The 72,089-nt window shown below is 43.6% G+C and overlaps 1 protein-coding gene across 1 annotated transcript; it reads left to right on the forward strand.

The window, feature by feature from the left end:
• Positions 1 to 22,957: 22,957 nt before the first annotated feature.
• Positions 22,958 to 53,511, forward strand: LOC126284656 (protein takeout-like). The gene is made up of 6 exons (XM_049983761.1): positions 22,958 to 23,068; positions 32,709 to 32,801; positions 39,399 to 39,549; positions 43,383 to 43,519; positions 50,630 to 50,779; positions 53,050 to 53,511. The coding sequence occupies exons 1-6, from the start codon at positions 23,005 to 23,007 to the stop codon at positions 53,202 to 53,204; spliced, it is 750 nt and encodes a 249-aa protein (XP_049839718.1). The 5' UTR covers positions 22,958 to 23,004; the 3' UTR covers positions 53,205 to 53,511.
• The last annotated feature ends 18,578 nt before the right edge of the window (positions 53,512 to 72,089 follow it).

A 72,089-nucleotide genomic window follows, 5' to 3' on the forward strand; every position in this document is an offset into this window, starting at 1 on the left:
ACCTCTATTCTCTACCGCAGCCGACGACGTAGAGGCAGTTGGATTTCTGACATGCAGAAATCGTAAAAATGACTAAAGCGAACATTGCTGAGTAGATTTGCATCTCAATAGGCAGTGGTCATTCTACAGTGCGAGACCGACTGCAATGTAGGAGGAGGACTTGTTACCATGCTGAAGAGATGACTTGGAGGTCGGGAAGGAGAGGGGGGGAGGGGAGAGGAAGGAAAAGACTTTTTCAACGATGAGGACATTCACACAAGGGGTCTTGAATTGCACCGTGGTCAACTAGCGGGTTCCTACCCTTGAGACATTGAACGTTTAGTGGAACTTTTCGACCTTTGTTTACAGAGACATGGTGTCAGAAGTCTCTTCTCTCTGAAGCCTAGCCCAACATTCAGTAAACGTTTGTTAGCCTGCAGAATGACGTGCTATTTATTTTTTGAAATCCTCCCATGCTCTACTCTCCTTTATGTATATCGTGTGATCAAAACTATCTGGACAACTGGTTGAAAATGACTTACAAGTTCTTGGCGCCCTCTTTCGGCAATGCTGAAATTCAATATGGTGATGGCCCACCCTTACCTTTGATGGCAGCTGCCCCTCTCGCAGGCATACGTTCAATCAGGTGCTGAAAGGTTTCTTGAGGAATGGCAGCCCATTCATCACGGAGTCCTGCACTGAGGAGAGGTATCGATGTCGGTCGGTGAGGCCTCGCACGAAGTCGGCGTTCCAAAACATCCCCAAGATATTCTATAGCATTCAGGTCAGTCTATTACAGGGATGTTATTGTCGTGTAGCCTCTCCGTCACAGGCCGTGCATTATGAACAGGTGCTCGATCGTGTTGAAAGCTGCAGTCGCCATACCCGATTTGCTCTTCAACGGTGGGAAGCAAGAACGTGCTAAAAACATTAATGTACGCCTGTGCTGTGATGGTGCCACGCAAAACTACAAGGGGTGCAAGCCACCTCCAGGAAAAACACGACCACAACATTACACCACCGCCTCTGAATTGTACTGTTGGCTGTACACACGCTGGCAGATGACGTTCACCGGGTATTCGCCTTACCCACACCCTGCCATCGGATCGCCACCTTGTGTACCGTGATTTTTCACTGCACACAACGTTTTTCCACTGTTCAGTCGTCCAATGTTTACGCTCATTTCACCAAGCTAGGCGCCTTTCCTCCCGCCTAACTGTCATAGTACTTCCAGTGGATGCTGCTGCAGTTTAGAATTCCTGTGTGATGGTCTGGATAGATGTCTGTCTATTACACATTACGACCCTCTTCAACTGTCGGCGGTCTCTGTCAGCCAACAGACGAGGTCGGTCTGTACGCTTTTGTGCTGTACGTGTCCCTTCACGTTTCCACTTCACTATCACCTCGGGAACATTGGACCAATGGATGTGGAATTCTCGCGTACAGACGTATGACACAAGTGACACCCAATCACTTGACCACCTTCGAAGTCCGTGAGTTCCGCGGAGCGCCCCGTTCTGCTCTTTCACTATATCTAATGACTACTGAAAGCGCTGATATGGAGTAGCTGGCAGTTGGTGGCAGCACAATACACCTATTATGAAAAAAATATTTTTTGGGGGTATCCGTATACTTTTCATCACATAGCGTATGTTCTTAACCTCAAGTTACTTCACGTTCACCATTAACAAAGTTTCATCTTATTTCATATCACCATGAAGACCTTGTAGTGACTGAATCTTATGTCGGTTGGAACAGAAACATTGCAGCGAAACACGAGTATAATTAAGTGAACTGCGTGACAAGGTCTGTCGCATGTGTTCTACGTCTTTCACGAACAGACAGGAACCGCTTGAGGGTTTCCCATTACGTAAGAAAGCGGTGTGTTCTGTCTACTGGTACCGCCATCGAATGCACTCAGCAGTAGGAAGGGCAGTACTGTACCCTTCACGGAGATAACACTGCACAGTTCTAACTTTATTGACCATGCTGAAATGGAAAAAGCAAAAGGAATTTCGTTGCTGTGTCATCGTCATTTTGACGCTTATTTAATAACTAACGAGCAGAGTAGCTGCACCGTATGTAAGTAAGTGTACCACAACTACATACATACTCCGTAAGCTACAGCACGGGACTTGGTGTAAGATACGTTGTTCCACTACCAATCATTTCTCTTGATATCACACTCATAAATAGAGTGAGAAAGAAATGCCTCCTTAAGAGCCATGTCTTCTCTTGTCTTATATTCGTAGTAGTTACGCGAAAAGTACGTTCGCGACAGTAGCATCACTCGTCAATCACCTCTGCTCCAACTTCCTGATGTCCTCATAAAAGAAGGTTCTCGGTTCAGCTGCGAGCCAGGAATGCACCGCTTCTTTCACTGCTGCGTCCGAGGCAAAACGACGGCTCCTTAATGCCTGTTTTACTGGACCAAATAAGTGATAGAAGGGGCAAGATCGGCACTATATGGAGGATGATCCAGTACTTCAAATTCGAGTTTCTGGAGCGTTTCGGCAGTGTGGGTAGCAGTATGCAGAAGGACATTGCCGTGCAACAACACAAAATCTTTTGACAGCAATCCTCCAAATTTGCTTCGAATTGCAGGCTTTGCCTGGCAATAAGTATGTCACTGTAATGTAGACTATTTATTGTTGTGCCCCTTTCCCCATAATTTTACACTACTGGGCCTCGTGCGTCCTAAAAAAACCGTAAGCATCAGATTTCCTACTGACGGTTGGGTCTTGAACTTTTTCTTGCACGGTGAATTTGGATGTTTTCGTTCCATACTCTGCCGTTTACTCTCCGGCTTGTAACGATGGATCCACGTTTCGTCATCAGTAATGATCCTGACTAAGAAGTTGTCCCCTTCGTTACCATAGCGAACCAAATGTTTTTTGCAGATGTCCAAGCGCGTTTGTGTCAGTTGTTTTGAGACCCATCCTGCACAAACTTTATGAAACTCAATTCTGTAATGGATGATTTCGTAGGCAGAACCCTGAATAATTTTCAGACGACGTGCCACTTCGTCAACAGTTAATCGTCTGTCTAAGAGAATAATTTCACGTGGACGCTCAACGGTTTCTTCATTTACGGCGGTAAACAGTCGTCCAGCTCCTTCATCGTGCGTAACACTTGTGCGGCTATTTCGGAAATTTTCAATCAATTCGTAGACACTCAGTTGTGGCAAAACACTGTACCCAAAGTATTCGATGAATTTCGGCCCCTGATACGCCTTCCGACCACAAAATACGGATTACTCAACGTTGATCTTCTTTGGTGCAAATAGCGGAGCAACGACGATTAACAGCATGGCCGCGATAACGAAACTAACCTAGCAGCTTGGAAATTGCAAAGATATAACAACAAATAAACAAATCATGCGGCATCATCATAAAACGACGGTACTACCAAAATAAACAAAAATATATCTACATTGCGGATAATAATTGAATTACCCTCGTATATGTGCCAGAGTCAAGTAGCATACTACAGCTACTGTATTCTAACATTACTGGATTGTTTTTCATCTGCATTAACTTACTGGTTTGTTAATTTACAGCTAGGTGCCAATCATCACACCAACTACAAATTTTGTTCATCTCGTATTTTGCTAGAGCCACTGAACGACAAATTCTACTCCCACAACACAGCATCATCAGCAAACGACCGCAAATTGTTGCTCACCCTGTCCGTCAGATCATTTACGTGTGTAAGGAATAATAGCGGTCCTATTACACTTGTCTTGGGCAGAACTGACGATACCCTTGTTTCTGGTGAACACTCGCCGTCGAGGACAACTGCTGGGTCCCATTTCTTAAGAAGACTTCGAGCCACTCACATATCTGTGAACATATTCCGTATGCTCGTGTCTACATCTACTCCACAAGCCACCCAACGGTGTGTGGCGGAGGGCACTTTACGTGCCACTGTCGTTACCTCCCTTTCCTACTCCAGTCGCGTATGGTTCGCGGGAAGAACGACTGCCGGAAAGCCTCCGTGCGCGCTCGAAACTCTCTAATTTTACATTCGTGATCTCCTCGGGAGGTATAAGTATTGGGAGGCAATATACTCGATACCTCATCCAGAAACGCACCCTCGAAACCTGGCGAGCAAGCTATACCACGATGCAGAGCGCCTCTCTTGCAGAGTCTGCCACTTGAGTTTGCTAAACACCTCCGTAACCTTATCACAGTTACCAAATAAGCCTGTGACAGAACGCGCCGCTCTTCTTTGGATCTTCTCTATCTCCTCCGTCAACCCGATCTGGTTCGGATCCCACACTGATGAGCAATACTCAAGTAGAGGTCGAACGAGTGTTTTGTAAGCCACCTCCTTTGTTGATGGACTACATTTTCTAAGGACTCTCCCAATGAATCTCAACCTGGTACCCGCCTTACCAACAATTAATTTTATGTGATCATTCCACCTCAAATCGTTCCGCACGCATACTCCCAGATATTTTACAGAAGTAACTGCTACCAGTGTTTGTTCCGCAATCATATAATCATACAATAAAGGATCCTTCTTTCTATGTATTCGCAATACATAACATTCGGGGTCAGTTGCCACTCCCTGCACCAAGTGCCTATCCGCTACAGATCTTCCTGCATTTCGCTACAGTTTTCTAATGCTGCAACGTCTCTGTATACTACAGCATTATCCGCGAAAATCCGCATGGAACTTCCGACACTATCTACTATATCATTTACATATATTGTGAAAAGCAATGGTCCCATAACACTCCCCTGTGTCACGCCAGAGGTTACCTTAACGTCTGAAGACGTCTTTCCATTGATAACAACATGCTGTGTTCTGTTTGCTAAAAACTCTTCAATCCAGCCACACGGCTGATCTGATATTCCGTAGGCTCTTACTTTGTTTATCAGGCGACAGTGTGGAACTGTATCGAACGCCTTACGGAAGTCAAGGAAAATAGCATCTATCTGGGAGCCTGTATCTAATATTTTCTGGGTCTCATGAACAAATAAAGCGAGTTGGGTCTCACACGATTGCTGCTTCCGGAATCCATGTTGATTCCTACAGAGTAGATTCTGGGTTTCCAAAAACGACATGATACGCGAGCAAAATACGTGTTCCAATATTCTACAACAGATCGACGCCAGAGATATAGGTCTATCTATAGTTTTGTGCATCTGCTTGACGACCATTCTTGAAAACTCTGACTACCTGTACTCTTTTCAATAATTTGGAACCTTACGTTCCTCTAGAGACTTGCGTTACACGGCTGTTAGAAGGAGGGCAGTTTCTTTCGCGTACTCTGTGTAGAATCGAATTGGTATCCCGTCAGGTCCAGTGGACTTTCTTCTGTTTGTATGTCTTCCTTAGTAGTCTGCTGCAGCTCACCATGTCAAATGATTTTTTTAAATTTAGGGATATGGAATCGGCGTTACCCTTCAAGTATTGTTCGCAGGATATCATTTGAGAAAAGGGCAAGCTGGTTTTCGTGTGATCGTTGTATTCCAAAAAATGGTTCAAATGGCTCTGAGCACTATGGGACAACATCTGTGGGCATCAGTCTCCTAGAGCTTAGAACTACTTAAACCTAACTAATCTATGGATATCACACTCATCCATGCTCGAGGCAGGATTCGGACCTGCGACCGTAGCAGTCGCGCGGTTCCAGACTGTAGCGGCTAGAACCGCTCGGCCACCCAGGCCGGCGTTGTATTCCAAAAACAAACCTGATTTGACGACTGCAGTTTTTCTCTTTCAAGGAACTTCATTGCGTTCGAACTGAGAATATGTTCAAGTATTCTGCAGCAAACTGCTGTTAAGAGTATTAGTCTGTAATTTTGCGGGCCAGTTCTTTTACTCTGTTTGTATGCAGAAGTCGCTTCCACTTTTTTCCAGTCTCTTATGGCTTTGCTCTCGGCGAGAGATTCGCGAGAAATGCAAGCTCTCTTTAATATTAAAATGTGTCTGATGTGGAGAAAATCCTCATCCGAGTAACTTATTGCTAAAGTAAGCATCTGCATTAGTTACAGTGAGGATATATTTGTTTTATGCACAACGGCTTTCAGGGCATTAAAGCTCAACTGTACGGACAAGAGGGAAGGCTAGTTGTAAATTCCAACAAAGGAGTTACGAAAAATGAGATAATCCGTTGAATTTTGTCGCACTCACTTATTTACATTCATGGCGCTCGGGCCAGTCGTATGGAAATTCAAGCTCACGCATGAAAAACACAACGTCTTCGGTAGCCGGAACGAAAGGTGCCATGTAAGGAGGAAATATAAATATCAGTTATGCTACGAATAGTAAGCGGGGCACGTCAGCTAAGTTAACAAAGAACTGCTCAGGTCAACCTACCACGGGGCTAGGAGGATGTGACGGCTCATACGCCCGACGTATGAACCAATACTAATCGCAGATGGTACGAAGAAATGACCCGAAGGAAGCGGCTGACTGATCTATCCGTTTGGAATGGGTTTGTACCAAAATAAAGACATTAAGAAACAACAAATAATATCAGAGGAGCCTGATACACTCATACAAGATACATAGTAATCAAAACCTTTTATATAACGTATAAAAACCATAATAAGCCTGAATAAAAGAATCGAGATAAAAATAACAATGAGAAAAAAGAGGAGGAATATATAATATACACCACAATAGTCATAAATAAGACGCGACGCAATATGTACGAAGTAGTATGAGGGGACAAATGTGAAAACCGTGTTCAGAATGCACCCTCCAGTAAGACATAGCACAAAGAGTTTATAGTTTTTAGTTACATAAACCACGAGAGATAGGTTGTAGCAACAGAATAAACAACGTAGTATTATGTACAGAGAATAGTTCATGTTGTGATGCGAATATCTAAAGCACACAACACCCAATGACGAAACCATAAGGATTTATTATGTAGGGGGTGCTTACATGTGATACATGCATGTAGAATACCGGACTTACAGTTAAACGTGTGTGTGTGTGTGTGTGTGTGTGTGTGTGTTTGTGTACCACGATGTAAAGTGGCAACACACACAAAAAAGTCGTGTGTAGTGCAATGGACACGTTTAATACTGGACACCAACTAAGGCATATACATTATGACTGGCTTAAAATTTTTAAGTGATAAACATACAATACTACTCACATGCAGAATAATTACAATAACGGACAACACAACCTTGGAAGCTTGAAAAATTAATCCTGGATATGTGTCATTGAGGAGCTCGTAATTATCAGAAAGAAGCGTCTTCAAGTGTACTTTGTTCGTTTTAGGTAGACTCTTGGTTTTGGTTCAAGTTGTAGAGTATGTAGGATTGTTTCTAATTAGGTGAGTAGCACAGTTTTCCGTAGATTATCTCATTTTTTCTTGAGTCCTTCCATGGAATTTATAATTAGGTTTCTCCCCTTGTCTTTACAGTTGTTGGCACCTCAGGATGGACGTCTATTGCTCTGAAACCAGTCGCGCAGTTAAACAAACATATTCTAAATACAACTGAAGTGGACTCTTATTTTACGAAAGTTTTCTGTACTAATTTTTCCGGAAATAACTGTGTTCAAATGACGTACCTATTAATTAAAAAATGATATTTTAAACTGAAGCAGAATCTGCAAAGAAATACATTAGAAGCGAATGGAAACCTAGTAAATCATTAATGAAATATGGATAACATCTCTGCGTAAATGCTTCACCAATGGAAATCTGTTTATTCTTTCCTGACTGATTAAGGCATATCGATTTAAAGACGAATGCGCATATTTTACTAGTGTATTGTATAAAGTAATACATAATTGTAATGAAATTTGGATAAACATGCAAACAGAGGAGTAACAAAACTTACGAATATGTATATGTAAAAACGGAAAGTTGACATAAAATTGAAAATTTTATTTCACTGCACAGATTTCAAGATTTTGTAACACATGTAAATACGACAAAAATGTAAACTAAGTGAGAAAAAAATGTTTGCCGCTTGATTTCGTATTAGAGTGAAAAAGCTGTTAATTAATTAGTTTCGGTTTAATTTTAGGAAATTATTAAATGATCGTATCAAAAGGTGGAACAAAGATCCGTGAGAAACGTAATGTGAATCAAGGAAATGAATTGATGTATTTATTGAATTGGTCTTTTTGTGAACGGACTTACGAGGCTCAAACTTGCGAATAGTAAGAACGTCAGACGGTGTAACACATAGCTGAGAAAAGTGGCGTACTGTCGTCCCACACTGGCTGCCCATTAACCATAATGCAATAGCGTAATCCTTATTAAGATATGCTGTTATAACTGTCCTCTTGAAATGAGACACTTGTACAACGATTCAGCAGAAAATGCTTAATGTACTCGTTCGAAGCATCTGTAGTCAATAATGTACAAGAGCATTCAATAAATAACGGAACACGTTTCGGCTACAAAACCCTATTTGCAACATAATACGCGTTCAATGAGACGGCGGTAAGCCACCATACTCGGAGTGCCTTCATTGCCCCTCTGGTACCACTCCACTGGGCGTCGTTGGAGCCAACATCGTGTTGAAGTAGCCTCGCCATCCCACGTACTGCTTCCCGTGGAGTGCATCTTATGTTGAGCCAAACGGATGAAAGTCGGAAGGTGCAAGATCCGGGCTGTAGAGTGGATAAGGAAGAACAGTCCAATGAAGTTATATGATGATGACAGAGGCCTCGCCCAATGACTCACAGTGCTTTGGTTCCATGAAGACCACCATAGACAATCTGCAAATCCCTAAATCTGGTGACTGAATGACTCAAATTGGCCGAGAAAAACTAAACGTGTGGCAATTCTTACCAAACGCTCCTCGTACAAGAGGCAGTCAAATTAAAATTAACAAGACGAAAAAAGTAAGTTAACTGTTTATCATTTCATACGTAATCGCAATAACTCCAAATACATTTATCCAACTACGAGAAAATACGGTCAGTGTCTTCACGAAAAATGTTTCCAAATGACTAAAAAAATGGTTCAAATGGCTCTGAGCACTATGGGACTCAACTACTGTGGTCATTAGTCCCCTAGAACTTAGAACAACTTAAAAATAACTAACCTAAGGACATCACACACATCCACGCCCGAGGCAGGATTCGAACCTGCGACCGTAGAAGTCCCACTGCTCCGGACTGCACGCCTAGAACCGCGAGACCACCGCGGCCGGCAGATGACTAAGAAACCACGATTGTACCCAAGCGTGCAGCTCCTCGTCCGAAGCAAATCTACGGCTAAAAATGTTTCCAAGGCCTCCAAAAGCCTGTAAATCGTATGGGGAGGGATCGGGACTGTATGGGGTATATGTAACGGCTTTCCAGCGAAAGTCTAGCACAATTGTCAAAATGTGGGTGGGCATTATCCTACAACAGAATGAGACCTGTCGCCAACATTTATGGGAGTCCTGAATGAGCTTTTCACTCTGCAGCGGAGTGTGCGCTTCTGTAAAGTTTGGAAAGTAGGAGACGAGATACTGGCAGAAGTAAAGCTGTGAGTACCGGGCGTGAGTCTTGCTTCGGTAGCTCAGATGGTAGTGCACTTGCCCGCGAAAGGCTAAGGTCCCGAGTTCGAGTCTCGGTCGGGCACACAGTTATAATCTGCCAGGAAGTTTCATTTCTGGGAGTTTTGATTTTATGGGCCTGTCCACGTACCGCCGTGCGTTAATTGTGACACCATATTCCTGAATGCGCAGCGGGGCCTCTACAATCAAAGAAAAATGTCACTGACTTTCACGAAGCTAGCGTGTCTGTTGCTTGGACCACATTGCAGTAGTTTCGCTGGGAAGCCCTTACCAATATTGCATACTGTCCCGATGTCTCCCTCAGCGATTTTCATATTTTTGGAAGCCAGAGCCGGCCGCTGTGGCCGAGCGGTTCTGGCGCTTCATTCCTGAACCGCGCTGCTGCTACGGTCTCAGGTTCGAATCCTGCACTGGGCATGGATCTGTGTGATGCCCTTAGGTTAGTTAGGTTTAAGTAGTGCTCAGTCTAGGGTACTGATGACCTCAGATGTTAAGTCCCATCGTGCTTAGAGCCGTTCGGAAAGCAGAAGAAAGACATTTCTGTCCGCCGATTTGCTTCGGACGAAGAAGTGTAAGCCTGGGTAACTGACAGTTTTGCTTCGTAGTGGGATACATGTATTAATAGTTACGGTGATTATTCCTGAAATAATAGTTTAGTCATATTTTTTCCATCCGTCTCATTTCTTTTGACTGCCTCTCATAAAATAAATGTGTTTTACACGAAAGCCACTGTGCCAGCAAATGGTGCTGAGTTTTGAAAGAACATTTCTCACCACTATTCAAACCTTGCACTTTTTATGTTATCGACTCAGACATTAGGGAGAGACACATTTCGTACATTTAAATCCTACGCGTCGAAAGTACAGGATAACTTCTTAGAAACAGCGTAATTTTCACCAGTTGTGGTTCATAGGTGTGTCAAATTGTCACGATATTTCACCACACTTCTGCCCAACACCATCTTGGGCGTGACACGACAACGTCATCACAACCCCTCTTATCTATACCCCTCGTTTTCACCCCTCTTCGATGAACATCAGGATCGCTACTCCCAGTGATGAAATGACGCAGTTGGGTGGCTGAAGAAAGCATTTCAGAGACACCACTGCTCAGAATCGTCGAGGAAAACCCTCAGGCGACAATGAAACTACCCCTTACTTTGCTGCGTTAATTTCCATGCATTTCGCGGTCACAAATGACAGTTCGCAGTGTGTGGAGCAACAGGGCGATATTCAGGATAATGTTAAGCACTGTTGACACCCCCTGGACGGTTCAACCTTGCTCTATGGATGTTGTGGAGCTACACTACTGGCCATTAAAATTGCTACACCACGAATATGACGTGCTACAGACGCGAAATTTAACCAACATCAAGGAGATGCTGTGATATGGAAATGATTACCTTTTGAGAGCATTCACACAAGGTACGCCGGTGGCGAGAACTACAACGTGCTGACATGAGGAAAGTTTGCAACCGATTTCTCATACACAAAGAGCAGTTAACCGGCGTTGCCTGGTGAAACGTTGTTCTGATACCTCGAGTAAGGAGGAGAAATGCATAACATCCCGTTTCCGACTTTGATAAAGGTCGGATTGTAGGCTATCGCGAATGCGGGTTATCGTATCGCAACATTACTGCTCGCGTTGGTCGAGATCCAATTAATGTTTGCAGAATATGGGATCGGTGGGTTTAGGAGGGTAATACGGAACGCCGTGCTGGATCCCAACGGCCTCGAATCACTATCAGTCGAGATGACAGGCATCTTATCCGCATGGCTGTAACGGATCGTGCAGCCACGTCTCGATCCCTGAGTCAACAGATGGGGATCTTTGCAAGACAACAACCACCTGCACGAACAGTTCGACGACGTTTACAGGAGCATGGACTATCAGCTCAGAGACGATGGCTGCGGTTACTCTTGACGCTGCATCACAGAAGGGAGCGCCTGCGATGGTGTACTCAACGACGAACCTGGGTGCACGAATGGCAAAAGTCATTTTTTCGGATGAAGCCAGGTTCTCTTTACAGCATCATGATGGTCGCATCCGTGTTTGGCGCCATCGTGGTGAACGCACATTGGAAGCGTGTATTCGTCATCGCTATACTGGCCGTATCACCCGGCGTGATGGTATGGGTGCCATTGGTTACACGTCTCGGTCACCTCTTGTTCGCACTGACGGCACTTTCAACAGTGGGCGTTACATTTCAGATGTGTTACGATCCGTTACTCTACCCTTCAATCGATCCCTGCGAAACCCTCTATTTCAACAGGATAATGCACGACTGTATGTTGCAGGTCCTGTACTGGCCTTTCTATATATAGAGAATGTTCGACTGCTGCCCTGGCCAGCACATTTTCCAGATCTCCCACCAATTGTGTGGTCAATGGTGGACGAGCAACTGGCTCGTCACAATACGCCAGTCACTACTCTTGATGAACTGTGGTATCTTGTTGAAGCTGCAGGGGCAGCTGTACCTGTACGCGCCATCCAAGCTCTGTTGGACTCAATGCCCAGGCGTATGAAGGCCGTTAATACAGCGAGAGGTGGTTGTTCTGGGTACCGATTTCTCAGGGTCTATCCACACAAATTGTGTGAAAATGTAATCACATATCAGTTCTTGTAAAACTTATTTGTTCATGAATACCCGTTTATCATCTGCAATTCTTCTTGGTGTAGCGGTTTTAATGGCCAGTAGCGCACAACCTCATTCAAGGGGTACCACTTTAAAGTGCTGTGCGGCTGAATTTTTTCTCTGGTTTACAGGATGGAAAGTAAGAACCATCAAGACAGGTCGCTGAAATGTAAAGGTGATCCGAAATAGCCAAGTTGTTCCGCGCACCCCGGTGGCATGATCACGGGAAGTCGTAGCACTTACATGTGCCAGGATGAAACGACAAAGGATTGCTTCAAGATGCCTCAGTTCGCCAACACCCTCGACGCCACCTACGCAGCTTTGTTGAGCACTTTCAAAGTATGCCTGTCAGAGACCTCGGCATCAATTCAAATGAGTCTTGACCCCCGGCTGCTGTAGCATCTGAGCCCAGGCAACCTCTTTGACGCCACTTAGTTGTGGGAATCAGGGCCCCAAGGGAACAACTGTTTTCATCGACGCCGTTTGTTGCACCTCCTGAGGACGTTTTTTGTTGATTCTGAGCGGCGATGTGTCTGAATTGTTTTCTCGTCACCCACAAAAAAAGGTAGTGATTTGAATGCTGCGCGTCACATCACTGACCTTCGTCGCAGAAGAGTCAATAGAAAGAGTGAAATGTGCCTAAGAGGACGAGTGACGACATTCCCATTGTGTGTCGTGACCACGATGGCGTTGGGCAAACGTATGGTGAGATTTGGGACCAGTGTGAGATCACTGACCCACTTTACTTCTCACCTGAATTTCTGAGCTGCGGCCTTTTTTTTTCTAATGTGTCAACACCGTCGAGCAGGAGGTTGATGTCATAGGGAGCCACGATTTTGCACCGTTATAGATAAGGGCTCCAGGTCCGGTCCAGCCAAATTTAGTACTTATCCGCCAGAATGTGAGACAACTGCACTGTTTCGAAAACGTTATCCTTAAATTTTGTTGCAGAGTGTATTTAATGTTCATCACACTTGGTAATGGGGACTTCCTCCTATGTAATTAACAGGGATCGATTCGGCAAGTATTCTTTGTTTTGTTAAATATCGCTTTTTACATAATTTATTGCCTATTTAATAATTAAAGGTTAACCCTGTGACGCAGGACCATGCCTGGAAAGAGCCCCGGTGTTTGCTTTGATAGGTGGCTGAATGGACCTGCGTGCTTCCATGAGGTATTGGCACGACGAGAAACACGGCCCGTAGCTGGGTCTCAACCCAGACCCTGTAGGGCCAGGGTCTAGTAATCCACCCATATACTTTCTAATTCAAAGTTGCACGAAGCTTACAACTGTTTTCCATTTTGTTCGTCATTGTTGCCGTTATTTCATCTTGGCCGACTTCAAATGACACCCTTTCGGGTTTATCGTTGAATATTTCACTTACATGTTATTATTATTGTTGTTGCAGAGGGCAGCCAACCCTCTGGCCTGACACAATGAGGTCCCGTACCGGCTCCCACTAGTTCATCGAGGCACCAATTCTTATTAATACAAATACAAAAGTGTATATTTCGAGGTATGAAATTTTTCTTACTGTTCTTTCATGTAATGTTAATTTATTAATCGTGTGCTGAGCATATTTTGTGGCTAATGTAATGAAGCACTATGGCCTTTAGGTAATAATTATTATCTATGTTTTGTAAATGAAAAAGAAGACACTTGAGAGATGGTGTGAAATTACGGCATTAGGTTAATGAAGTATACGAAATTGTGACTGAAGAAAAGCTTTTAAAGTCCGAAGGTTTCAAGACGCTGCAAACAAATTTGGCACAGATGTCAAAATATGCTATACGTCTACACAAACACGTTTTCGTCCTTATTGACGCTATAAGTTTTTCACTATAAGCAAGGTAAGTATAAATATTACATTTTTTTTGAAAAAAGTATCGGGACGAAATCAACGCATTTTTGTACAGAGTTTTATGTACCAATATTAAAAAAGCTGTGGGTAGTAATTTTGACACCTCTTTTTGCTGGGTTTTTACAATACCATACATGTGAAAAAGGCAAAAAAATTTGCGGCTTTTCTCTTACACAAATGCCTTGCCATTCTATTGAATGAAAATTCCGTCCACAGAACGTTTCACTATAGTAATGACTAGCTGCTTGCCAACGTCAGTGATTTGTGGGCAAACGGTATATAATATTTCTAAAATGCAAGTTATTGGAAACCTAAATCGAGGAATTGATAGTGTATTTTATTAGGCCTTATCTGATCTAGTGAACTAATACAAACCATGTGCATACTCCTCTTCAGCCTCAAGCAATAATTACTTTACTTGTCTTCTTTGCTTAACCTGATTTTCAAATTGAATAGCAATAATGTGAGCTGCAGAAATTCTCCTTTTATCAATTTCCTTCAATATCGATAGTGTGAAAGCACCTGGATTAAACCACAGCCATTGACGAGTTCGAAGTCTGCCCACATTACCACAGCTAAAAGCTAAACAAGCATCACATACGGCAATTTCAACGAAATCTGAGGAGACAAATGTTGTCTTGGGGCGCCGTGTCCATTTCAAAGAGTTGTGACTGTCATCAAGATTTTGAGTTTCTCCATGTACAAGCTTTTCTAGAAGTTGTGAATCTGGCAAACATCTACATGTCGGTATTTTTGTATTTTATAGAACCTCAGGTAAACTGCTTATGTGAATAGTTGGTGCCATCATGCTCAGCTTTCTTGAATTTGCACAATGATATCATACAAATTACGTAAAGACTTGTCATCAGTAGACAGTTAACGGAAATATATAGATCTCACTGCTTTCCACATATTCTTTACACTTCCACTGTTTTCTCTTACGGCCTTGCCGTGTCCACTTATAAAGAAAATATTTACTTGTCTAGAGGTTCCCATCTCAAGCTTTTACCTTTCAATTCACGTTTTAATCTTCAAAGTCTGTCTCCCGTTCGTTTTTACGCAAGACTAACACATTCTGACGTTTTCATAGCACAACTAGCATCATAAAGTTTACTTTTAAAAACAGTTTTGAATGCGCTGTGATGTGTAGTTGTGGATAGTAATTCCATTGTGCTTCTACTTGTCGATGACATTTAATATGAGACATCGTGTATATAAAAATTATTTAAGGACTGTGCAGCCTTTTCAAGAGACGAAAGGAGGAAAGGAATTTATTTTCTGATGGAGATCCCCGCAAGCCCGTGTGGGGTCGTAGTCCAACATCGAGCCTCTTCCCAGGTGATGAATCAAGGAACACTCATTAGGTACAGTGGGCACAGAGGAAATAGAACTTCGGGGTGGTCCAAAACTAGCAAGCCCAGTGGTGTATCAAAAGTAGTGGAAAAGTGAACGCTTCTAGCATGGGCATTCAAATAAACCGCCATTGGCCGTCCTTGTTGGAAATGTCCTGCATGGGAACTGTGGAGAGCTCCGTGAGTTCGGTTCTAAAAAAATGGTTCAAATGGCTCTGAGCACTATGACACTTAACAGCTATAGTCATCAGTCCCCTAGAACTTAAAACTACTCAAACCTAACTAACCTAAGGACACCACACAACACCCAGTCATCACGAGGCAGAGAAAATCCCTGACTCCGCCGGGAATCGAACCCGGGAACGGGAAGCGAAAACGCTACCACACGACCACGAGCTGCGGACTAATTCGGTTCTAGTTTTTACATATAGGGTGATTGTAACTAAAGTTAAGCTGTCAAAACGCTGTAGAAATAACTCCGCTCGTCAGAATGAAGTCAAATTGCAACGGAATATTATCGGAGAAGGGGAAAATCATATGGCAGAAGAAATATAGTTACAAAATGTAGCAATAGATGGTGTTGTAAGCATCATAATTTAATAGTGGTCGACTAAAATGACAAATGAATCATACAACAATGCCTAAGGGTATGTTTGTCATTAAAAAAACTGTACTGCTCTGTGTGCATGGGTATACAGGTGTGGTACTGTTAGTTACGTAAGCCCATCCACCGCGGCTAGGGTACATCACATCGGATAGGAGAAATCGATTTTTAACTGTCCTGAGGCCAAGAACAGCATAAAAACTATCAATCAAATCGATTTTTAACCGTCCTGAGGCCAAAATCCGCACAAAAATCATCAATCACATTGGTTTCTAATTGTCCAGAGGAGAAAAACATATAAAAAACATCAATCAAAATAAAATCGGCGCAAAACATGTTCAATATGCTGTCCACCGTTTTCTGCAACAAGTTGAAACTGAGAAACAGCAAGTTCCACAACCGATCGAAGTGTTCCCGGGTTTACGTCCAGAAATGTGTTGCGAAATGTGCGCCTTTAATGCAGCTAAGTTTGTAGTCGGAACACTGAACACATCTTTCAGATAGCCCCACAGCCAGAAGTCACACGGATTAAGAAAGGTGATCGGGACGGCCAGGCAGTAGGGAAATGACAGCTGATAATTCAAGCATTTCTGAAATGGCGCTTCAGCAGCTACTTTTCTGGATTTCCAATGCGCGGGGATGCTCCGTCCTCGCTGTTGGATAGCTGGAATGACACGGTTGCCCAAAAGGCACTCATAGCCCTTACTAGTGACGGTACAGGTAACAGGACCGGAAGCACCTGTCTCTTCGAAAAAATATGGCCCTATGATAACTGATGCCGTAAACCCGCGCCACACAGTGACCTTTTCAAGATGAAGTGGTATTGGTTGAGTTGCATGTGGAATTTCCGTTGCCCATATTCGACCATTCTGTGTTTTGATACATCCTGGCAGATTGAAGTGGGCTTCGTCTGTCTACAAAATCTTCCACGGCCAGTCATTGTCCACTTCATTGGGAGCAAGAAATGCCGGCCGCGGTGGTCTCGCGGTTGAGGCGCTCAGTCCGGAACCGCGTGACTGCTACGGTCGCAGGTTCAAATGCTGCCTCGGTCATGGATGTGTGTGCTTAAAACATCAGTGTAGGCTTGTGCTGTGATAGTTCCACGCAAAACAACATGGGGTGCAAGCCCCTCCACCAACCACATCATACCACCACCGCCTCCGAATTTTACTGTTAGCACTACACAAGCTGGCAGACGAGGTTCACCGGGCATTCGCCATACCCACACCCTGCCATCGGATCGCCACATTGTCTAGCGTGATTGGTCACTCCACACAACGTTTTTCCACTGTGCAATGGTCCAACGCTCGTTACACCAAGCGAGGCGTCGTTTGGCATTTACCGCTCAACCGTAAAATCCAAGTATTCTCACCTCCCTCCTGTCGTAGTACTTCCAGTGGATCCTGCTGCAGTTTAGAATACCTGTGTGATGGTCTGGATGGATTGCCTATTACACATTATGGCTCTCTTCAACTCTCGGCGGTCTCTGTCAGTCAACAGACGAGGTCGGGCTGTACGCTTTTGTGGTGTTCGTGTCCCTTCACGTTTCGACTTTACTATCACATCGGAAACAGTGGACCTAGGGATGTTTAGGAGTATGGAAATTTCGTATACAGACAACCAATCACCTGACCACTTCGAAGTCTGTGAGTCCTGTGGAGCGCCCCTTTCTGCTCTCTCACGATGTCTAATGACTAATGATGTCGGTGATATGGTGTACGTGGCTATAAGTGGCAGCAGCACAGTGCATCTAATATGTAAAACGTATGTTTTTGAGGTGTTCGGATACTTTCGATCACATAGTGTACATAACTCAACAATTCAAGGAGGTGAAGAATCTAAACCCGTCAAAACATACTATCCTATATTACAATGCCCGCTCGTCATAGCGAAGTATCCTTCTTTAATGCACACGGGGACTGCGAGGATAAGGATGAATTAATGAAGGATGAATACTGAACAGTATTGTGTGTATCACTGGTTGCCAAATCATAGTGTTGTATCAATGTTGGATGATTTTGACGCCGGAGTGGGTCTGGAACACATCTATAAACCGTTGGTCGGTAATGAAAGTCTGCGACGAGGGAGAAGCGACAGTAGCACCCATTTGATAAATTTCGTAACTGATAATAACATCTGTATCAAGAGTACATGGTTTCAACATAAAAACATGCACAAACGAACATATACATAGGCTACGGAAGCATCCCGAAGCAATATGCGAACGGAACTAAAGATCCGTGGACCTTATAAAACAGCACTGAAGCACTGATGAACATGAAACTTAAATAGGTATGTAGAACTACTAAACAGATTACACATTATTATAAAAAAAGATTAAAAGGAAATACAAGTCAGCGCTGCCAGGAAACCCAAGTAATTGTGAGAAAAAAGAAGGAGACTGTGATAAACGCATCTGGTGTCAGATTAAGGAAACGGTAAACACGTAGCCTCATAAACTCTGGGCAAACGAAAGGCGTCAGGTAAAGTGTGGTTCAGTCAAGTGTGCCAGCAAAAGAGTGGAGAGAGGAGGTTGTCTAAGAAGACGTGGCTAGCAAATATAAGGCATCAAGAGCAACAGACTTGTATATTACGATAAGGAAGGGAATGGCAAGTATACTAAAACGGGAGAAACCGATGTAAAACCAGAAGCTAATAGAAGAAGCCGAACAGGAATGTATTCAGCACAGGACAAGACAAATATAACGATAAGGACAGAAGTAACACAGAGATATAAGACAAATGAAACATTAGGTAACGACACACATGGGAAGATCCTCACAAATACCTCTGAAGTAGAACGTCGATGGCCGAAGTATTTAACGTGAGCTACAAAATTCTGTATCAGTTTATACTGAAAAGAATGATTCCCATTGGAGAAGAAATTATAGGGGACTGTCACTGTGGTTTCAAAAGGAATAAGTCAACTGTAGATCAGCTCTCCACGCTCAGATAGGATACTGAGACTGGGAGCATAGTACTGATATTCACATGAGATTTGTTGAGTTCAAAAAGCTATGAGAATACACGTAGGGGCGTATTAACGAATGTCCTGAAAGAGTTTCAGTTAATACGTCTGCGTTAGATATACTTAGATGGAGTTTGGTGGCCAACGGAAGTGATTAAACTCAGAAGAGTGTTCCTAGAGCCACTCTGGAGCAATTCTGGAAGTGCAGGGTGTCGCATTGTCCTGCTCGAAATACCCAAGTCCGTCGGAATTCACAGTGAATATGAACGGATGCAGGTGACCTGTCCGTATGCTCACGTACGTAAGACTCGTATCTAGACGCATCAGGTGTCCCATATCACTCCAACTGCACACATACCACCGCATTGCAGAGCTTCCACCAGCTTGAACAGTTCCCTGCTAATATGCAGTGTCCATGGATTCATGAGGCTGCCTCCATACCAGTACACATCCATCCACTCGGTACAATTTGAAACGAGATTCGTTCGACCAGACAACATGTTTCCAGTCATTATCAGTTCATTGTCGGTGTTCACGTATCCAGGCGAGGCGTAAAGCTTTGTGCCAAAATGGACCTTCGGTTCCGACAGCCTATATCGATGATGTTTCGTTGAACGGCTCTCACACTGACACTTTTTGATGATCCAGCATTGAAATCTGCAGCAATTTGAGGAAAGGTTGCACTTCTGTCACGATGAACGATTATCTCGAGTCGTCGTTGGTCCCATTCTTGCAGGATCTTTCTCCAGCCGCAGCGATGTCGGACATTTGATGTTTTGCCGGATTTCTGATATTCACGGTGCACTCGTGAAATGGGCGTATGAGAAAATCCGCACTTCATCGCTGCCGCGAAGTTTCAGTGTCCCGTCGCTCGTGCGCCGTCTATAACACCACCTTCAAACTCACTTAAATCTTGATAACGTGTCATTGTAACCGCAGTAACCGATCTAACAACTGCACCAGATCCTTGATGTGTTGTTTATGCTTTGCCGACCGTAGCACCCTATACTGCCTGTTTAAATATGTCTGTATTTGAATACGCATGCCTATACCAGTGTTTTTTAAACTTTATTGTAGAACGAACTCACAGCTGGGTAATATTAAAAAAAATATTGGGTCTGATGGTGAAGGTATGTTCTCGAAACTTCAACAACATCCCGTACCTAGCTACTGAGCGTCTCTCCTGCAGAGTCTTCCACTGAAGTTTATCTATCATCTCCGTAACGCTTTCGCGATTACTAAATGATCCTGTAACAAAGCGCGCTGCTCTCCGTTGGATCTTCTCTATATCTTCTATCAACCGTATCTGGTACGGATCCCACACTGCCGAGCACTATTCAAGCAGTGGGCGAACAAGCGTACTGTAACCTACTTCCTTTGTTTTCGGATTGCATTTCCTTAAGATTCTTCCAATGAATCTCAGTCTGGCATCTGCTTTACCGACGGTCAACTTTATATGATCATTCCATTTTAAATCACTCCTAATGCGTACTCCCAGATAATTTATGGAATTAACTGTTTCCAGTTGCTGACCAGCGATATTGTAGCTAAATGAAAAGGGATCTTTCTTTCTATATATTCGCAGCACATTACACTTGTCTACATTGAGATTCAATTGCCATTGTGGCATACGGCGAAACATTTTTGATATTTCACGAAACTGTCTATGGGGGCACATGGTGCTAGTTCGTCAGTATCCATTGAATGCTCCGGCTCTCTTTAAATTAGGTCTGAATTGCTTCCTACGTCTTTGTGATACGAACTCTGGTCCAAATCTACACCCATACATCGTAATACACCTCCTGACGTGTGGCAGAGGGTACCTCGTCTACTACAGTTACTCTCCTATTTTTACCAATGCCGAATGGTGCGCCAGAAGTACGATAATTGGCATGGACTTTATATAACTTTACCTTCTTTTCCTTAGATACAGATAAGCAGAAGAAGTATATCAAATAACTGTTGTAGGAAATTAGGCGCTCAGATTTTTCACAGTATAACACAACACGACGCGCAAAACATGTCTTGCTGGATCTGCCACTGGAGATTTTGCTAATCAGAACCTTGGTGAAACAGTTGCTCTTCGCTGGTTGTCTTCCGTTGCCTCTGTTAATCGCATCCGGCAACGTCCCCACACTGACAAGCAATACTGAAGAATCTGTCACACGAAAGCTTCGTAGGTTACATGTTACATGGCTGGTACACACTTTCTAAGGATTCTTCAAATGAATCTCAGTCTCGCATCTGCCTATGATAAATTTTATGTTGTCGTTTCACTTTAAATCACTCAGTATAATAATTCGTAAATATTTAGAGGACTTTAATCTTTCAAAAGATAGATGGGCTTGCGAACAGCAGTAAACTATCTTATCGCTTATTTACAGGTATCACGTTACATTCCTTTACGATGAGTTTCAAAATAGAGAGAGAGAGAGAGAGAGAAGGAGAGAGAGAGAGAGAGAGAGAGAGAGAGAGAAAAGGATATATATATATATATATATATATATATATATATATATATATATATAGAGAGAGAGAGAGAGAGAGAGAGAGAGAGAGAGAGAGAGAGAGAGCAGCACGATACTCGAATAGTTTCATAGAACCTCCGATATCATCCACAAGATCATTTATAGACTAAAGGTCCTACAACACTCACCACTCACCAGGGACTCGTCAGAAGTCTTTGTGTCTGAAGAGTCCCTCCGTTGAGAATGACACCTTAAGTTCTGTCTGCTGCGAACTCTTTCGTCCAGTCAGGAACGCAGTCTCATGTTTCGTATGGTCGTTTACGAAATTTTAACTTTTATTCCTATAGAGGCTATACAACCTTTTTGGAGGAAAAGCGTTATTAAAAAATAGTAAACACATACATGAAAAATCACAATGATAGTGCATATTTTGATTTAAATAATAAAAATGAAAGGATAAAATATGGTTTTGGGCGGTAAAATTAATCTTTTTACAAACTTAAAATTCTTCTTGTAAAGATTGTTGTTCTCTTCCTGTCTTGCTTCGCCTCCAATAGATTATTCTATTCCACGTTTGTCAAATGTTATTTCCAGGCTGTTGCCACATTATTTATGCTTACCAACCTTTTGGTTTTCCACGTAGATAAAGAAGTTGATTAGGTTATCGTCTCCTTGGATGTTAGTTACATAATGCGCCAGTAATCACACCATGGAGTCATGTTTTGTGGTAGGATACAGTTTGTATACAGAGCGATGTACGATGTCTGTCTTTGGTTTCGAGCTCCTTGTTAGCAAGGAGGCAAGTCTGTGCCTGACCCATCTCCACTTGCGTAAACGACAGTAGCTAGTGAAAGGCTGAAGTTGAGAATCAACTAAACCACATGAAGGACGTTTATGCGTGTCTCTAGTTCCTGTTTCGTGGAGCTTTTCATTTGTTGCAATATTATTCTTAACACGTGGATGTAACATCTAATGTACGTATTTGAAGGTTATGTATTTCCACACAGCTTCCAGTCGGTGGCCAGTTGCATCTATTCTTTATTGTGTTTTTCCTCCTATTAACATTCATGCTGAGAATGTCTTGTTGACAGGTGCTTCCTCTTTAGGAGCCCAGCACTTTGTAAGTGGCCTGGAGGTAGAATCCTCTAATACGTTTTAACTTGTAGTTAGTTTTGTTTCTATCGATCAGGGAATGCATACTTGATAGGTTCACTACTAGGAAAAATTTTGTTGTGCTGTTGCCTGGAATTTCGTTTAGCAGTGTTATTATTCCCTTGAGGCACAGCGCCGATGCTTGTCTGTTGGTTTGAACAAGTTCTAGCCTACCAGACCCCTTCGATCGTACGAGAGCTTTCCGAAAGCCTCACGCTCCATTTGAGAGTAAGGGTGCGGATATCGGGAACGTTGTAGCCTGTACGTATCGGATCGTCGGTAGATCAGGCTAAACATTACCTACGCGCTACTCTTCTACCGCTCTCCCCCAAGAATAGAAGAGTCTGCATCCGTGCGGCGACGTCACGGCGACCGGCTACATGGTGGGTGTAGTTGCCCTTGAGAACGGAATCTTTAAAGACAGGAACCGGCGTGCCGCCAACGCCACACGCCATCCTCCAGCTCCAGAGGTCGGCTTCCAGTTCCAGGCGCCATGGGGTCAACACTGCCGCTGTTTATGCTGCTGCTTGTCGCTTACGCCGGTGCCGCTCAGCTACGTAAGTGCTTACTGTGAATGTCTTAGAACGCACAGGCGTCGTGCTAACGCGTCTACCTACATTGCTGCTCCACGACGATTTGCTCGTGCTGACAATTCCTTTATTATCAACTTCTGTTTAATGTCTCAGTATCAGATTTCGTGCTGTGAAACATTAACAGGTGCCCAAGCCTTCCTATGTATAAGACTATTTTATGTACACTTTCCCTCGCCTATTATTTCTAGAACGTGTGCATTTAATTCGCTGTTTCGCACATGTATTGACAATGCGCTGACACATGTTGTCAGGCGTTGACTGTGGATCACGATAGCAAATATCCTTCAACTTTCTTCACAGGAAGAAATCCGGGGACGTCAGATCCGTTGAACTTGCGGGCCATGGTATGTTGCTCCGACGACCAATCCACCTGTCATGAAATATGCTATTCAATACCGCTTCAACCGCACGCGAGCTATGTGCCGGACGTCCACCATGTTGGAAGTATATCGCCATTCTGTCATGCAGTGAAACATCTTGTAGTGAAATCGGTAAAACATTACATAGGAAATTAGCATACATTGCACCATTTAGATTGCCATCGATAAAATGTCGGCCAATTATCCTTCCTCCCATAATGCCGCACCATACATTAACCCGCCAAGGTCGTTGATGTTCCACTTGTCGCAGCCATCGTAGATTTTCCGTTTCCCAATAGCGCATATTATGCAGGTTTACGTTACCGCTGTTGGTGAATGACGCTTCGTCGCTAAATAGAACGCGTGTATAAAATCTGTCATCGTCGCGTAATTTCTCTTGCGCCCAGTGGCAGAACTGTACACGACGTTCGAAGTCGTCGCCATGCAATTCCTGGTGCATAGAAATATGGTACGGGTGCAATCGATGTTGATGTAACACTCTCAACACCGCCTTTTTTGAGATTCCCGATTCTCGCGCAATTTGTCTGCTACTGATGTGCGGATTAGCCGCGACAGCACCTAAAACACCTACTTGGGCATCATCATTTGTTGCAGGTCGTGACTGACGTTTCACATATGGCTGAACACTTCTTGTTTCCTTAAATAACGTAACTATCCGGCGAACGGTCCGGACACTTGGATAATGTTGTCCAGGATATCGAGCAGCATACATAGCACACGACCGTTGGCCATTTTGATCACAACAGCCTAACATCAACACGGTATCGACCTTTTCCGCAATTGGTAAACGGTCCATTTTAACACGGATAAGGCCTCAAGAAGCAAATACCGTCCGCACTGGCGGAATGTTACGTGATTCCGCGTACTTATACATTTGTGACTATTACAGCGCCATCTATCACAAAAGCGAAAAGAGTGGTCCAACTAAAACATTCATAGTTCTTTACGTACTACACAAATATGTAATACAAATGAGAGTTCGTATTTAAAAAAAACGCAGTTGATATCCGTTTGACACATGGCAGCGGCATCTAGCGAGCCAACCATAGCGCCATCTGATTTCCCCCTTCAAGGTAGACAAGTTTCGTTCTTTGTAGTTTTTTCGTTTGATGCTTACTCAGTGTCATATTTAGCCCGCTCACTATAATGGACCACCCTGTATACGCTGCAGCAACTCTCTCAAACGGAAACTTTTTAATCACCTCTTATGCGATGTTTTCTGCAAATCCTGTTATTGGCATTGGTTGCGTTATTATTCCAGTGAAGAAAATGTTTATCTCTTTGCGATTACACTGTTTAATCTACAGTTTCTTACTTCTCCAAGTGTGTAATTAATATTTTATAGAGCAGAAGAATCCATCAAAACAGCTACAAAAGTATTTTCCCTGAAATTTACTTTTACGTTTCCGTAAGCCATGCTGCATTGATTTGATATCGTGGTACTGTCGTCGACCAATACAAGGGACAGATCCCTCAGCGCTTTCAGCAGCGGCTTTCTTGTGTATGGTGTGGTGCTCGTAATACAGACCGAGAATGGAAGCAAACGTGTCCAGACTGGTCTGAAAATAAAGTAGATAACCAGAACGATATCTTCACACTGTAGCGGAGTGTGCGCTGCGGGGAAACTGCATGGCAGTTTTTATCTACTTTATATACAGACCAGTTTGCCGATCCGAGACTCGAACTCGGGACCAATTTCCTTGCTCGGGCAAATGCTCTACTATATGAGCTACCCAAGCACGACTCACTACCCGTCCTCACAGCTTTAATTCCACCAGTACCTCGTCTTCTGTGAGAGCGGGTCGTGAATCGCGCTTGGGTAGCTCAGATAGTAGAGCGCTTGCCCGAGCATGGCAAAGGCCCTCAGTTCCGGTACGCAGTGTTTATCTGCCATGAAGCTTCAAGGGAGATAAAATTTGGAAAGGCATCTCATACCTCTCTTCTGACACCCATCGACTTAAAATTTATCGCGGAAAATATGCTTCTCTGCCATTTACGCCCAGCTAGGTACATGTTAATATAGTAACAAAATGCGTAAACTACCTGAAAGAGAAACAAAAATCTATTGAATCCGAATTAAGTTCATCTTCTAGATTAGGTTAAAGTGTTGTCCTGCTGAATATACATTCTGTGTTATAACACCTGAAAGAGCAATTAGACGTGACGATGAGAGTCTTAATTGTAGTTGCTATATCTCATAGCAGGATCACGACGTCTTTGAAAATGTGTTGTAAGGGGAATTTGCAAACAATTCTTCTTATTCTATTCAAGCCAGATCAGTAATGTTCTTTTCCTTTTGCTCCGTCATTCTTTCAGTTGGTCATAATATCGGATTGTTTCTACAAAACTTAAGAAGTGGTTTTTCGTGGTTAGCCGGCCGGAGTGGCCGAGCGGTCCTAGGCGCTACAGTCTGGAACCGCGCGACCGCAGGTTCGAATCCTGCCTCGGGCATGGATGTGTGTGATGTCCTTAGGTTCTAGGGGACTGGTGACCTCAGAAGTTAAGTCCCATAGTGCTCAGAGCTATTTGAACAATTTTTTCGTGATGAGGCGATATTTGTCACTAAATATCCACTAGTGGTGTCCAATAAAAAACAGTGGATTATACCTGTGGAAACCAGTTAGAATAGGCTGACGTGTTCTTACAGGGTACTCGTATATAATGTACAGCGCACTATGTTCGAGTTTTGTTTTCTTATTGTAATGAAGAAGAAAAGAGGTGCACAGGAACCCCGTATTAGACAAATCACCAATGACAGAGGTTACGCTGCAAATTTGTGTCGTTTGCGTTCACTGAATAGTGTAGCTCAAAAGGTGTAAACTGATACACACGCTGGAAATGACATATGGTTTTGTTCAAAACCAAAAGAATAAGGCACAAAAAGAACATCAGACCGCTCTTCATATGATACAAAAATAATAATTAGCATAAAAATTCAATTTTAGCAAATGCGATGTTCTTTATAGCAAATGCTCGCCACATCGGCTGTCAATGATCAGCAATACCTGTAGTGCAGGGACAATGTTGTGAACATCACTGTACAGTGTATCAGTAGGTATGGCGAGAAATTGCTACACGGTGTTGTATTTTAGAATCCCTAATGATGTCGGTCTATCGAGGTAGACCACGTGAACACATAACCAACAACCACACGGATTAAGGTGTGGGTACCTGTCAGACCAAGCATGCCGAAGGTGGCGGCTCGGCACTAGATCCCCATCAAACGATGTGTGCAAGAGATCTTTCACACAAGTAGTAATGAGGGGTGGAGAGTCATCTTGCATAAAAGTCGTACCTTCCAGCAGGTTTTTATCACCCGGGCTAGGGACGATGCGATCATGTAAAATATCGGTGTACATCGCGCACGTAGTTTGATACGTATCAGCCCGCATTTACTCGAAGAGGGTCTCATCACGACTGGCATGGTAAATACACACCACACCGTGATCTCGTCATGCAGTTCTGTGTCCACAACAGTTGTAGTAATTTCGGTATCCCAAATTCCGCAGTTTTATACACGATTTTCATGCGGTGTCACTGACGAATTTCTGTTCAGCGCCCTCTGTTGGCCCGTTTTTGCTTTTGCTTGTGTATTCAACAAAACCCCATGCTGTTTTAAGCACGTACGTCACGTTTCGCACCTCTACTTACACAATTCCTTGAATTAAAGCATTCTCAAATGTTTGCGGACTTTTCTGTCACCCTATATGTCGACCTGCTGCATCCACTAAGATAACTAAAAGAAATGGCTCCGAGCACTATGGGACTTAACGTCTGAGGTCATCAGTCCCCTAGAACAGAACTACTTAAACCTAACTAACCTACGTACATCACACCACACCCATGCCCGAGGCAGGATTTGAACGTGCGACCGTAGCGATCGCGTGGTTCCAGTCTGTAGCTCATAGAACCGCTCGGACACCCCGGCCGGCTAAGATAACTCAGTCGTTTAAACATGTAGTTGTGACTGTCAGTACATGTTACTAATAATTTATAAGGTGGAAATCAAAAACGAGAACTTAAACCTCATGTTTCAAAATGGCTCTGAGCACTATGGGACTTAACATATGTGGTCATCTGTCCCCTAGAGCTTAGAACTACTTAAACCTAACTAACCTAAAGACATGACACACATCCATGCCCGAGGCAGGATTCGAACCTGCGACCGTAGCGGTCACGCGGTTCCAGACTGAAGCGCCTAGAACCGCACGGCCACAGTGGCCGGCTAAACCTCATGGTAACAGTTGACAGTTTGTTATGAAAAAGGACGGATTATATGAAGCAGTTGTATTTTTCAGCCTAAAATCACTCCTATTTTTCACGAGAAGTAACGGTCCATTCCAGAGGAGCAAATAGTTTCCAGTTGTAGGGAAGTAGTCATATTTTAAAGAACAAGATCGTGTAATAGAACTTTGGCTTTTACTTAGGGGTGAATCCAACAAAAGTCAGAGTTGGACGACCATGGTTACAAGGATATCAGCCTCAGGAAGGCTCAATGCCTAGTATGAATTATCCGAACTATCACGAAAAATTCTTTAATTGATTTTCGGAACCTACCAGACCATTCATGTGCGTAGTAAATGACGTGTTACAAGAAAAATTTTCCTCAAGAGATGAAGTTTCTGTATGTTTAAGCTACAGTTCCACAAAGGTTGCAAATGATGCAATGAAGCAGCCCGTACAAATTCATTACGAAGCTTTTTCATGTTCTTTTGTTATTTTCTGTTTACTTTACTTAGCACTTAAGTAGGGACTCATATTGTTATCAAGACATACACTCCTGGAAATGGAAAAAAGAACACAATGACACCGGTGTGTCAGACCCACCATACTTGCTCCGGACAATGCGAGAGGGCTGTACAAGCAATGATCACACGCACGGCACAGCGGACACACCAAGAACCGGGGTGTTGGCCGTCGAATGGCGCTAGCTGCACAGCATTTGTGCACCGCCGCCGTCAGTGTCAGCCAGTTTGCCGTGGCATACGGAGCTCCATCGCAGTCTTTAACACTGGTAGCATGCCGCGACAGCGTGGACGTGAACCGTATGTGCAGTTGACGGGCTTTGAGCGAGGGCGTATAGTGGGCATGCGGGAGGCCGGGTGGACGTACCGCCGAATTGCTCAACACGTGGGGCGTGAGGTCCCCACAGTACATCGATGTTGTCGCCAGTGGTCGGCGGAAGGTGCACGTGCCCGTCGACCTGGGACCGGACCGCAGCGACGCACGGATGCACGCCAAGACCGTAGGATCCTACGCAGTGCCGTAGGGGACCACACCGCCACTTCCCAGCAAATTAGGGACACTGTTGCTCCTGGGGTATCGGCGAGGACCATTCGCAACCGTCTCCATGAAGCTGGGCTACAGTCCCGCACACCGTTAGGCCGTCTTCCGCTGACGCCCCAACATCGTGCAGCCCGCCTCCAGTGGTGTCGCGACAGGCGTGAATGGAGGGACGAATGGAGACATGTCGTCTTCAGCGATGAGAGTCGCTTCTGCCTTGGTGCCAATGATGGTCGTAAGCGTGTTTGGCGCTGTGCAGGTGAGCGCCACAATCAGGACTGCATACGACCGAGGCACACAGGGCCAACACCCGGCATCATGGTGTGGGGAGCGATCTCCTACACTGGCCGTACACCTCTGGTGATCGTCGAGGGGACACTGAATAGTGCACGGTACATCCAAACCGTCATCGAACCCATCGTTCTACCATTCCTATACCGGCAAGGGAACTTGCTGTTCCAACAGGACAATGCACGTCCGCATGTATCCCGTGCCACCCAACGTGCTCTAGAAGGTGTAAGTCAACTACTCTGGCCAGCAAGATCTCCGGATCTGTCCCCCATTGAGCATGTTTGGGACTGGATGAAGCGTCGTCTCACGCGGTCTGCACGTCCAGCACGAACGCTGGTCCAACTGAGGCGCCAGGTGGAAATGGCATGGCAAGCCGTTCCACAGGACTACATCCAGCACCTCTAAGACGTCTCCATGGCAGAATAGCAGCCTGCATTGCTGCGGAAGGTGGATATACACTGTACTAGTGCCGACATTGTGCATGCTCTGTTGCCTGTGTCTATGTGCCTGTGGTTCTGTCAGTGTGATCATGTGATGTATCTGACCCCAGGAATGTGTCAATAAAGTTTCCCCTTCCTGGGACAATGAATTCACGGTGTTCTTATTTCAATTTCCAGGAGTGTATATCAACGCCCGTCCGCACCTGAAGGTATTAATATAATTCTAATTTCGTTATGTCCCAATCATGCTGCACAACGATCTTCGTTTGGGACTTCACGTGTAACTTACTTTCTGAAGTCCCTATGTAGGTATTTACTATCAAGTAATAGTATCAGAATGTTCGTCGTTTTGTAAACAATGCTTTCCATTAGAATTTTATTTTCTAAGAAATTACTGGTCCTCTCCTTACCACCCCCCACCCCCTGTGATTATAATACTTTCGCTACCTGAGCCAGCGTTGACGGAAAAAGATTTACTGTATGGGTACATAACTTTATAGCAATGATCGGACAGGTTTTGCACGATCTTATCGTAATGTTAGCAGATGCGTCGCCCAAAGACACCGTGCTGTCGTTCACTGTCACGTCTCCGTAAACTTTCTGCAATCACACACGATATCTTCGACGCTCTTGCAAAAGAGTTACATCTTTCAGGTTGGAACGCACCTCTGTTGCAGAAACCGCTTCAAAACCTACGTCAGCGCCGCCACCTATCGGAACTTCATGAAACTACAGTGCTGTGGTTCTCAACGTGGGAGCAATTACCCCCTAAGGGATAAAATGAAATTTTCTTTGGGGTAAAAAATAAACTATTCCAATCTGTTTCAGTCACGAAACTAAATTGTTTCGAAAAGATCATTACTATTATCACAATTTTGTAAGACTCTAATACTGATTATATAAGTTATCAATGATTACTTTTTCGCAGTTCGTAGCATTAGTGCAGTGCTGGCTAGAGATTCCTCCCATAGTCTACACAATACACACATATGTTGTGCTTTGTACCACGCATCGCTGATGACAAAAATGAGGCATATGCGTTACAAATATTGAAAATCTCAAGAAAATGTCTTCTCCAAGTGGTAGACAGTACCTGAGTAGTACATAAATTGCTTCACTACTCGTTTCGAAGGAGGTAAATGAATTAATTGGTAGCACGACTCAACAGTAACTATTTTTATTATTATTATTGCTACTACTATTATTATTACTATTACTGTGTGCCTGTGGTTAGACACAAAGGTTTAACAGCCTCATAGTCTACCAATTTTTGCCAGTTAGAAGTAAGTGCAGTGCACACATTTTGTGTTGGTTGATTTTGATTCGGGTTGCAGTGTGCAATTCACCAAGTGACGCAGTGGAGAGGAGTAATGCATAGGAAATATCTGCCTTCACTTTGACTAGTTAGCTTTGTTATCTGAGACGGAGTTTTGGGGAGTAAGTGTTATGCACCTCCAATTCCTTCGTAATTCATTCTCTCTCTCTCTCTCTCTCTTTCTCTCTCTCTCTCTCTCTCTCTCACACACACACACACACACACACACACACACAAACTAAATCCCGTTCATATTTAGTCATTTTAAAAACATAAGTGTTCCAACAAAAGCCTTTCATTCTACAACATAGTTAAATGTTAATGTTGGTGATAATGTGGGGGAGAGTGACAACAGACGGTAGGGGAAGGTGGGAGGGCGGTGGTACGAGCAGATGTCTGCTTGCACTCAGCTTGGAAACCATTGGTTTAGTTGCTGAAGCGCTAATATTCGACGAAGTTCCACAATAAATTCTGCGTTGTTTCAACCGAAGCAGGGCAGGAAAAAATGTGTCAGAATTCTGATTGAACGTCCCTTGTAGTGTTAGTGTCATGACATGCCTTTAGCCACCAGTACTGTTATGGCGACGTAGGGGTGAAACACAGGCACCGGTGTGCACTATAGTTCCACACAGTCAATAAGGGCCTGGACGAGGTGGCTAGGTTTTACTCGCAAAGCTGTTTTACAAAAAAAAAAAAAAAAAAAAAAAAAAAAAAAAAAAAAAAAAAAAAAAAAATAATCAGTAGAGCCGCTGCTCTTCGCCAGTGTCGACACTTTAATGGCTTACGGAGATGTTCTCTCTTCCTAAGTTCCAATTAACTGTTGATTTGGAAATTGACGCTAGAGAAGGCCTATTTCAGCTAAGTTTGTTGAAGAAATTAGTGTTGGCGTGGATGAGAATGCTGTACGCAATACACGGTCTTGAAGCAGGCCACAAGCTGTGCCACGACAGCTGGATATTCCGTCGTCCACACCCCACATTAAACATTTCGGAGAGCAATAGAGCAGTCTCTAGTGCAGTTCCAGGTTGTCGTGTACGCAGATGATCGTCACATCGAGAAATGATTGTAACATAGGAGCATACATGATACGCGTATTACTCTGTCATGTGGAAATTAAAATGTGTTGCTTTCAACAATTTGTTATTTATTTCCAAATGTTCTTACAAATATTTCCACGAGGTTTCATTGTCCAACGATCACTCGTTTTTCATCAGGTCCCTCTCAAGTAACTTAAGTTTAATTATTACGATCCTGTACTCCGACACTTACAATTGGCCTACAATTTTTTTCTGACACATATTGTCTCAGAACAAGACTGAAAATAGTTCCAGTTCCCCTGTATAGTCAAGGTTTCCGGACGTTATCGTTACCTTCTCCAAAGTACTCCCAATTTTAAATCTACTGCCGAGCTCTAGAATAGAAACAACATTAAACTGCAAGCCTAGTGCAAAATCAGAAGAAACTGAAAGTGTAAAGAAAAGCGTCTGTACACACGAAACTTTACCTCATGCCTGAACAGCTTCCTTTTCAGACAATAGATATTTATCCCCTGAATCGGTGACATACAATCTCGAAAAACTAGTACATAATTATTACCATTCAGCTATAGCTCATGGCTGTACATCTTCATACCTGTATATGCCCTGACACCAGTGCAATGAGTAGCGAGCCCTATAATGTTCACAGATTTAGAAGCATTTCTTGTATATGTTACAACTGCAGTTCAAGTTCTTGAAACAATAAAAAAAGGTTTTAATAAAGTAGCAAAGAAATTACAAAAAATGTTTGCCACGGTTGACAGCCCACAACCAATAGGTGTTTCGTCGTTTTATTTGTGATACGATGTGTTTTATATACGTAAAATAGTGCACTAATAAATTCTTGTTTTATTACAGCACCATCGATGAAAACGTGCAAGCAGACTGACCCTGACTTCAGCGGCTGCTTGAAGAATGCCCTCATGGATTCCAGACCGATTCTGAGACAAGGTAACTTTTGTCGAGGCAGTGATGCATTTCACGAATGTAGACCATTATTTTTACTTCCCCCTCCCAATCGTCGATATTGCATAAGAGGCAGTTGGACCAGTAGCGTGAAGCGGACTTCCTCGTGCAGTTCCTGGATGTCATGCGTCGGTGTTTTTTCGACTTAGGTTTCTCAGGGTCTATATAAAACAGCGCTTATTATTGTAAGATTTTGGGAAGATTTCAAAGCGGTGCAATGATCTGAACCTTATAAATGTCCAGAAACGGGAAATTGTGCACATAAAAACTTTGCTAATGGAGTACCCTTTGGCAATTCACCTGTGCCTGACAACTCGTCGGCATATGAATTTGTAACATCAGATATTTGCAGTACAGAGTAAACAAGGCGGCAAACTTCAATCAATTTCTAATAGAGACTGCTTGTAAAATATTCATGTCACCCATCCTAGAAGTGTAGGGAAATAATACAACCAGGATATATCAGAGGTATTGAATATTTACGAAGAAGTTCACATTGGATGGTTATGGGTATGTTTGAACCACAGCAACGTGACACGGCAGTGCTGATATACCTGACTTTACAGACGCTTAAATATTAAAGTCAGTTCTACCACTAAAAAAAGTTAAAAAAATTCCACATACCACAGCCACCATCATATCACTTCTGTAAAAACCTCAGTAACATGATAAGACTAATTATAACATGCGCAGATGCACTTAAACAGTCGTTCATACGTGAATTTAATGGGTCGTGAGTCGTGCTTGGGTACCTCAGATGTTAGAGCACTTGCCCGCGAAAGAAAAAGGTCCCAATTTCGAGTCTCGGTCGGGCGCACAGTTTGAATGTGCCAGTAATTTTCTTATTAGCGCACACTCCGCTGCAGAGTGAAAATCTCATTCTGGAAACATTCCCCAAGCTGTGGCTAAGCCATGTCTCCGCAGTATCCTTTCTTCCAGGAGTGCTAGTTCTGCAAAGTTCGCAGAAGAGTACTGTGAAGTTTGGAAAGTAGGAGACGAGTTACTGGCAGAATTGAAGCTGTGAGAACGGGTAGTGAGGCGTACTTCGGTAGCTCAGATGGTAGAGCACTTGCCCGCGAATGTCTCGGCCGGGCACACAGTTTTAATGTGCCAGGAAGTTTTTTATCAGCGCACACTCCGCTGTAGAGTGAAAATCTCCTTCTGTGCGATATTGCCTGATGGGACGGTGACGGCCGAATAGTACGTGTTAGGTTTTGGAAGATGATTTCATCCCCCTTATTCAAAGTGACCCTAATTTCGACCAGATGTGGTTCACGCTAGAGGGAGCACGACTCAAACGGAGCAGGAGAGTGTTTTGTGACCCGCAGGGGCACTTTGGGAGCCGCATTCTGGCTCTGGGGTACAAAGAGGCCTCTGGCATTGGCCTCGATTGGCCGCCATATTCTTCGGATCTGAGCAAATGGGACTCCTTTTTGTGGGGATAAATTAAAGACAAGGTCCACAGAAATAACCCCAAAGCCATTTCTGAACTGAAAACAGCCATGTAGGAGGTCATCGACAGCGTCGATGTTCCGAGACTTCAGCGAGTCATGCAGAATTTCTCTATTTACCTGCGACACATTATCACCAATGATGGCATGTATATCTAACATGCATTTTGTGGGGATAAATTAAAGACAAGGTCCACAGAAATAACCCCAAAGCCATTTCTGAACTGAAAACAGCCATGTAGGAGGTCATCGACAGCGCCGATGTTCCGAGACTTCAGCGAGTCATGCAGAATTTCTCTATTTACCTGCGACACATTATCACCAATGATGGCATGTATATCTAACATGCATTTTGTGGGGATAAATTAAAGACAAGGTCCACAGAAATAACCCCAAAGCCATTTCTGAACTGAAAACAGCCATGTAGGAGGTCATCGACAGCGCCGATGTTCCGAGACTTCAGCGAGTCATGCAGAATTTCTCTATTTACCTGCGACACATTATCACCAATGATGGCATGTATATCTAACATGCATTTTGTGGGGATAAATTAAAGACAAGGTCCACAGAAATAACCCCAAAGCCATTTCTGAACTGAAAACAGCCATGTAGGAGGTCATCGACAGCGCCGATGTTCCGAGACTTCAGCGAGTCATGCAGAATTTCTCTATTTACCTGCGACACATTATCACCAATGATGGCATGTATATCTAACATGCATTTTGTGGGGATAAATTAAAGACAAGGTCCACAGAAATAACCCCAAAGCCATTTCTGAACTGAAAACAGCCATGTAGGAGGTCATCGACAGCGCCGATGTTCCGAGACTTCAGCGAGTCATGCAGAATTTCGCTATTTACCTGCGACACATTATCACCAATGATGGCATGTATATCTAACATGCATTTTGTGGGGATAAATTAAAGACAAGGTCCACAGAAATAACCCCAAAGCCATTTCTGAACTGAAAACAGCCATGTAGGAGGTCATCGACAGCGTCGATGTTCCGAGACTTCAGCGAGTCATGCAGAATTTCGATATTTACCTGCGACACATTATCACCAATGATGGCATGTATATCTAACATGCCATAGCCTAATTCTGAACAAATACAGTGACGTTTAAATATGAACAAAGTGCATAGAAGCCTTAGTTTCTAACTATGTTACATTTTTGTCATTTAGTACAATTATTGTCACCCAATTCGTTATGATGATGAACTACTTCACAGGGCTCTCTTAGTACACGACTGCTTTCCAGGATACCAGAAAACGAAGAGAAGCGTATACCTTGAGAAACCTCCAAGTTCAGGCTCCAGTTATTAGTTTCTGTTTCGTTTACATTTACGAGACTGGTTTGTAACTTTACAATAAAAGTAAATTACAGAACATATAGGTTGTGAATAAAGCTTACAGGCGTTACTTGGACTTATTCATGAGAATAAGAAATTACAATGAAGCTTCAAAGAAACTGGTATAGGCATGCGCATTCAAATACAGAGATAGGTAAACAGGCAGCATATGGCGCTGCGGTCGGCAACAGCTATATAAGATAAGTGTCTGGCGCAGTTTTTAAATCGGTTAGTGCTGCTACAATGGCAAGTTATCAAGATTTAAGTAAGTTGGGTGTTATAGTCGGCGCACGAGCGGTTGGAAACAGTATCTCCGAAGTAGTGACGAAGGGTAGTTATCCTGTACGACCGTATCACGAATGTACCGTGAATATCAGGACTCTGCTAATAAAACCAAATCTCCGACATCGGTGTGGCTGGAGAAAGATCTTGCAAGAATGGGACCAACGACGACTGAAGAGAATCGTTCATCATGACAGAAGTACAACCCTTTCGCAAATTGCTGCAGATTTCAATGCTTGTCCATCAACATGTGTCTGCGTGAGAACCATTCAACAAAGCATCATCGATATGGGCTTTCAGAGCCGAAGGCCCACTCGTGTACCCTCGATGACTGCGCGACACAAAACTTTACGTCTCGTCTGGGCCCGTCAGTACCGACATTGGACTGTTGATAACTGGAAACATGTTGTATACTCGGTCGAGTCTCGTTTCAAACTGTGTCGAGCAGATGGACATGTCCAGGTGAGGAGATAACCTCATGAATCTATGTAGCCTGCATTTCAGCTGAGGACTGTTCAAGCTGGAGGAGGTTCTGTAATGGTGTGGGTGTTGTCTGTAGCTGGAGTTATATGGGACCCCTGATACGAGTAGATACGACTCTGACAGGTGACAAGTGCGTAAGCTTCCTGTTTGATCACCTGCATCCATTTATGTCGATTGAGAATTCCGACTTGATCAATTCCAGCAGGACAATTGGACACCCCACACGTCAAGAATTGCTGCAGAGTGGCTCCAGGACCATACCTGATTTTAAATACTTCTTCTGGTCACCAAAATAAGCAGACACGAATATTATGGGACATATCTGTGGCGCCTGGCAACGTGCTGCTCGGAAGGGATCTCCACCCCTCGTACTCTTACGGATTTATGGACTGCCCTGCAGAATTGATTGTTGCTTCCAACACTACTTCACACATTACTCGAGTCCATGCCACGTTGTACTGCGACACTTTCGCGTGCTCGCGGGGCTCTACACGATATTATTTAGGTGTAACATTTTTTTGCTGTTCAGTGTATATGTTGTATTGACGAAGGTACGCATAATATAACTAGGATGTGTTTTCTGCTCTGGTCGTCAAAGACGTGATTTGTTGATTTGTGTTTTCCTACGAATATGTTATATGGGTCTTATTGTCAGAAATAACAAATTGTATCTCGAATTTTAGTGACAATCGTTCCGTGAATTACATGTATCTCTGAATCCAAAATTATGACACAATTTCTACATACAAATTTGCATATTTTCGATTTGGAAAGAAGTCACGTATAATGAAAAGTATTTTTATGGCCCCTATCTACTAAGCTTTCGGACGTAATAGGAAGTTCCAGATGAGAATTTAATTTGTAATTTAACGTAATTTTACCGTTCGTTAGTTTCGTTTTTTGATCTGTTATTGAAACTAAATGGTCATTTCTATGTTATTAACATTCAGAAATTTGGTTACATGTAAAATGTACATTATAATTAACGTATTCTGAAGAATATTTCATTTGCATATTTAATTGTAAGCTCACTTTGATAAAAATTTTCGATAGTTAATAAAATCTTCTTTTAACTCATATTTTATTTCTTGAATATAGTCCTTATGGAGTGCCTACCTATGTTACCTACAGAAACGTTATATATGGACGGATTAAGTGGTCAGAGATATATCTTCTCGAAACCGGAAATCTCGACCAGAAGTCGTTAATGAATCTGTCCATAACACGACTATAATGTTACAATCCGATCACCCAAAACAGTCAGATAATCATTGGCTGTAGTGCGACTTTGCACGGTAACCATTGATACCACGATATGGCCTCACAATTAACACGGAACAATGGCGAAATGTTACGCCAATGGTTTTTGTAGTAATTTGCGTAGAACCACTTATTTGCGAATGTTCTCAAATGTCTTGATTGTTGCTTTCTATTTAGTGTCTTGCTCTTATTTGTAGGAGTGAGTCAAGTGCAGCGAATCAAAAACATAAGATGTTATTCATCATATACACTCCTGGAAATGGAAAAGAGAACACATTGACACCGGTGTGTCAGACCCACCATACTTGCTCCGGACACTGCGAGAGGGCTGTACAAGCAATGATCACACGCACGGCACAGCGGACACACCAGGAACCGCGGTGTTGGCCGTCGAATGGCGCTAGCTGCGCAGCATTTGTGCACCGCCGCCGTCAGTGTCAGCCAGTTTGCCGTGGCATACGGAGATCCATCGCAGTCTTTAACACTGGTAGCATGCTGCGACAGCGTGGACGTGAACCGTATGTGCAGTTGACGGACTTTGAGCGAGGGCGTATAGTGGGCATGCGGGAGGCCGGGTGGACGTACCGCCGAATTGCTCAACACGTGGGGCTTGAGGTCTCCACAGTACGTCGATGTTGTCGCCAGTGGTCGGCGGAAGGTGCACGTGCCCGTCGACCTGGGACCGGACCGCAGCGACGCACGGATGCACGCCAAGACCGTAGGATCCTACGCAGTGCCGTAGGGGACCGCACCGCCACTTCCCAGCAAATTAGGGACACTATTGCTCCTGGGGTATCGGCGAGGACCATTCGCAACCGTCTCCATGAAGCTGGGCTACGGTCCCGCACACCGTTAGGCCGTCTTCCGCTCACACCCCAACATCGTGCAGCCCGCCTCCAGTGGTGTCGCGACAGGCGTGAATGGAGGGACGAATGGAGACGTGTCGTCTTCAGCGATGAGAGTCGCTTCTGCCTTGGTGCCAACGATGGTCGTATGAGTGTTTGGCGCCGTGCAGGTGAGCGCCACAATCAGGACTGCATACGACCGAGGCACACAGGGCCAACACCCGGCATCATGGTGTGGGGAGCGATCTCCTACACTGGCCGTACACCTCTGGTGATCGTCGAGGGGACACTGAATAGTGCACGGTACATCCAAACCGTCATCTAACCCATCGTTCTACCATTCCTAGACCGGCAAGGGAACTTGCTGTTCCAACAGGACAATGCACGTCCGCATGTATCCCGTGCCACCCAACGTGCTCTAGAAGGTGTAAGTCAACTACCCTGGCCAGCAAGATCTCCGGATCTGTCCCCCATTGAGCATGTTTGGGATTGGATGAAGCGTCGTCTCACGCGGTCTGCACGTCCAGCACGAACGCTGGTCCAACTGAGGCGCCAGGTGGAAATGGCATGGCAAGCCGTTCCACAGGACTACATCCAGCATCTCTACGATCGTCTCCGTGGGAGAATAGCAGCCTGCATTGCTGCGAAGGTGGATATACACTGTACTAGTGCCGACATTGTGCATGCTCTGTTGCCTGTGTCTATGTGCCTGTGGTTCTGTCATTGTGGTCATATGATGTGTCTGACCCCAGGAATGTGTGAATAAAGTTTCCCCTTCCTGGGACAATGAATTCACGGTGTTCTTATTTCAATTTCCAGGAGTGTACATCTGTCCCGTCTGCTTCATATATGTAAGTAGCAGTACAGCGCCGCGTCTGCTTATCCTTTCTCATACATGTTTTCTTTCCAGGAATTCCGAGTCTAGGCCTGCCATCTATTGACCCGATGCACTTCACACAAATCAGCATTAAGGACACACCCGATCGGCCAGTGTTTCTTAACCTGGAATTCAATGAGGCCGATATGTTCGGCATGGGCGAAGGAATTGTTGATACCCTTGAGTAAGTAGCTGCTGCTGCAGCAGAGCAAAATCTGGTGTGATGCAGTACTCCGACCTAATAAGCTCTCTGTGAGTCTCTGCATAACTGATTCAAAAATTTGAACTTTTTTTCTGTAGTCAAACCTTGGCTTTCCACTGCAAGTTTTACACTCCACACCTCCATCCATTACCAAATTTATTGTTTCTTGATGTCCCAGGACGACTCTTGTCTACCCATCTTTTAATCTATTTTTCCAAAACCCTCGTTTCTCCCAAATACGACTGAATACATCTTCATTATTTAATCGCTATACTAAACACATCAATAGAAGTCGTCCGCGAAACATTTTCTATTCGCTTCTTGTTGTGCTGTCTATCGTCTACGTTTTACTTCCATACAAGACTACACCTTAGACCAAGGCGTACGGAAAACACTCTCTGACACTTAAATTGATATTTGATGTTTATATTCTTACGTTTTTTAGAAAATCTTTTCTTGCTGTCGCAAGTCTGTGCCTTACATCCTCTTTTGATTTCCTATCTTCCGTTATTTTGCTACTCAAACAGCAAAATGTCTCTCCTTCTGTTAGCATTTCATTACCCTATCAAATTCTTTGTGCATTTCCTATTTTAATCAGCCCATTCTCGACTATCTTCGTTTTATTTTTGTTGATGTTCATTTTTTAAATTTTTGTCAAGACGCCATCCATTCTTTCTAATCGTCCTTTGGTGTCTGTGACCGAATTAGAAGAAAATTTTTTTTTTTGGATAGCACTCATGTGAGAATGCACGTTTGGAACTAATAAAGTAAGAACGTGCTGGATATCAGGTGGACGAAGACTTTTCAGATATTGTTGTTCTTCATCATGAATATCACGCACTTCATGCTCTATTGATAAATGAAGTACGTGCCTTGAAAACCAGTGTTAGAGCCGTGCAGTGAGTAATCAATCAGACATGCATCAACAAATTGGACACACATAAAGGACATTAATCTGCGTCACAAACCGCACAGGTTGCGAAAGGTTCTTATTGTTGCAATTTTTGGTGCGAGGTACTTGCAAAACCCTTCAGTCTTTCCCTCTCATAACAAACTATATTCCATTAATAATAAAACATTTTATCATATTTTCCACATTATGGTTTTGTTATAGAGGGCCAGGGCAGTGACCATTACATACTTCAGAATAGCATTTTGCCAAATCTGGTTATGAGAATCCGTCGGACGTGTGAAGTTGCTAATGGGACATTGCTATCAGAATGCACATTCGCTGATCATAGATACACAAACGACCTCCATCACAGCTGCTGTCAGTGCAACTGGGAGAAGGACACAGGCAAAGCTGATATGCGCTGACGGCAGCTAATCTCGCATTCTTGACTGCTGTGGCGAGAAAGACACACACTTACCACATCCCGACGTCATAGCCAGTTAGCTCGAGCACGGATGCTACGGTCTGTGTTGCCACGAGCACAGGTAGCACACTACTACGGTGCTCTCGTTGATGACATGGACTGAACCCCAGAAAGGCAGCGAATAGCTCTGCATGAAGTGGTTGGAGTCATGGAAAGTTATGTCATGGACTCTGTGCGACAGATTGGTCTGCAACACTGGAGTCTGCATACAGCTGCAAGGGGGCCGCAATTACTGTGCTCCCCCAGAATGGTGGTGGTTGATCTGCTCGCAAAGGATCATCAGTGCCGCCTTCATACACCTGGTTTTGAGAAGTGGTAGTGTTCCTATCAGTGAAGACGAGGATGAGGCAGCAGCAGGTCTCAGTAGCAGAGTTCCAGATCTAGTAACCAGTGGCATCATACATTGTAGCCATCTCAGTAGACCCAGAATGGAGCAACGCAGATTTTGCCTCAGTGTTAGGTAGCTGCAACACTAAGCTACTACTGAGCTACAAGTGAGAACTAAGCTATGAAAGTCTGTGAATACTTATTTGTCTGGCTATACCAGTAGCGTTATCATTCTGTGGGATCACTCAATGTACCCTGCTTTTCTGTTCTTGTCACCATTCTTGGTTACCTTTGGAAGTCGCAACTTCGATTTTCTCACTCTTTTCTGCTATGTCAGTAAATCAACAGATACTCTTGCGTTTGACCTCAGCATTCTTGCGACTCTGCGCATTCAGCATTATTACGATATCCCTGTTTTACCATGACGTCATTTCTCTACATTGCTTGAATGAGTGTTAAGCCTGTCCAGGGGGTTGAGACAGTCTCTGTATTTGCTGCTGGTCTATCAATATTTCTCTCTCGCTGGTATTCCACGTGGCCATTCATCCATTCTGCTCTGCCTCTGGCATTGCAGGGTATTTTTTAATATCGGCCAGGAATATTATTCTGTAGTTCAACATCATCGAGGGTCTCTGCTTTTCCTTTACCCATGCAACCCGTGAGGAAAATATTGGCCATTATTATTTTTCAGTTACTTCCAAAAGCCAAAAACTGCTAACTTCTAAACTGATGAGGGAAATTGGCACAAGTTAATTACTTCAAAATGCTGTCCTTGGATTTGATTATATCTTATGGACACTGTCACAAAATAAAATGTACTTTTTGTTAAATATTTCAACTTTGATAGTGTACTTCATAACGAGATAATTTGCCACTGAAGTACTTCATCACATTTCTGTTATTCTCTTCTGCAAGGTGTAGGGAGTGGAGAAATTGATTGAGATCCACCCTATTATAGAGTTGCTCTTCTTTCCTGGTTAATACCAGGCAAGTTTGTAGCGCAGCAGATGAATTCCCATATGGGATTAAATTGAAAGGGATTATAAATTACGTCATTTGCCTTCTGACCTAGGAAAACTTCCTGCAAACTTCAATCAGTGCTGGGGAATGTGAACTGAATTTTCTCTCGGACAGTCTTATCTACTCATACTTTTATCTACTGCCCTCCATACAAAACTATGAATGTTCGCGCACTCATGCGCGCGCGCGCGCGCGCGTGTGTGTGTTTGTGTGTGTGTGTGTGTGTGTGTGTGTGTGTGTGTGTGTGTGACTCAGTGAGAGTGTTTAGTAGATGGTTAAGTTTTGTATATAGGGGATCTCATTAATCTTTCTTGTATATGGGGTGTTCCATTTATCTTGATCATCCAAAATAGCTTTTTGTGTAGAAGCGTTTTACAAAATGTATGAAACAATGTAGCTATGGGGGAAGCATCGTAGGCTTTCCTGTAACTCTGTTCACGAGGAACATAGGAGTACCAGAAAGATTTTTAAAAAAATAGAACTCTCTATTTACTGTTCAGTAATACACTTCTCTCGTCAAGATCTGCCCAAAAAAATTACTGTGCGTAAAAATGACGTTACTAAAAGCATAAGACGAAACTGACTTTGAATATCTGTACTAGCACATAGGGCACATATTTGGGGTAAAGTAACTGGTCCAGTTGCTGATTTTGACAATCCGTCCATTCTGTCCAACATCTCCAAGAGTCAAAAACCTTACAATTCACTGCTAGAGGGTACTCCTGTTATGTAATTGTTATAGGATACGACCCTTGAATGCGTCCATGTATATTGGAAATTGTTGTACGCACAGAGTGCATGAAGTTTCACACTAATACTTGGGTGTTGTAAAACTACAGAAAACAGTCGGGGGCCCTGGCTGTTGACGTCTATGAGGAGGTGCTTCGATAACATTGATGAGTATAGAGATAAATGAGAAGAAATGCATTCCTATCAATCTTGTACTGAATAGATACACTACTTTAATTCTATTTTAAATTTTCTCGGCATTTCCTTTTGTTATGTAAGTTGTATGTTATTTCCACAGTTATAGAAGTGGTTATTTGTTGAATGTAGATTAACCTCAAAACTGGTCTGTGCAACTGTTTGCAGGATGAAGCCTGGTAGCTACAACATGAAGGCACACATACACTCTGGCGTACCATTCCGGCTGGTCGGGCCTTACAAGGCCGATGGCAAGGTGTTGGTGCTCCCTGTCAAAGGAGAGGGAATAAGCAACATAACAGCACGTGAGTATACACATTCACCCATCTTACGCTCTCTCCTAAACACTTTTCGTGAAAGTTTTACTGGTTATCAACGAGGATCCGCTTTTCACGGCTTGCAAATTTATTGCTTATTTTTCTTCGAATGCTGTTAAACGCATAGACGCAGAACCTGGAGCATACGGCACTCAAATCTAGCTAGCTATGCTACAGTGCTCCTCCTGTAGACTCTGTGAAACTTGGCACTTGGGTCGAGAGCATGTCTTCCGTTGTGTACCAGCTTTTGCTCATGCGCAGCTGATATGACGTCATTGCCTTATGGGTCAAATACATACCGACTGGATAAACAACATGTACATTTCGTGGCATGGACATCTAGGCCTTACTATTCAGCTGCAATCTTACGTCAATGCCACTTGTTGACAGCAAACTGTGGCAGTCGTTTACCTCTGTTCGGTTGGCAGTAGACATGAATCCCGTTAGATTGCATCACGCTCCTCAGATATGCTGATTCACTCACTATACATAAAAATAATATATCGGACGTAATTATTACTGGGGGAGACCCGCCAGGGTAGTCGAGAGCACTAACGCGTTGCTTCCTGGACTCGGGTAGGCGCGCCGGCCCCGGATCGAATCCGTCCGGCGGATTAACGACGAAGGGCCTGTATGTGGTTTTTAGGCGGTTTTCCTCATCCCCCCAGGTGAATTCCGGGCTGGTCCCCAGGTTCCGCCTCAGTTACACGACTCGCACACATTTGCAACATCTTCGCACTATCCCATGGCTTACATTAGACACAGACAGCTGGGGTGCACTAATTCCTTCCCGGGGGATATGGGGTGACGGCAGGAAGGGCATCCAGCCACCCCTCAAACTTAACATGCCACATTCGATTAACCGTGGCCGACCCTGCGTACCCGTGGTACAAGGCTCAGACAAAGAAAGTAATTATTACTGGCAGTGGCTGCAGGGGTATAAATTTTTTCATAATCATAACACTTATACACTTGATGTTATCTCAATTTATCTGAATGAAAAAATATGTGAACAACAAAATAGTGTACTCATGGGCCGCCACTGCAGATCGTCTTCTGGCTAAATGCTGAGTTTTTCGGACGTCCCTTCGGCCTCCCTCTCTACCAGGCTCCCGAACCGGCAGATGGGGATGATTGGAAGGGACGTAACGTTGCGATATGAGAGAAAGGGGGAAACGCTGTGTTCCAATCTTTGAGCGGACATTGTTCGTCCGTACCGCGTGCTGGCCACACGTAAAGAGGTATTTCACGCCGAACTTAGCTGATAATCTACCTCTCTATTCACAGACATTCGTCGAATCATTATCTCTGTGGATTACGCTTTCGTATTAGCCCAGCTCGGCACGGCAACTTGATGTTTTCAATATCGAACCTGAGCTATTCTATATAAAGTGTTTGGACGGCACAATGCAACGTGGAATTTACCACCATGTGACACGAGAGGCAGAATCCTTCCTGTAGAAGGAAGCGGAGGGTATTTTGTTATCAGCAGAGAATCAATAACAGCGGAATTCGTCGGTAAGGAAAGCACAGCTACAACGTGTGTGGGCTAGTCATCAGATGTCACCTCACCAAGTAATGCGTCAGGGACCGCAGCTAAAACAAGGCCAACCAGACCTCTTCTTACTGACGCACAGGGACCGTCAAGGTTTTGCGGGGGAAGTAGCAATAAATTCCACGAATTCAGTGGAAGATACCATTCGTGAGTTCCAAAATGCTGCCAGAAATCCGACCAATACAGTGACTATGAGCAGGGACAGCAGAGACAGGGGTGCAGGTGTTCATATATTTATTTTAAGCCAATTATTTCTGTGTAGTTAGTGGTAAGCGACACTCGTGATGGAGGAAAGAACGTTGCCACTGGACAGTGGGTGACTGGAAACGATTGATTTTGAGTGATGAATCACGCTATACCCTGGGGCAATCCGATGGGCGGGTTTGTGTTCAACTGATACCTGGCGAACGTTAACGGCTATCACGTGTAGCGCCAACTGTGAAGTACGGAGGAGATGGTGTTAGGATGTAGGGGTGTTTCTCGTATTTAGGGTGTGGTCAGTTATTGCGCTCAAGAAATCTCGAAATAAGGAAACATATGAATACATTTTACAGTGTTTGTTTCGGCATGGCAACTCATCCTGTTATACAACAGCATCTTTGACGAAAGGATCTGTGGACAGAAAGATTCCTGTAATGGACAATTGTGCCTAAATCACGACATGAACCGACTGGACCGGCCGGAGTGGCTGCAGTCTGGACCTAGGACCGCTACGGTAGCAGGTTCGAATCCTGCCTCGGGCATGGATGTGTGTGATGTCCTTAGGTTAGTTAGGTTTAATTAGTTCTACGTTCTAGGCGACTGATGACCTCAGAAGTTAAGTCGCATAGTGCTCAGAGCCATTTGAACCACTTTGAACTGACTGAGACTCCTCTGCTATGAGACAGAACGTCGTGTTTGCTCAAGATCCCAGACCTTCTCTACCTTCCACTCTTCAGAAATAAGGGCGTCTCATTCCTCCATAGACATTTTGATACCTCCTTGGAAGTATATTCAGCAGATCTGAAGCCGCCATACGTGTGAAGCGCAGACACATTCCATATTAATGTCCACGAACAGTTGTCCAGATACTTTCCATCAGACGGCGCATATTCTTCATTCAGGCTGTACTCTTCCGCTGCTGATTTCTGTGAGTGTACCGCGGAGAATCTAAGTAGTCTCTCTCCCCCTGTCGAGATCCCGTAGTGCGTTTTTCTGATTTACTGGACACTCTATTCTCATCATATAATACGTATCCCCGGATCTTGAATCTTCATTGGGTGCTTGGTAGACCCTAGAGCATCAATCGCTTTTACTGGTGATGGGAAGACAGTTTTGATACCACATTTTCCAGGCGGCCTATCCACTTTATTAAGAATGGCGCCACGTAAGGTGGCCGATGTGATGTCTTTTCTTTCAATAAATGCCCTTTTTTACTGGGGTTAGCTGTAACCATTTTGATGGAACACTTCCTCCCTGTGGTTGCAGCTCCCCCTGAAGACTTTGCTTATCACAGATGACTTATGTTCAGTGGACCAGCACGGCAAGCACTGTATATTGCACCATTCGATGGTGGCAGTTTGTTGCATCCAGTTATAGATCTGTGCGGTCTCATTCCTACAAACTGCACGAGATAGAATACCATTAGTGTTCTTCTTTATTAAGAAATAGTAGAAAACGAGACATCAATTTCCCGTTTAATTCCATTATGAATGTTATATTGTGATAGGTGTTGTTTAGGTATCCAAGAATTTATTGGTGGAGGGGATGGCAACTGTAATGAGTAAATATAAAGAAATCTCGACACTCTGCTGGGAGGTGATGACTATCATTCCAGATGTACGGTCGCGGTATCTAAACACTGCCACCTGGCTAGAGTCTCTAAAGCTACTTATGAGTAGTATACTCGGTAAATCCTCCGTTCACTGAGGTAGCTTTTCTATTCTCTGGGAGGAGAACTGTCCATTTTATCTTTCACTACTGTTGTATTCTTGGCCTTTAATATATTTATCATTATTCATAACACTCTACCTTACTTAAAATAACTTATTCATATGTCACTGTAAACGAAACAGGGATAAATTGAAATACTAATAATCTTGTTGTAAGCCTTGATTGTAAACCAGCATATAATCTTAATGTACAAATTACTCTTCACCAAACTGAGACCTGATTACACCAACGAAACTGCAGGTTGTCCTAAATTGAAACTACCACTCTACTGCCCAAACAATCTTATACGTATGTAGACATGTTCATATAGTGTTTATACGTTACACGAACTACTGAGCTCAATCAACTTTATGTATTTTTTTGTTAGGATAAATTACGGTTATAGGCTCTAATAATGTACTTGAAGTATTATACTGTTTGTACATATTCTAACTAACATTTAATATCAATACACTTTCCGCCTGACGTCTCCGAATATTTAGAAATATCCCTTGACTGCATCTGCAGTAAGGTAACTAGTATTAGTATAATAATGTTATTTCTATACTTCTGTGATCTACGAAAACATAAAAACTAGCATCTTCTAACAGCGAAAGATCTGTAATGTACATTTTAAACAGCGAAAGATCCAAGGCAGAAGCTTGTGGTATATCATTATTGACTCTTTCAGATACAGAATATATCTCAATATATGATGAACTGTTACAGATTGTCTTCTATTATTTAAATGAGATTAAAACCTTGAAACTGCAGTTGGGATATTTCATGGTATTTTTATCTCTTCGTGCGAAGTTCCGACAGTTAAAAGCCTTAGCGAAGACATAAATTACTCTTAAAACTAACAGTTTATGACTCATTGTACATGATGCATCACAAATAAGGGCGTAAAAGCGTATTGTAGAAGGTACACGATGGTAGAAGCAAAAAAGTCTCACATATAACCGTCGGCAAGATAGTTGCAACTTTGTGATTACCAGCCAGCCCAGATTTTATTCTGCGTAAATGTCATCCTAGTTAGAAAAAATTAACAATACTGTAGAACATAAAGAAAAATTATCAGAGCTATTTTGGTAAAAGTGCAGCCGCTTTGGATAAAAACGGTGACAGTTATTGAATTGTTCTCGTACAAGAGGGAGACGTTTAAACTGTCGTCCTAATATTCAACTGCAGGCCTGTACCCGTCGCCGCAATGAGTACCGAATGCTTTCATACTGAATTATTTCGGAATTCTTGCAAGAACTGACAAGCTCTGTTTGAGTTCTTTAAGAGTGTTAACCGCAGTGACGTACGATGTACGTATGGTGGCATGATGGCCCCTAGCATAGAAATCCGTTCTCGCTCAGTTCGAGTGACCTTGGAGTTCTCCTCGCCCAGTTCATCTTCGGCCATATCGCCAATTTAGATGGCGTGTCACCATAACAGCCAAACGTGCCCGTGGCCAGTGATGCATGTATCACGTCCTCTAACGTTGCGAACAGGGAACATCCTCAAGCAATCCTGTTAAATAATGTTGCAGAAACCAAAGGTCATACCATCCACTTAGCTGGTTTGGTAAAATGTACAGCCCAATGATACGATCACCTAGTACCTCTAACCATTCATTCAATGAGAAACGCTGAGCGTATGGAGACACTTGCACATGTGCGCTGGAGCCTAGATGACTCCAAACGAGTAATAATTAAGCACAACAAAAGAATTTTGTTTCGTCTCTGAATAAAGCGTTATTGTCAAATGGAGGGTGGGAACAGCTTGTTGTTGCATTCACTAACAGAATGTTAGTCTAGGACCGAGCCGGCCAGTGTGGCAGAGGGGTTCTAGGCGCTACTGTCTAGAACCGCGCGACAGCTACGGTCGCAGGTTCGAATCCTGCCTCGGACATGGAGTGTTTGATGTTCTTAGGTTAGTTAGGTGTAAGTAGTTCCAAGTTCAAGGGACTGATGACCTCAGAAGTTAAGTCCCATAGTGCCCAAAGCCATTTGAACCATTTCTAGGGCCGAGGTCTGCCTCAGTAAGACACTGAACTCGTTGGTGGTGGTATGTGTACATTGCAAGGTGATGCAGCATAATTCTCCAAACACTACTGTGGCACATTCCAGGAACTTCTGTAGCAAAGCTCCTTGTCGTGATCCATGGAGAATGTTCGGCTGTTTCCAGCTCCACATCATGAAGCACTGGTGGAATGCGTGCACGCCTACCCAGTTCCGCAGCATGTGCAAAGCTCACAGTTTCTCGGAGGCGTTGATGTACCATTGTAAACGCTCGACTGTCCAGGTACCTTCTGGCAAAGTAGTATTCCTTGGAACAAACGTGCAGTCTCCCATGCATTGCCGTTATCCTTACCATGCATGAAATGCATTTCCCCATACTCCTCGTACTGTAGTGTTCCAAGCTACTGCCAACAATCGTCCAAATCAACTCATGTTCTGGAAACACCTGACATGAATGACACTCTGAGTGTTTACTCTACTGTCGTACCAATTCTGTTTACTACCCCACGTCTCGAAAACGTGAACACAGTCCACTTCACCTACCGGAAGACGGTATTTACATAGAAATAATCACGAAATTGCAATTACCTCGCAAGTGTTTCGTTTGCACAGCTATGTGTATCGGGACTTTTCGACTTCTGGTATCGTGTACTGTCAGTGCGTTTACGCTATTAGTTATGATACACTCTATGTATGAACACAGGTTTTTAAGATATTTTGGGACCACATCCCTCCATCCCGTCCCCCACTGCTATATTCCACTGTTGTATGAGACAAATCTGATGATACGGACCAGTTAAGTGAACAGTGGAGTATTTGCGAAGTTAGCATACCACAAATTATTCGCACTTTTAAAAAGCACGTTGTGTAGTGGAGCAAGATAAACGATATTGTTCCTTTCCTTTCATATTAAATTGTGTCAGAAAATATTACACAATCTGTATTAGGTTTTGAAACCAGCTTTATATTTTCTATTAATTGTGGAAGCTGTGAATGTCATAGATTAGGCCTTCTGTAAGGCTTTCTAAGCTAATGCTGATAAAACAAAGATACTATTATTTTTATTATTACTACTATTATTATTATGTACTACTCATTGTAATGTTTACTTAGTATTGATGACTAATTAGATGTAACAGAGATCCTGAAGATTCTAAGCTTTGCCACATACAATAAATACACCTATAATCTGTTATAGGTTACAATCATTCATAATGGCTTATTGAAAACTGTACACCTCTCAAAACAGAGAATAACGTTGCCTGCACAGTAAATAATATTTAAACATATTAGCAATTCTTAAAAATATTGACTTGCAAGAAATGTCTGAAACTATTTTTAAGACTTGATAACAACACGGTTACAAAGATTTTTTATTTCTACCATGTGTCATTTGTAGTAATTTGTTTCGACTTAGGACAGCTCTATGAATATTGGAGATTTCAAGACGTGTGACATAAATGGAAATAATTCGTCTTTGAATAAAATTAATAATCTGTTATCTACTGAACGCTGCTAAAATTTGATTGATGTATGCGAGACTCCTCGTTCTCTGCTTTTTGTTAAGTGACTTAAAATATACCATAAATATACTGTTTTATCTTATGTTCCTCTTGTTTACAGCTAGACTGGAAGCCGACCTGGAGATGACTGGCCAGCCGGTTGAACGAGATGGAGAGGTGTACTGGGATGTGACGGACTTCAAAGTCAATCCCCATTTGGATAAGTTGGTGGTTGACTTAACGGGATTATATAACAACGACAAGGCACTAGGTAAGCAGTGGAGTAGATCCTGCGTTACTGAGCAGAGAATTTATGTGCCTGTTCTAGACTATTAAACTGTGAACGTCAGGTAGGTTGAAGGGGTTAGTCGTAGGAGAAATTAAACTTGAAGGTAATAATTTATGAAGCGATCCAGAGACTTTATTACATTTTTAAGCGTGGAGAAATAACATTAATGCCATGTGAAGTGAATGTGTTCTTAATAATTTCATTTTATGAAGAGTGTGAGACCCGTTACAAAAAAAGACAGCTTTCTACAGCCCAAGATTCCTTCGTGGGTTGTTATTCGTTATACCAAATGATGATCTAAGGTGGGAAATGTATTTAATTTGTTGCTGATGAGTTATATCACTTACTAAAATTACGTAACCAATGGAATTTATGTCATATTGCGTAGATTCCTGAACTTACCAAGAAATGTAGGCTCTTTTGAAAGCAACATCTGGAAAATCCTGTACTCCTAACCTAGTTAACGACGTGTTTTGGTGCCCTAATACATATCTCAGTCACATCATTGAAAACAGGATATTGTAAACCTTTTGACGTTAGCACCGTCTTGTTTCCAGTCATTCTGAGTTATTGTCCAATAGCAAATCATTATAGGAAATTAAGAATACATATAAGATAGAAATAAAGAATAACTAAATACGAATGAAAGAGGTCGAACCGATTCTTATCTATAGAAACAGTAAAAATTCAGCGTCCAGTATAAAATACCTGCAACCTTACATCCTCTTATTTACATTATCTGGAAGGAACAGAACTTACCAATATTAAACGTTGCCATAGTTCTTCCGACTTAGAATAAAGTTGTGTGTGTGTGTGTGTGTGTGTGTGTGTGTGTGTGTGTAAACTATCGTGATTACAGACCGACGCTTGCAAATTTCTGGCTGCATGATATACAGAAGTAGTGAACGGGACATCTGCAAGATGAAGATAATAAAAATTTGAAAACAATTGAACAGATTAGTAATGAAATTATTCAGCTATTTCACAATCAGATTCCTCACTGCCTCGCCGTCCTTCTTCATACCACAGTCAATACCAGGCCACCTTCTCGGACCTTTATGCATACTGTCAATGTTCTTTTATTGGTCAAAATCCTAACCAACGCTAGTGCCTGTCAACTGCATAAGTATCACGCAAAAAAGCACACGTCGTGTTTTGCTCTACAGTGTGTTGCGAAAGATGCAAGGTAGAAGCTAGTGGTATGCCATTATTGACTTTTGGCGATGCAGACTGTCGCTCTGCGTTAGTGACATCCAATGTGGACTGGTCGTCATATGTCACCTCGACAACTAATCCATGAGAGACATTGAGTCGTTCTCCGCGTCAATGAGCCGCCGTCTTCCTCTGGACCCTCGAAGGCAGAAACCGTCTGGTACCAAAGCTTGACGATGTCCTCACTACAACCAGCCACCTCCAACACTAACCACTGCAGCGCACTGCCGCTCCTTCCACACTACTCTCGGCCCAGCGGCACTCTGCTTCCGCACAGACGGTTTTCCTGGGCAGCCATCAACGAATTCCAACCACTGCTGCAACCAACACATTGTGACGATGATGCAAAGAAAAGTGGATCTGATGCACCAGCTTGGACTCTACTGCACTGCACAACTTGCCCACGGCTACCCACAGTGATCTCCAGCGCCAGCTCAAGACGATGTGACTGGTCGCAGTCCCTACTGCTTTGCTCCAGCACGTCTTGGGTCTTTCCAACGATTCCTAATAATCGGAAACACGGCATCAATACACTGACCCAGCTGCAAACCACAAAATTATCATCCACGTACCCACAGCAGCCCGGCACTGGCTTCCAGATGATGTGACCGATTCAGCCCCTTACGTCCGAATTCATTCCCTGTCGCCTCCTTAGGACAGCTACGCTGTTGCAAAACAAGTGTGGATTGCCCACCATACTTCGCCCAGCCCCCTGCCCCCAAATCCGGCCCACATGAGGCGCCTGTATAACCTCCATACTTCCCACTGCTAAAAGCTGTGTCGTGCCAACCCCTGCGAGGCATTGCGTGTCACTGTCTGTGCCGTCTTCTGAGACAAGAGTTGAATGCTGGTCCAACTGTCTTGCTGGGTGGGATGAGAAAATTGATGCCGCGCAGTTTCAGTTTCGTGACGCACATCTCAGAAACTATCAGCCTGTTCATCTGTGCTTCAGAGCGGAAGATTCACAGATTACTTTAGTTACGACTAGAGAATACATCTGGACAATAAAACTAATTCCGAAATGTGTGTGGATGTTTCAGCTGACAACACTCTCAAGTTCCTCAACGAGAATTCTGGGGAGATCGCGAAGGAGCTGGAACCTGCCATAGGGGAAGCACTGGGGGCTTCTTTCAAGGAGATGGCCAGGAGAGTGTTTGGCAAAGTCCCGTACAACTCAGTGTTCCCACCTTCGTGAAGATGCTACGAGCAGTACGTTCTGCTCAAAGAAAAGGACTCTATTAGTCTTCCTATGTAGATGCACGATCATACATACCTACCTTGCTGCTTGTGTACTGTATTTTGAACTATGTAGAAAAATTATATGTCTTTCGACGCATCACATTTTTTAAACGATAAATGTGTTTACATACGTCTTTAGTAGGTACACATACCTTTAAATACAATAATATCTGTTAATTAAACATTAATAACATCTGCTGTCATACTATTGAAGTATTACATTTCTTCCATTGTCTGCTAAATACAACTTGTTATCATACGTCTATAGTGTACTAAACGTGTCTGCTGCTAAAGGTTGTCATTAAAAACGAAGAGAACCCCAAGCATATGTCTAAGTGAACAAATACGGTACAAGAGGCATCAATAATGTAACATACAAAAAACAATGTTCATACGTAGTAATACTGCGCCTAGTTGTGGAGATTTAGTTCCGTAGAAAATTCTTATAGTTCTGGGTTAAGACTACACGCCAATATGTCTGCGATCTGGTTTTTATCCAGTCGAAAATCTTTTGTTATCTCCAACTTGTTTCATCTTAAGCTAAATCGCAAGTCCCACCGAGGTTTATGGTCCACGGGAAACTGTAATTTTCAGACAGTTGACGGGTAAGTAAGAGGCATAGTCATTCTATTTCCAGTAGAGCAATGCACAGTAAAGCAATGTGGCACGGAAGCCACGCACAGCTACTGAACCAGTGTTTGCATCATGGAGGTGAATTAAGTGCTGTGCTGTAAAGAAAAGGAGAGAAGAAATTAGTAGAAATAAGAAGCAAAACTCAAAAATACTCATTGAACTTAGCTTGGAAAACATAATTATCAATAATTAACACGCTAAATATTCTTGAAGAGACAATCGACATCTTCACTATGACTGCTTCAAAAGAAGAACTTGACATTTTCATATTGAAGACTACAATACAAGGTTGCTACCTTTCTCGATAATAAAATAATACTTCCTGGCTGGGTCAACATATACACCATTACTACTAGTATCCTTTCTCTCTTCTAGGCTGTGTTGACATACAATCGGTTACTGTGAATGATTTATACCAGTCCTGGGAAGCGGAGCCATATGACACGGTCTTATGCTGATCAAATAATATATCCTGGAAGCTTCTCATTTAATTAAACTGTCTACACATTTTGATCCACTCTTAACAATACCTTCTTTCTCAGATTGTATCGAGTAACTTTGTCTGATTCTAAATAATTCAGTAATAGTATCAGAATATCATGCCTGACTTTACTGATCAGAAATTTATTTTATACTTTCGTAAAGGCATTAATGATTCGGATGGTTTAGCATATATGAGTCACAGGTTTCCTTTAAACATTGTGGACAAATAGTTTTTTGATGGAACACATTTTATTTAATTCGAATACATTAAGAAACATTTGAGAACAAAATGCATAGCCATGGTCCCATTGGTGTATCTACACTAAAGAATAAAAGGGAAGGAACTGGTATCTCACAAAAAACCGAAAGAAACTTCATAATCAAACTCTCTTTCACGTATTAAGGGACGGAAACGAGAGTAATTGTTCATCACCGATAATTACTATGAGACTCACTGCATACTCACAAGTGAGTCTTAGCTCAACCCAAAGCTAGTACCAATTTGGGGCAAATATCCATGTACAGAAGCCCGTTGTGAAGCTAAGTATTGCACTCAAGTGGCTATTCATTCCACTTCGCAATTGTAGATTCGTCCAATGGTTAGGAAAGGCATGAATATCGATTCACTCTGAGTCCCACGTGTAACTCACTGGTATGAATACAGAGAAATCCCATCTCCTTTACAAGATAAATTATCTAAAATACATAAAACCACACATTAATCTTTCCAGCACTGAAGGTGCAAGTATTTACATTTATGGATGAGTAATGGAAGAAATATCATGTTTTATACCGTCGATCCTGTGGCATCATAACTGAACTTTCGAATTCTTGAAATCTAAGAAACTATAAAATTCAGACACGCATTTCGTACCAATGTGTTCCACAAATTTGCGTTACATGTCGGGAGCAGTGTCACATAATACACTGCATCGGAAAATGAAGTTACTGTTTCATTGGGTACCACGTGGTAACAAAGACACCGATAGACAAAGTACTTCCTCTCAAAAATACAAGAATAATGGTAAATCTGGCCTCGAAATTCCTCATAATTTAAATAATATTATTTCCCTGTAAGGTAATAGGCTGATACGAAGAATTTTAAATAGTACTATAACTTACTAAGTAATTTCAAATACTTTTAGTCATAGACTGTCCAAAGACATGTCTGTCCTTACACTGTCCCAGAAGCAAATTGCTGTCATACTGAATGAGAGGGAAGAGCCTCCATTTACCCATTATGAGTGTATCCACCAGAAATGACCACAGGACCCACTAACCAAGCTAAACGTGACTAAGTGTTCATACACCTGCCCTGATGGTCAAGTTAAACATCTCGCTTTTCTGCTTAAAGCAACTACTATTGCTGAAACTGCCCCAGTAGGCAAAACATACAAGCTGCCCTTAGGAAACTCACATTTACTCATTTCAGTCACACATTTTGGATTACATAATAGGAAAATGATGCAGGAAGGACTCTGGCGGATATATATCACTGTAAATGTCTAGGATAAATCTGTTCACTTCTTTCTCAGAGGCATGCTGACGTCACAAACAGACAGCAAAACAGGATAAATACGACGCATCTGTATCAACAACACCATTCTTTTTTTAGGAAAGATACATTTTAAAATTACCTAGCGTGCAGTAGTGACAGTAATGTAATATGGATATGTTGACTGTGACAAGCAAAACCTGCAATGCGAATTTGTCGGCGACTAATTTTTTGAGTGAAGATGAATGCTGTGTTTAATGGAAAAATTGCCAAGTATGGTGTGAAACACATGACTAGGAGGAATGTGATATTCAAATGTGGAGAATGGAAACCACTGAAGAAAAACTGCAATGCCTAAAACATAGTGTATGAGCAAGAGTGCAATAGCAATCCCATTCCCAATGAACAAAATACTATTGAAAATAGTTAAATGTAATCCAAATCTGAGACTCCGTTGAAAACTTCTGAAGCACTAAAAAGCATACCATTCTCAATCTACCAGTAGCCCATATGCCACAGCAAGTCACTAATGAGCTTCAGAAATATACCTAAATCACACACACAGACATTCACATTTATACATGTCCTAGTCTACATTATATTTTGGCCAAGGGAGGAAAGAAGATGTTTTGTATAGTCTGCGTTGTATATACACAAATACTGTTCCAGCGTTAGCAGAAAATGCCTTAAAATTATGAACTAAAGGCTGTTGCTGTTTTCTGTGAAAGTGATACGTTAACATTACACAGGTTGAAGCGAAATTCGCGCACTTGGGCTTCGCAGCTCAACTCCTCACATGCCAGCAATAAAAAAAATGCCTGCCACAAAATTTCGTCCGGCGAGTACATCCTACAGAAAAAGGACCTTAAAACGTGGCAATCTGGCAACATGTAACCACATGTATGGTAACTATCTCTGTCAGTACATATTACTCGTGCTGTATAATTGGTGCAGTGGATAGAGGTTTTGGGTTAGCATGCAGGAGATCGAGGGTTCGATCCTGGGTCGAGGCACATGTTTTCTATTTGGTAAATATAGTCCTGGTGGTACGGTATCTAGCATCTTAATCATCAACAGCGATTGCAGCGGGTCCTGTAGAAATCATTTGCACTTACGTACTACAATCGTAGAAATGGAAGATTGGTCAGCTTTGATAGAAGCCCTTTCCACGTCGTGGGCGTGAATTTATTCGCACCACTTCATCTACTAGATGCGAAACCTGTTTTCTTTGTACCCTCCTCCAGTGGTCCCATACATTAGTACTATTATTCTTGGCTCGTTCAGATCCATTACGTTAGGGCCTTACGTTACCAGTAAGACTAACAATAATCTTTGCGAATAATGTTAAATCTGTGTTACTGTTTGCGTTATATCCATGGTCACAAAAAATATGCCTTTCAACAATGAGTCTGGTAACCACACCCTGTGTAGCATGTATCTCAACATACTATTATTATTATAGTTATTCCGTCGATGGGTTGTGGAAACATCACGTCTACTACCGTTAGGGAAACAGTGTAATTCGAAAATGAACATTTCACTATTAGCAGTGTTGGGATTAATCATGCAGAGCAATATGTGTCAGAGGGGTAATGGACATTAGGTGGAACACCGCGCAGGACTGACGGCATGTTTAAACCGTAAGCGTTTTCCACCAGAGAGAGACTAGTAGCGAGTGGAGTTATGCTCTCGTGACAGACTCCAACGTACATGCGTACACGTATCTAATTTTCTCATTGTAAACCTCTAAACCAGTGCGGCAGACGTATGGCACACACAAAGGACGAATATGCGGATATGATTCTGCTCCTTGGTGCATCTGATAAACGGGCTGATGTTGCCAATCATGAATATGCTGCTAGGTATCCTCGCCGACGCCATCCAGATAAAAAATATGTTTCGTTGTCTGGAGCTGCACCTTCAGGAGTCTGGACCTCTCCTTCCATTATCACGTGAGAGTGGTCATCCATGGACTCTCCGAACCTAAGCTACTGAGGAAGCTATTCTGGAATTGATGCACCAAGATCATGAGCGAATTACACGTTGCGTAGCAAGGCAGCTGCGTGTTTCGCGATGCACGGTCGTTAACGTGCTGCACGAGAATGGGCTGCATCCCTATGATTATACTTTCATGCAACACCTGCATCCTGCAGATCGCCATCAACAGGTGCAATTCTGTAAATGGTTCCAACATCAACAACAGGAAGCCATTGATGACTTCGTGAACACCGTAATATGGTCAGATGAAGCAGCATTCACTCGTGAGGGTGTCTTCAATATGCACAATGCCCACCATTGGTGTGAGGTTAACCCGCACGTCACCCGCGACCGTGGATATCAACTTCGTTTTGGTATCAACGTCTGGGCCGGAAAATTGGGCGACACGTGTTTTGGCCCCTACACATTGCCTGACCGGCTGACGTCACGAAGATATCATGTATTCCTCTCAAACTATCTGCTTGATGGTCTTGAAGGTGTTCCACTACATGTTCGACAGAGCATATGGTTCCAACATGATGGCGCACCTCCACACTCTGGAAGTAATGTGTGACAGTATTTGGACAGAAAATTTCCAGGAAAATGACTCAGACGTGGTGGTCCAGTTGTATGGCCAGCATGTTCACTTGACCTAAATCCCCTGGATTTCTTCCTGTGGACACACCTGAAAGAGCATGTGATCTCTACTCCGCTGATGAATGTGGAAGAATTGGTAGGGCGTGTTCATGCTGCTCTTGTTACTATTGACTCAGCTTTGCTGCGAAGCGTCCAGAGCGGTATGATCAAGCGGGTTGCGCTATGTTTGGACGTGCAGGGAGATCACTTTGAGCATCTGTTCTTCTGAGTAAAACGTAGTCTGTTGTGAAGATCATGCGGTCATTAATACGGACATTATTATTGTCACTGGCTACTAATGTGCGACATCTGAGCGCTCTTATTATAAGTAGTATAAATGACAATTAAATGTCGTGTTATTGTCCTGTGCTACCATCTTCAGAATCTCGAAATATATATATAGTGTGTAGTTCTTCTGTCCTATGCCAGATCATATAACTGAAAAGCAGGATTACGATTTGCTGACAGAGGTAGTTACCATACATGTGGTTACAATGTTGCCAGATTGTCACTCTTTAACGTCTTTTTTCTGCCGGATGTAATCGCCAGACGAAATTTTGTGAAAGACATTTTTTTATCGCTTTCATATGAGGAGTCACGCTGTGAAGATCGAGTGCGCGAATTTCGCTTCACCCTGTATGATGAGAGACATTATACAATACCCAGATAAGACAGCTTTTAATATGATTACGTCATGATACCAATGCTTCCCACAAAAAATTAAATAAATTAATTAATTAATGTAAAATACACTCCTGGAAATGGAAAAAAGAACACATTGACACCGGTGTGTCAGACCCACCATACTTGCTCCGGACACTGCGAGAGGGCTGTACAAGCAATGATCACACGCACGGCACAGCGGACACACCAGGAACCGCGGTGTTGGCCGTCGAATGGCGCTAGCTGCGCAGCATTTGTGCACCGCCGCCGTCAGTGTCAGCCAGTTTGCCGTGGCATACGGAGCTCCATCGCAGTCTTTAACACTGGTAGCATGCTGCGACAGCGTGGACGTGAACCGTATGTGCAGTTGACGGACTTTGAGCGAGGGCGTATAGTGGGCATGCGGGAGGCCGGGTGGACGTACCGCCGAATTGCTCAACACGTGGGGCGTGAGGTCTCCACAGTACATCGATGTTGTCGCCAGTGGTCGGCGGAAGGTGCACGTGCCTGTCGACCTGGGACCGGACCGCAGCGACGCGCGGATGCACGCCAAGAGCGTAGGATCCTACGCAGTGCTGTAGGGGACCGCACCGCCACTTCCCAGTAAATTAGGGACACTGTTGCTCCTGGGGTATCGGCGAGGACCATTTGCAACCGTCTCCATGAAGCTGGGCTACGGTCCCGCACACCGTTAGGCCGTCTTCCGCTCACGTCCCAACATCGTGCAGCCCGCCTCCAGTGGTGTCGCGACAGGCGTGAATGGAGGGACGAATGGAGACGTGTCGTCTTCAGCGATGAGAGTCGCTTCTCCCTTGGTGCCAATGATGGTCGTGTGCGTGTTTGGCGCCGTGCAGGTGAGCGCCACAATCAGGACTGCATACGACCGAGGCACACAGGGCCAACACCCGGCATCATGGTGTGGGGAGCGATCTCCTACACTGGCCGTACACCTCTGGTGATCGTCGAGGGGACACTGAATAGTGCACGGTACATCCAAACCGTCATCGAACCCATCGTTCTACCATTCCTAGACCGGCAAGGGAACTTGCTGTTCCAACAGGACAATGCACGTCCGCATGTATCCCGTGCCACCCAACGTGCTCTAGAAGGTGTAAATCAACTACCCTGGCCAGCAAGATCTCCGGATCTGTCCCCCATTGAGCATGTTTGGGACTGGATGAAGCGTCGTCTCACGCGGTCTGCACGTCCAGCACGAACGCTGGTCCAACTGAGGCGCCAGGTGGAAATGGCATGGCAAGCCGTTCCACAGGACTACATCCAGCATCTCTACGATCGTCTCCATGGGAGAATAGCAGCCTGCATTGCTGCGAAATGTGGATATACACTGTACTAGTGCCGACATTGTGCATGCTCTGTAGCCTGTATCTATGTGCCTGTGGTTCTGTCAGTGTGATCATGTGATGTATCTGACCCCAGGAATGTGTCAAAAAAGTTTCCCCTTCCTGGGACAATGAATTCACGGTGTTCTTATTTCAATTTCTAGGAGTGTAGCTCCGTGTGCTAAACAGTGCCATATCATTTGTTAACAGGTGTGCCTAGCTGTATTTGAAATATAAGCATTAATTCACCATTATTGCCCAATTGTTTCTGTAAAATCTCAAATAATAATAATAAAAACTAGTCAGAGCAAAATCAGAATCACCGTGGTGCTAGGAAGTGCCATACTTAAAGTCACTGTTACTTGACGACGTTTCCTATTCCAATATTGCTCTACATGCTGTAGTATTTCTTCCACATTTATCCTGCCTTCTTTGGCTGCTGGCATTTGGATGACGGAGTGGTGTAGACCTGGTCCCCAAGTACCGCTCAGAAGGTTTAGATTCTGTTTGGATGAGATCTCTAGTAGTTCGTCTGGCCAGTACAGCTGTGGGTGTGTCACTTTAAATACAGTAACTTCCGTCATAGTCGCTGGTAAATGAAATTTAGATCCCAATACGTCAAACCTGGTCCAGTTAATTAGTAGTTGGTGTCTTTTAGCTCCAAACATTTTGCTTCCTGTGAGTTTCCCACGCTCATAACAACTAGCGACAACTACCATGTCATTGGACATTGAATAAACTCAGTGGAGCCCTGCTCTCCAAAAATAACGATTTAGTTCATTCATTTCATTTGTGCAAAGACATTTTCATGTTTCTCCCTCAAACAGTTGCAGGTTTCATGAGTCACTGCTCATTTCAAACTCGGGAGTTGGTTATATGGTGACTTGGCGGCGGTGGTCTTGCGGTTCTAGGCGCGCAGTCCGGAACCGCGCGACTGCTACGGTCGCAGGTTCGAATCCTGTCTCGGGCATGGATGTGTGTGATGTCCTTAGGTTGGTTAGGTTTAAGTAATTCTAAGTTCTAGGGGACTAATGACCACAGCTGTTAAGTCCCATAGTGCTCAGAGCCATTTGAACCATTTTGGTATATGGTGACCACCTCGTTCTGACATTCCTGGAGCTGACCCACAATCATCTCCATGTGTCGATCCCCACCTTCTCCTACTAGTAACAGTCCTTCTTCCCTTACTTGCATTAATTTCCCAAGTGCCGCTACTTTCAGCGGGTAAGTGTGCACTCGGTAACATCTAAATGCTGCGTGTTTCCCAGCTACTGGCACTTTTAACGATACGTACAACTGCAAGCTATCTGTTACTACACACACTGCTGCACTATGGTACGTTCTGACTACTCGGTTTTACTGCTAGTTGTAAATCTGATGGTAATTCTCCTTCTACCTTCCTCAGACTGTTCAGAAATTGCTCGGGTGACAGCAAGACAATACTTAATTGACCATGTAGTGCCTGATGGACTGCCTGCTGCAAATTTGTTAGCTCGAACTTCGCATTCCAGACGCTTTCACCTAGTGATTGCAGTAACCCTTCAAGGTTAAACTTGCATCTAATACGTGCATATGTGCCTTTCACTGCCTCCAAACTACTGTTCAGGGTACTAGCCGAGGTCGTGGCATTATCCATGATTTCCTTAGCAGGTAGTGGAGCGTGCGTGTGTCGCTTAGTATGCCACAGTTCATAATTTGCGTCGATGCCGTTCTAGTCACCTTATTCGCTTCTGTGAACTTGCAGCTTATGACTTATAATTCAACTGGCTCACGTCGCTTGCATCTGCTGTACCGAAAATTGTCTTCAGTATTCTACCACCAACATCCTTCAATTTCCTCTTTACGCTCCTAAGTTACTTCAATCACCTCTTGCATCAGCTCCTTTAATGGTGCATATGTCTCGATCAAGCTTGAGGCCTGTTTCTACTTCCCACTACTAATCGCCAATTCTTGCAGCCCTGAAAATAGTTCTTCCAGTTTCGCGATTTCATTTCGTAACTCCCACACATTAGATACCAAACGTAGAACCATTTGTGAAAATACCACTTCTGGTTATATGGAAAACAACACTCCACCATCCAAGTGACGCCCTTACAGCTCCATTACTCCGCCCCTAGCGAAAACGTATAGTACTACCAAAACTGGGATTCTTTTTTTCCTTCCCACGGTAACCTGAGTACAGGCATCCGTATCACTTCCCCTACCCCCAGGAAATTCCTGTCTTTGAACAGCGATCACCTTGTAGTTACACCGATAAGAATAACACAAATACATATGTAGGTCTGCCCCTACTGTTATCAGCTTTACCTCGTACACTACACATACGGATAGTCTCCACAAAGTCGATACACTTAACTACTCTCTTGACATTCATGTGTAACGAGTCTGAGGTATCCGGATTTCCCCGGAGCTCAACATTTAGCTTTTTCCTCCTAATATCGTTCCTTGCATCTATTAGATCTTCTCGTGGAATCGCCTCTGGCGCACCTTTGAATAATTGCAGACGTTCCACATGAAATATCGTCGTCTTTTGGCAACTCCAGTTTCACATTCACCGGTGACGTAGTTTAGGTTAGTTGCTACGGGCCCTGCTGCCGTGTTAAAAACTTCTGTGTCTTTCCATTCTTCCATTCGGCGTATATGTATTTGATAACATCAGCCACGTTATACCACGACGTCTCCGCATGCCACACTGCCTCTTCCTGGTTCTCCTGAGCCTTCGTATTTGCTCTTTGTACCCTTTTGCACACCTCCATTACTTTTCTTGCAGAATCGAATAGTGGTAACCCAGTACTAGTATATACTTCAGAGTCATTAGAGTTTATGACGAACCCAAGTTACGTGTCACAGTTTGAATGATTTGAATCCACGTAGTAACAGCATTTTCCCAATTGTTGGGTGAACTCTTTGTCATTCCGTTAAGTTGCGTATGCTGTGGGCTAGTCCTCAATTCTTCGCTCTCACAAACCGACACACTTCCATCACGCCTGATGTGGAGTTCTTCCTCTGGTCCGTTATCATCCATCGTCTGCGGCACCCCGAACTTCAATAACCCCTTGTGCGACTTTGATTTCTTGGTGGTCTGCTATAGCCAGACCTAAAGAGAAAAATCATCTGTTATGCTCAGCACAAAACAGTTACCCGCTGGTGTTCGGTTGAATGTTTTTAATATGTCCACCCCCAAATTAAACTAAAAGATTCTGTTGCTTCTGGTAATATTTGTAACAATACCTGCTACCGACGCAAATTGGCTGCACAGCCCTACAATTCTTGACGTATCAATCAACATCTTCCTTCCTTTCCACCAGTAGTCCTCTGGCACCCTTCTACTCGTAATCGAGTATCCATCATGGCCTAACGAAATACAATCATACATCTCACGTAAAAATCCCAATTTCAACTTGGGCGGCACTAACACTCATGGTCGTAATTTTGTCTCTCTACACAGTAACCCGTCATGCATACTAACTTGCTACTGTTTCTTATACTGTCTGCATTTCTAGACGGTGTTCTGTGCTGCTCGCCATTATGTAAAATCGGGACCCAGCGCTTGTAGTACAGCTATCTTTTCGTTAAGCCCCTCCGCGCCGGACGCGGTGGTCTCGCGGTTCTAGGCGCGCAGTCCGGAACCGTGCGACTGCTACGGTCGCAGGTTCGAATCCTGCCTCGGGCACGGATGTGTGTGATGTCCTTAGGTTAGTTAGGTTTAAGTAGTTCTAAGTTCTAGGGGACTAATGACCACAGCAGTTGAGTCCCATAGTGCTCAGAGCCATTTGAACCCCTCCGCATTTGTTTGTTTTCTTGCCAGCTTGTGGATTACTTCGTACTCAAATTCATTCGGTTTCAATTGCCATATCGGTAATCTACTAGACGGGTCCAACAATCGTAGTAACCACTTTAAAGCTGCATGGTCCGTTATCACATTAAACGTCGCACCATACTACTAACATCGAAAGTACGTTATTCTATATACCAGACTAAGCATTGTAATTTCCGTCAATGGCGTTGATTTGCCTTGATGCAAAGGCAACAGGATGCTCTTGACCATCGACCTCCTGGCTCAAAACACTACCAAGGACGTAGTTTTACGCATCACATGACAATATAAATTCTTACTGAAAGTGTGAAATCACCAAAACTTCTTTAAGTCGTCAAATGCTCCCTGGCGTTCGTCCGACTGCACAAACTTAACCCCTTTGTTCAACAGTTGCGTAAGGAATATCTGAAAATCCCTTCACGACTTTAATGAAAGATTGTAAGTCCTTGGTAATTCATGGTACTGGAAAATCTTACACTGTTGGCAGAATCTTCGGATAAGTCGTTTCATCATCGTTACTTATGACAAGGTCAAAATAGTTACTTTCCTCCAGTGCAAAGTGACATTTTTCAGCGTTGAGTGTGAGATGTGTCTGCCGCAATCTGCTGAATACTTGATTTAGACTTTCTCTGTGTTCCTGCATATCTTTTGAATGGATGATTACGTCATCAAGATATACTAAGTATTGGTGGGTTGGTGGTACTCTCAGTACTTCCTTCAGAAACTGTTGGAATATCGCCGACGCATGCTTCAATCCAAAAGGCATCCTCGTATATTGGTAAGTTTCGCAAAATAACGCGCTATGTCTAATACTTCACTACAGTCCAGAAGTTCTGTTATATTACACATATGAAACCTACTGGTAAGTTCGGTCCCACATTCATCCGTAGCAGTTTTCCGGTGGCTTTCGACAAATAACCATGCGGATCAAGTGTTAATGCTGTTTCGATTCCACATTCATCCGTAGCGGTTTTCCGGTGGCTTTCGACAAATAACCATGCGGATCAAGTGTTAATGCTGTTTCTCACGGTTTACCTGGACCGTCAATGCAGAATTACAGCTGATCATGGAATGAAGGCTTTCACGGTTGGTGTTGTCGTAACTTAACACTTCCGGGCTGAGATGCCGTAGTCCATACATAAGACTCTCCCCTGACGTTACGCCTTCGACTGCGGAAGGCATCCTCCGAGGATTGTCCTCCGAGGATGCCTTCCGCAGTCGAAGGCAAAACGTCAGGGGAGAGTTCAAAAATGTTCAAATGTGTGTGAAATCTTATGGGACTTAACTGCTAAGGTCATCAGACCCTAAGCTTACATACTACTTAATGTAAATTATCCTAAGGACAACCCATGCTCGAGGGAGCACTCGAACCTCCGCCAGGACCAGCCGCACAGTCCATGACTGCAGCGCCAGGGGAGAGTCTTATGTATGGACCACGGTATCTCAGCCCGGAAGCGTTAAGTGATGATAAGAATTACAACTGTGTGACCAAAGGCGGTCTTCCATTTTGATAGACTAAAGCCCTATTCAGGAACTATGCCTCTCCCACTGCCTCCTGAGACTAGCGCCAGACCTCCAGCCGGTTCTTCGCCCCCTCTCCCCCCCCCCCCCCCCCCGTGAAGTGGTGGAAAAGGAAAGTTCCCCCACCCCTAGGTCGCCCTAGATACGCTAAGATCTAAACACTCATATGCCCTTCCTCAGATTAAGGGACTAAACAGCCAGGTATTTCTTCTTACTTAGGAGATTCCCAGTCATAACAACCAAAAAGAAAGGTGACAACGCTGAAGCAACCACCTTATTACTCTCCTTTGCAAATGAAGATGTCGCCCAAGCCTCCCACTCCTCTCCCTGTCCAGCCTGTTCTGCAATGCTTCCCTAGACTAATGAATTCCTATTTTTAATCAGTACTTTTATTATGTTATTTTTATTTCGTTATTTATGTGCTATGACACGCATAGTTGTCCAAGAACAGCTCTATTTTCAATACCAGTACATTTAATTCTAAATAAGAGTATCGTATGGAGAAACTGTGGATCAGTGTTAGGAAATTGTATGAAGTAATGATTGCATTAAGTCTCTACCCCTTCATTCGAAAGACTTTCTCCCTGAAATGGCACCACGTTTCATTAAGTAATTTTCCCATTTAAACACCCAGAGTGAAAATTAATGACATTTTAACATATGACATGCAGTACTAACTGAGAAATTTGCTCCTAGCGAAGATATATAACCTGTCGCTTTGACACTAAACGAAATGTAATTACCTCAATGATTATTCCTGTAACGCGTGGCCTACACACACAACAGTGACACTCTAAGCTTTCCTTACCATCCCTCACGGACGCCTGTTCTTTTTCATGTTAACTCAGAAGTCAAGTTTAGCCGCTCGGCGGTACTACGAAGTTGTAAACACTTGCGCTCCACCTGACAGAATCAGGTGGATCTGTCGACAAGGAGTCGCGCATGTGATGGCCATAATGTGAGGGGCGGAATCACTTCAAACACCTGACACTACTGCTACCTCCCCCCCCCCCCCACCTCTACAGCCCACGTCATCCATTATCTGCTCCAGCTGTTGACGTCTGATTCCCCCCCCCCCCCTCCCCCTTCTCCTCTCTCCGCGTGCCGACCGTGCGCTTGCCTGGCGCTGTTAAAGGGACCTAAAGCATATAAGAACATATTATCTTCGCTATAAACCAATGAATAGCAACTTAATACAGAACGGTACCATCTTCTTACGTAATACCTATTTCAAAAGTGATTTCTTCCATCCTTCCGTCTCAATACCCGGGTAACTTCTACAACTTGAGAACCCACAAGTAAATTTGCTTGCACACCTAAACGCTTAACACGCCCACTGACCAGACTATAATTCCGAGGGTAGTTTGGGAGCAAGCAACCTCTAGCTGATGGAATGCGATGCAGAAAGGCATCGCAATAACGAAGCGCGCCGTTATGGAGTGTCTTCCCATGCACCGCCATGTAGTTTGGTAGCGCTCTGCATTTCCGAGCCTCCTCCAAAGTATAGTACCACTATATCACTTTCCGCCTAGTCTGACGCATCTTGACAACTGACTACCTGCTCGCTTTCCAAATTTTTTAAATTTTCCACCATTACATGCCTTTTACAGCATTTCACTTTCTCCGTCACGAAGGAAAAAAACAAATAAAAGAAATAAAAAAAATAAAATTAAAATTTCTTTATACATGACATATAGTAATGTTCATGCCCAGAGTCAGACTGGTATATTTTGAAGAAAGGAAGCACCCGAGTTATGTAAGATACTCAATAGAGAAGAGCCGAATGTGCCGCTGAAGATGAGAAGAAGTGCGCTACCCTCTCGCTGTAGAGCGGTAAGCGAAATATATTTTGTGATAGAATTACAACTAAATAAGTTTCACCCAAGTAAGTGGAGAACTGTAGTTCTCACATTTAAGAGTTCACATAGACGCACACAGGTTTTGTTGTTGTTCACCCTACTTCTTACAAAGTAAGTAATCGGCGCTGCTACCACTTGGATACAGTGCTCCGCCGTGTGTTTAGCAAGTGAGACACCCATTTGTTTTTTGAAACAAATACATCCATGACCTAATAAGACTGAAGCACCCACTGAAATAAGTACTAGATTCTTGATGATTAGCACCCATTACGTGAGATCATCTTCCAAGAGCAGTAATGCGTTATCTTGTTGGAAATATGGATAGCAAGAGACTTCCACCCTAATGAATAAAAGTTTTATTGTACATTGTCACAGTAGTTCGCGCCCCCACGAGAACTACTCACCCTGTTACTTCAGAGATTTTGGAAATTTTGTAGTAGTTAACCCCCATGAGGCGTAATCGCCCCTATGGAGTCAGAGCACTGTTCCTCCCTCGCCCATGCACTGCACAGGGCTACTGCCATTGCGCTCATTCGCTCCTCTATTCGTTTCAGCCTCCTCCAGGGCTGTGTGCCTTACACGGTGTGTTTAGTGTCCACAGAGTGCCCAGCTGATCGCGTTTTTCTTTCAGTTTTCGCTTTCATAAATTGATCGCTGATCTATTTCTTTCATGTATGCATCACTGAAACATCACGACGAGGCTCACCCTAGTCTGCACCCTGGTCGGTAGCCAATGCTACTCAGACATAACACCTGCGTCTAGAGGGAGGGGGAAGAAAAAACCCTGCGACTAGTGGATGTATCACTGCTGAATTAATCTTATTCTGAAACCCGTTAACTGGACTTGTTCCCGATTTTAACTAATTCCTTATCCATTAACGTGAGCACCTATCCGGTTCGCCACAGGCTGGCCACTCAGCATAGGTGGCCAATACATCGAGGTACCCTGGCGCTGTGATTGCAGACGGCCGTCCAAGAACATACCCACAAAAAACCGGCGTTAACCACAACATAATTTTCTCATTGGTCAAATTCCTTTTCCTCCTGAGCCACAACATCCATTACTAAAGCTTCCGATTCAGCAAATCACTTATGAAAACACTAAATACCGTGTATTCCGCCTACGCATCGATTGCAGTCATGTATTAATGCTAGCCCACATTTTTGCACTCATGCTGATCAGGATGACGAGTAAGCCTTTTTTTTAGTACGACCATACCCTGCACTTTTTGGTGCCCACGAATCTGTTAACCATCGACTTTTCACCCTCCACTATAACCTCGGGTAGTTATTTACTACTTTTTCATCCACTGTAATACTTCCCTTTCGTGTCATAACTACCAGATGGAGCTAAAAAGATTAATTCGTGCTTATAAGTACTCAAGCCTGACCACCTGCCACCACGACGCCCACTACAAGTATTTTATAGACCGTACCCCTCAAGGTAACAGCCATTATCGTGTGTTAAGAGTGCCTTCGAGCAACCCAACCCTACCGTGATCTACTCAACGGTAGCGGTTTATTATTTAATAGCTCTCAGTGCAATCTCACTACCCCCACCGAGGAGGTGTTTGCACACTTGTCTTACGCCCATAACGTGCGACTCCTGTGGTATTTACCAAGTGCAATAAATGCTACTACCGTCGCCTGACAATTGGCCATGTCTCCCCAATCACTCCCATTCCCAGCCAGCCAAATATTTAACTAACCTTCTAAACAGAGCGTCAGGGCAGATTACGCTAACTGTGCCACCGCACATATCACGGATTGGCACTACCACCAATATCTCAGTCATATAGTTATCCCATTTGGTTTATCGCTATGGGTAGCCTTTTGAAAATTGCTTTTTGAGCGATTTCGGTTGCCCCCACCTGCTGTCTCTGAACAGCAATCTCCTGGGGAATATCGCGGTTAAGTTTAGTAAAGGGAGCAGAAATGTTTCTTGTTGGACCATACTGTAGTAGCCGAGTAGAAAACAGCCATGGTCTGAGTGTCGTGTGGGTGAGAAAGAAATAGTAAATAAATAAAATACCTGCAAAAAGAAAAGGCATGGCCCTCTTTTAGATATAAGCAACAAAGCGAATCACGGTGAACTTGCGAAGTGATCCAAAAATGTTGACCCCCTTCCCCCTGTGATCTGTACATCGCCCCTTCCAGAACCACCCCCCCCCCCCCCCAACTTATACGCTCCAGCGGAAGTTGCAGTACGCTATAGCGCGCTGCTGCAAGCCACGGCCAGCGACCTTCGCCGCTGCCAGTACCAACAGCTGATCGTCGCAACTCGCGCCGCCATTCACAGCGCCTCACACCACCGCCGCACCATACGCCGTCGACCAAATTTTCTCGTGCAAGATTTCATTACTAAATTATTGTCATATTTTCAAAGCAAATTTTTTAAGAAAATCAAAAATATATTGTCAAAATTATGTAAGTAGCGTCCCCCCCCCCCCCCACCCTTCCCGCAACCACGCTTCACTCCTGCGAAGGGGAGAAGTGTGTACAGTGGTGGCCATTACTGAATTGATTTAACAGTGTAAAAATTTGATATTATTTTTCTTGATGTTCGTCAGTGCCTTCTGCCTGCCGGCTAGTTGCAGCATATCAGTCACGTTGCACAAAACTGGGAAGAAGCAATTTGAAACTGACGTGTTGAGTCATCAGCAGGTAAACTCCCGTGTTGTTGTTGTTGTTGTGGTCTTCAGTCCTGAGATTGGTTTCATGCAGCTCTCCATGCTACTCTATCCTGTGGAAGTTTCTTAATCTCCCAGTACCTACTGAAACCTACATCCTTCTGAATCTGTTTAGTGTATTCATCTCTTGGTCTCCCTCTACGATTTTTGACCTCCACACTGCCCTCCAGTACTGAACTGGTGATCCCTTGATGCCTCAGAATATGTACAACCAACCGATCACTTCTTCTAGTCATGTTGTGCCACAAAATCCTCTTCTCCCAATTTGTTCAGTACCTCCTCATTAGTTATGTGATCTACCCATCTAATCTTCAGCATTCTTTTGCAGCACCACATTTTGAAAGCTTCAATTATCTTCTTGTCCAAACTATTCACCGTCCATGTTACACTTCTATACATGCCTACACTCCATGCAAATACTTTCAGAAACAACTTCCTGACACTTAAATCTAAACTCGATAAGATAAGTCGTAGGGTCAATATTGCCTCAAGTGTTCTGATATTTCTACGGAATCCAAACTGATCTTCCCCGATGTCGGCTTCTACCAGTTTATCCATTCGTCTGTAATGAATTCGCGTTAGTATTTTGCAGCTGTGACTTATTAAACTGATAGTTCGGTAATTTTCAGATCTGTCAACACCTGCTTTCTTTGTGATTGAAATTATTATATTCTTCTTGAAGTCTGAGGGTACTTCGCTTGTTTCATACATCTTGCTCACCAGGTGGTAGAGTTTTGTCAGGACTGGCTCTCCCAAGGCTGTCAGTAGTTCTAATGGAATGTCGTCTACTCCCGGGGCCTTTTTTCGACTCAGGTCTTTCAGGTAACGCTACCGAACTATACGTCTACAAGTTGGCTGTCCAGTAGCGAGGGCTGGAGGCGATCACGTGGGGGTGGCACTGCGGCCAGTGGCCGGGAGCACACATGCCGTGTGCTCCCTTCTGCTGGCAGCTTCCGACCCGACCAAACGCTCTCCTATCCTGCTCTTTGGGCAGTCGCCCATTCAGTTTCGGCGGCTTCTCTAGGCCTACCTTTGTTTCTTACTGCTTTAAATAACCATGCTCTTAAAACATGTTTGACGTCTTGACCTCAACGGATGCCCACTGCTTTCCCTTTCTCGCCAATCCGGCCACACTTTTCTGCGGGTAGAGTTGCTACTGGCCACGATGGGGAAATGTCTGGTAGTTACAAGTAGAAAGTTCATTGTGAGAATGGTTTAACAGCTGGGTGATAAGCACGTGGTCTCAGGAGAAAGAAGAACGCGTGGGCAAAGTGGGTTGTAGTAAGCACATACATGCAGTGAAATCTTAATCATGGCTGCAACAGCAACTGCGAAAATGTAATACATGGACTAAAACAGCCACCAGTAGCTGGAGATAGTAGTGAAAACCTCTTGACCTTGGGTTCATCCCACATAATCCGGTCCTTTTCAGAAGTATGTACAGATAAATGCAACGTTCAGAAAATTAGGATTTTATAAAAACATAGCACACATAAATTATAGTTTATTTCAATACGCAAAAAAAAATACTTCGAGATATTTATTCAGCCCTCTTTATTCCAAATTAAAAATACATGCGACATAATGTACATTAAGTGTTCTGTACGGCGCCAGCACCCTCCCCGTAGTGGGGGCTTACTTAGGGCGCACAGCTCATGGAGAACTGGGTGGAGCCCCGCACGCAATTCCCGATGTTCGTGTTGTGTCACGACAGTTGAACATCCAGT

The sequence above is a fragment of the Schistocerca gregaria genome, chromosome 8, assembly GCF_023897955.1.
Source record: "Schistocerca gregaria isolate iqSchGreg1 chromosome 8, iqSchGreg1.2, whole genome shotgun sequence".
Classification (NCBI taxonomy): domain Eukaryota; kingdom Metazoa; phylum Arthropoda; class Insecta; order Orthoptera; family Acrididae; genus Schistocerca; species Schistocerca gregaria.

Bases quoted from the DNA above. Each gene is read 5' to 3' on its own strand.
- LOC126284656 (XM_049983761.1), top strand. From the start codon at position 23,005: ATGGGGTCAACACTGCCGCTGTTTATGCTGCTGCTTGTCGCTTACGCC. The intron at 32,802-39,398 runs GTAACTTTTGTC...TTTTCTTTCCAG, and splicing joins CAGACCGATTCTGAGACAAG to GAATTCCGAGTCTAGGCCTG. The intron at 50,780-53,049 runs GTAAGCAGTGGA...TGGATGTTTCAG, and splicing joins TAACAACGACAAGGCACTAG to CTGACAACACTCTCAAGTTC.